Genomic DNA, 72089 nt, shown 5'->3' with positions numbered 1-72089 from the left:
GTGAACAGACGACACAGTGTTATTGTGTGGGTGCATTCTTGCTTGTTAGTTGCACGATTACATAACGACTATAAGGCTCACATACTTAGAACATATACTGGTACTGCTAATGAGATTCTAATGCAACATTTTGGTTTACTTGAAAATACATTCTGGATTTAAAGTACTTTCTGAGAGATACCAGATGACACAGTGGTTAGTTTATGTGACAGCTACAAGATTATATCACGATGTTACTAATGAGTGACAATTTACAATGTTGCTTTTGCAGTGTTTCTGTTTCATATCTGCACAATTTTTTTGAATTATTCTGGAAAGTAAAACATGTTTTAGTAGTAACTTTTGTGGTATAGCTACAATGAGACAGCCTTTTCCGTAGCACAACAATACGTTACAGCACAGTACTTTCATCATCACAATATTAAGCGTAATAACTAAGATATCTATACGCACAGCATTTCACTTTTGTTTATCATGAGGTAAGTACATTGGCTTCTGCAGAACTTAGCTTTCGGAGGAAAATAACTACGACACTTCCACAGAGATTATCTTACAACAAGATGCACATTTAGCGCTACAGGACACGCATTTGAGTGCTTAATTTTGTACTTAAACCATTTATTTTTAAAGATTTTTGAAATACAAAGAAAGTTTTCTGTGATACATTTCATTCCATTGCTGTAATCTGTAACACCTGAGGGTATAATTACATTAATCCTCAGGGGGGTACACGCCTACTTTGTGTATCATGTGTTTGGCAAGCACAAGGAGCCCTAGCTAATATGGTATTTGCTTATACAACTTTACACATCGGTGCCATATTTCTCTAACGCATAATTACACAGCCACCTGATTATTTAACAGAGAAACAAACGTTTTTTTTACTACATCAGTGACACATGTTTTCGCAATTACACAGTTGGGTAACTTCACACTTAACGAAATTGTATTTTGTGTGTACTTTGTGAACTGTTCATATTTTTTCGGACCCATTGTGATATTGTGAGAGCTTTGAATGATATATTTGGTATGGGATCACGATTTTTAAAGTACGTTTGAGGTAGATGACACTACTGAAATGAGCAGAGAATTTTCTTTAGGTTTTGAAATTATTGCAGAAAGCTACAACGTTTTTGAGATTTGACTGAGGTGTTATGATGTTATTATTACGACGACGATGTGTATTATGCTGCTGCGGTATGTTTATGATCAATAAGCTGATGCTATATGAGTTATTTGATTATGCTACATATGTTATGGTGAAATATTGAAGAAATGTTGACGAATAAGGTAAGGAATAATGAGTAGTGTTTAGGGACTCTGGTTTGTGAAAAAGGTTGTTGGAAACCAAGAATTGTACTTTAAGAGTTATGAAATGTGTGTAAATGCGTCAATGTATCACAATGCTGACGAAAATTTTTTGGACACTGTTATATTCATAAGATTTTGTTTCTACACATTTGCAACGCAAATTCTCAACCCGTGAAATTTTGTATATGAGACTGTCACTGTAGCGGAAACTGCTGTCGCAAATATTTCCGTAAGAAAGTTAAGTGACCACCTGCACGTAATGCGTCGTGGGCACCCAGCTGTGTCAGACGCCAGGAGAACAAGGAATTAGGGTGTGCCTTTTCGGAATCACAGGTAGAAAAAAAAGGGAGGCCATTTCCTCGCTATTGACATTTCCTTGTTGAAAGCATACTGTGGAGCTCGTAATTTATGATATTTACTGAAATGCCTAATGAAACGATGAGAAACATTTCACGGCTATTGTCTTGCTAGTTGAGAAAAATGCCATATGGCTTGCTTTATGTATTTATTTACGCATTTTGTTTAATATCAAGTTTCTAGCTGCACTGAAGCATTGGTTAAAATAGAATTTTATAGATGTACTAATATAAATATTTTCTGTCTACAGATCCAGTAAATACTAATTTTGTAATACATTCCCAAAAATGGGGGAGCACAAAGACTTTTCACAGGAACTGCATACATAATTTTCTTTTCAAGTACTTGGTAATTTTTTTTGCTAGAGTAAGTTTTTTTGATGCATCACTCTAGTGTTAAGATGTGACATAAGTATTAAACATGGCCATTTTTACTGTAATATTTTTTCTGCTTGAGCTTTGTCATGTATAGATATAAGTTTTATATTTTTTATATTTGCTGCTGCTGTTTGCCAGGCATAGTGCTACTGAATTTTAATTTGTCTTACTCTTCTAAGCTACTTTTATTACTGATTTATTTTTCTTGTTTGCTGCACAGTGCCTTATCTTAGTTTTAATATTGTTGTTTCACCAATTTCCATTTTTTTGTCATTGCTGTTTGTATTAATTGTTTTGTGCTGCTGCATTGCCTCGTCCCGTAATTTATGCATCTGAGCTCAGTAGATTTAAGTTAGGTTAAGAGGGGGTAGACTATATAAGAAACTAACTATGATGAATTGGAAGAAATGCATTGAGAAGCTATAAGAAAATGGTGTGGCCAAAAAAAGAATTTTGAAAGAGGATATGAACAAAAAAAGTAGGGTTTAGGGACAATAGGTTTAGGTAGGATTTTCTTGGAAGTAAATGTTGAGGTAAGATAATGGTAAATAAATAATGAGGTAAGAAATGTGTGAACAGAATACAGAAAGCATGCTTGGATAGAATTTTTTGACTGCAGCAAATATCGAAATAAGACGAAAGATCTATGGAATGAAGTTTTGGGTCGCACTGCAGTACCAAATGTTACACTGAAAACGAACCCTGTCCTTTCCTTTTGTGTTATCCCACTATGTGTTTGTGTACCCTTGTGTATTTGTGTTCATCCTGTCTTTATGTGTTTATCTGATACGATTTATGTTGTAGTATTTTTCTAATACTCAGCTACATTCACTATGATGAGGAATACTGTTACCCTCAAATATCATTTGCATTAATAATATGTTATTTTCTTTGTAAAGATGTTTAGACATTATTTATTCTGTTTTGTTTTAATGCTCATGTGTGAAGTTGATGTTTCGAAAGATATTCTGATCTTTTATGTATGTACTCATGTCATAGTTCCTGTAACACTGATGTATATGTTATTTTGATTTTTTTGTAAAGCCTGTACTACAAATGTTATCTGTATTGTTATGTTCTTTAATGATGTATTTTGTACCTTTGTAATTGTATTCTATTGTTATAAAATTGTAATTGACACCAGTTCATCATATTATTAACTTGTAAGTTACATTTCACTACACACATTTCTGTTGGTCATAGTATATGGACAATATGTGAGAAGTAGGGACTGTTAGTGTTTGCACGTGTGTTAATAATTCAGCAAGGGACTGGATAACAGCATTGCTGGTTCTAAGGACAATTCCAAAAACTTTGTGCGTGCACAAGTGGTGGTTTATGGACTTGCTATATTCTCTGCAAGACTCTTCGATGGTGATTGTGCACCTGCACAGTCGCAGCAGATGGCTGCTGGCCATCTCTACAAGGACTGCAGTGGGTATGCATCTTTGGTGGCCCACCAATACCATTATTTCTACAAGGACTACAGTGGGTCTACACCTTTGATGACTCACCAATACCATTATCTCTACAAGGACCGCAGTGGGTCTGCACCTCTGGTGGCCCACCAATACCACAATCTCTACCAGGACTACAGTGGGTCTTCTCTGTGATGACCTACCTACCAATATTCTTCAAAAGTTCGAATGACTCTGCTGTGGGTTTGCTCTGTTGTGGCCCATTACCTGTCTGCATGTCAAGAGTCAGCACTGTCTTTCCGTTGGAAGGACAACACTACTTCTTCAAGACTGCATGAAAATCCACTACTTCCGTGTGCATTGTCTTTTACTGCTCAGACTTTGAGAAAAGAAACGGCAGTTTCACTGTGATGAATGATCAGGACTGTCTTTATGGACCGTGAGAAAATTTTAGCTTTTGACCAACATTGTATTAATAAGTGTGTGCATTTGATATTTTTCTTACTGTAATTATGAAAAATTTTTTCAAATCATTATTGGCCACTGCCCAAAACAATTTGTAAAATTTTTTGTGGGGAGCATGGGGGCTATGTAAGTAGGCTGTTTATGTTTTCTTTATGTAAGTGGGCTGTTTATGTTTTCTTATTGGCAACGCTACGTAGCGCTCCGTATGAAAATCACTGGCTGTGCTGTGTGCAGTCTGTGGCTAGTTTGCATTGTTGTCAGCCATTGTAGAGCGGCAGCTGGATGTGAACAGCGTGTAGCGTTGCGCAGTTGGAGGTGAGCCGCCAGCAGTGGTGGATGTGGGGAGAGAGGTGGCGGAGTTTTGAAATTTGTCATGAACTGCTATATATATATATTATGACTATTAAGGTAAATACATTGTTTGTTCTCTATTAAAATCTTTCATTTGCTAACTATGCCTATCAGTAGTTAGTGCCTTCCGTTTTGAATCTTTTATTTAGCTGGCAGTAGTGGCGCTCGCTGTATTGCAGTAGTTCGAGTAATGAAGATTTTTGTGAGGTAAGTGATTTGTGAAAGGTATAGGTTAATGTTAGTCAGGGCCACTCTTTTGTAGGGATTTTGAAAGTCAGATTGCGTTGCGCTAAAAATATTGTGTGTCAGGTTAAGCACAGTCGTGTATAAATTGTTCTAAGGGGACGTTTCACAGTGCAGACAAGAGTGTGCCCGGTAGCACAGGACGAGGATCGCAGGGAAACACACGGTGATTCCAGACGGTGGCAGCGTCTGGCCATTCAAGGGGAGGCAGATAGCAGGGAATTTGCCGGCTGAAGGTCAGCACTGAAGGCCTCCAGTGTAAGAGGCCGGCAACGGCTGCGGTAGTGTGACAGGTGCCAAGTGGTTTGAGGGCGCAGCACAAGCAGCACGATCACAGTTTGAAGTAGCGAAGCTACAAGGTGGAGAGTGGCTGATCCACGTAGACTCGTAGGTTCGCAGGTCTCCCCTTGAATGTTGATGGCTGGTACTTCTAAGTAGAAGCAAGGAGTTTTTACACGAACTTGGCACATCCTTGCTTTGCTAAAGCATATGTTTCTGTCACGTATACAATAACAGGACGATTGCCCGGAAATGAAGCGAACATGAAATCTACGTCACAGTGGCTCTGCTTTATCGCTGTGTCGACGATATCACGATTCTGATTGATCTGGTGTGCCCGGCTGTTTGGTGACTGCTGATCAGACGGGGACAACACTCGTCATATCAACAGATAGCCCCTGAAGCATCCGCGGCGTCATCCATTAACTGTGGAGGGTTTCTCAATTTTACTCAGCCGTGCCCAGTAAACTTTTTGTATACGACGTAGATCACTCAATGAAACAGAGGGATACTCTGAATACCTAATGTTACGTGGCTACTCGTTTGTGTTAAAGTTTCTGGACAATTCAGCTCTCTTGTTTTTTTTTTCCCCTCTATCTTGTTTTATGTTCCCGTTACTAATTTTTATTTAGTCGGATTGAGTCTGATACCACATTTTAACAAATTCCTATGTAGTTGGCACAATGGTTTCATATTTTGCTCACTTAGATGCACCAACATGTTGATTTTCGATGCCGAATGTCGCAGCGTTAGATTTTCAGCTCCAACCACTAAGCACAACTTAGATCAAGCTTCTCCAACGGGCTTTTTACGACACTTTACCCTGTGGTACGGAACCATAGAGTGTGCTACGAAAGTTTTCTCAGTTTCTATAACTGTACAATACAATACATTTTACTTTACACAATGTGCTGTAATAATATATAGTCCATTTTGAGGGACTCTGTCTACTCATGTAACAGTGAGAATATATCAGCTCTGCTTGACGGCATTTCGCTCGAAGTTAACAATCTGAAACAGTGTTCACCTCGCTCTGCTCACTTCGTTTAAATGAAAGTGAGAGTATCCTGATCAGTTGGTCAGTTTCAGTATATACATGCCGTAAGTAGTTGATGGTCCATAAATTTTATTTAAGATTCATGCTCACGAGGCTTGTTAATCACAAACAATGAGCTTTTCTATGTGAACTCAACTATTAAAAGCCAAATGTGACCGGTAGTTTTAATGTCTTGAGTAAATTTGATTGTGTTGCTCAGATAATGGTTCAAAAATCAAAACGTATAGCATCTGTTAGTACTGAAAGTAATGAAACGAAGTTTTCCTAGACGTGACCCTCACATTTTATATGGAAGTAAAATAGCAGCTCCCATTAAAATTGTGCGTACATTTTTCGAAACAGAAATATCTCAATTCGTGAACGCTTTGAGCACTACGCTGAGCTTAAAACGACCTCGAGTGGCGAGCGAAGGTTAGGTGTCACAACTTCACTTGTTGCTAGAAAGTGTTGTGTCTTTTCCTCGTTTTTTGAGTTGTTCTAGAATAGTGTACCACATTCTGCGAATGAAGCTGTGTGTACACTTTTAGCTTACTTCTCTTACGGTTTATTGAAGGAGACTCGTGAAATGTTTCATAAACTTTCTCTAATTCCAGAGTTTCTGCCAAAAGTAGTATTTACGACAGCGAAATGCGTGTCGATACCTCTAAGGGCAGCCCTATATCTTCAGTATGAATTGTGGAAGCGGCTTTAAAGTATTTAGAGCAAAATTACTGCTATACCGAAAATATGTCAGATGGATTTTGCAACAGAAAGCTATTAAGCGTGAATTGTGTCATTCCATACATGAGTGCTTACGTCTGAAATTTTACCGTGTTTCATGACTTCAGGCATTATTTTAAGCTGGTAAGGAAAATCACTTTAAGTATTCCGAGTGGTCACTGAAAAAAAAAGTGTAAGACGAGCTTGAGCTGAAAACCTGTGTTTTATTTTTATTTTTTTAAATGTTAAAGCTCGGTTTCAACTTCTTGGTCACGTGATTTACCCAAACTAACTACTACTGGTTACCCCCTCACATTGTGGATGAAATACTGTTGTATGATGAAAATTTGGAGTCTGCTCAGCGGTATTAGACCTATTGCGATATTCTTCGTACCACTGCCAATGCGCAAAGCGGTTTATCTTTAAATTGCGAAATATAAATACAAGAAGGGCACTCATGTGCACTAGAACCTTTATATAAATACAAAATAAGAGTACAGAGTGCGTTTCCCATAAAACAAAGCTGAGAGATTCCAACATGGAGGAGAAATTTATGTCATAAATTTGGTACATCATAGAACACGGTGTTAGATAATGCATTCAAAAAGTCGACATTAATTGTAAACACACTGTAATACAAAATCAGATTAGACGCACAGGTTAGCCATGTGAGACTGTGAACAAACATCGAGTCATCTTGTCTAACTTCAAATTAAATAATTAAAGCAGGAAACCTTACAAATGGTTTAAAATCATAGTTGCGACTCACGCAAGTCATTTGAATATACATGTTCCGAACACAAAAAGGATTTGATCATCAATTATTCTTGTTGTTGTTGTGGTCTTCAGTCCTGAGACTGGTTTGATGCAGCTCTCCATGCTACTCTATCCTGTGCAAGCTTCTTCATCTCCCAGTACCTACTGCAACCTACATCCTTCTGAATCTGCTTAGTGTGTTCATCTCTTGGTCTCCCTCTACGATTTTAACCCTCCACGCTGCCCTCCAATACTAAATTGGTGATCCCTTGATGCCTCAGAACATGTCCTACCAATCGATCCCTTCTTCTGGTCAAGTTGTGCCACAAACTTCTCTTCTCCCCAATCCTATTCAATACCTTTTCATTAGTTATATGGTCTACCCATCTAATCTTCAGCATTCTTCTGTAGCACCACATTTCGAAAGCTTCTATTCTCTTCTTGTCCAAACTAGTTATCGTCCATGTTACACTTCCATACATGGCTACACTCCACACAAATACTTTCAGAAACGAATTCCTGACACTTAAATCTATACTCGATGTTAACAAATTTCTCTTCTTCAGAAATGCTTTCCTTGCCATTGCCAGTCTACGTTTTATATTCTCTCTACTTCGACCAACATCACTTATTTTGCTCCCCAAACAGCAAAACTCCTTTACTACTTTAAGTGTCTCATTTCCTAATTTAATTCACTCAGCATCACCCGACTTAATTCGACTACATTCCATTATCCTCGTTTTGCTTTTGTTGATGTTCATCTTATATCCTCCTTTCAAGACACTATCCATTCCATTAAACTGTTCTTCTAAGTCCTCTGCTGTCCCTGACAGTATTACAACGTCATCGGCGAACCTCAAAGTTTTTATTTCTCCTCCATGGATTTTAATACCTACTCCAAATTTTTCTTTTGTTTCCATCACTGCTTGGTCAATATACAGATTGAATAACATCTGGGAGTGGCTACTACCGTGTCTCACTCCCTTCCCAACCACTGCTTCCCTTTCATGTCCCTCGACTCTTATAACTGCCATCTGGTTTCTGTACAAATTGTAAATAGCCTTTCGCTCCCTGTATTTTACCCCTGCCACCTTTAGAATTTGAAAGAGAGTATTCCAGTCAACATTGTCAAAAACTTTCTCTAAGTTTACAAATGCTAGAAACGTAGGTTTGACTTTCCTTAATCTGGCTTCTAAGATAAGTCGTAGGGTCAGTATGGCCTCACGTCTTCCAATATTTCTACGGAATCCAAACTGCTCTTCCCCGAGGTCGGCTTCTACCAGTTTTTCCATTCATCTGTAAAGAATTCGTGTTAGTATTTTGCATCCGTGACGTATTAAGCTGATAGTTCATCAATTTTCACATCTGTCAGCACCTACTTTCTTTGGGATTGGAATTATTATACTCTTCTTGAAGTCTGAGGGTATTTTGCCTTTCTCACGCATCTTGCTCACCAGATGGTAGAGTTTTGTCAGGACTGGCTCTCCCAAGGCCTTCAGTAGTTATAATGGAATGTTGTCTACTTCCAGGTCCTTGTTTCGACTCAGATCTTTAAGTGCTCTGTCAAACACTTCACGCAGTATCGTATCTCCCATTTCATCTTCATCTACATCCTCTTCCATTTCCGTAATATTGTCCTGAAGTACATCGCCCTTGTATAGACCCTCTATATACTCCTTCCACCTTTCTGCTTTCCCTTCTTTGCTTAGAACTGGGTTTCCATCTGAGCTCTTGATATTCATACAAGTGGCTCTCTTTTCTCCAACGGTCCCTTTAATTTCCTTGTAGGCAGTATCTATCTTACCCCTAGTGAGATAAGCCTCTACATCTTTACATTTGTCCTCTAGCCATCCCTGCTCAGCCATTTTGCACTTCCCATCGATCTCATTTTTGAGACGTTTGTATCCCTTTTTGCCTGCTTCATTTACTGCGTTTTTATATTTTCTCCTCTCACCTGTTAAATTCAATATTTCTTCTGTTACCCAAGGATTTCTATTAGCCCTCATCTTTTTACCAACTTGATCCTCTTGTAAGTAGGCTGTTTAGGTCCTTATATTGGTAACGCCGCCACCACATAGTGCTCTCTGTATGAAAATCACTGGCTGTTTTGTGTGCAGTCTGTGGCTAGTTTGCATTGTTGTCTGCCATTGTAGTGTTGGGCAGCTGGATGTGAACACCGCGTAGCGTTGCGCAGTTGGAGGTGAGCCGCCAGCAGTGGAGGATGTGGGGAGAGAAATGGCGGGAACTTGAAATTTGTAAGACTGGATGGCATATATATTATGATTATTAAGGTAAATACATTGTTTGTTCTCTACTAAAATCTTTCATTTGCTAACTATGCCTATCAGTAGTTAGTGCCTTCCGTAGTTTGAATCTTTTATTTAGCTGGCAGTAGTGGCGCTCGCTGTATTGCAGTAGTTCGAGTAACGAAGATTTTTGGTGAGGTAAGTGATTTGTGAAAAGTATAGGTTAATGTTAGTCAGGGCCATTCCTTTGTAGGGATTTCTGAAAGTCAGATTGCGTTGCGCTAAAAATATTGTGTGTCACTTTAGTGAATGTTTGAGTACGTTCAGTTTTGCTCAGCTGTTTGAAAAGCAAATAGTGTAAGAGGTTTATCAGCACAGTAATTCATAAATTTTTCTAAGGGGAAGTTTCACTCTGCTGCCTTCACTAATTCATCCCTCAGAGCTACCCATTCTTCTTCTACTGCATTTTTTCCCCCATTCCTGTCAATTGTTCCCTTATGCTCTCCCTGAAACTCCGTACAACCTCTGGTTTAGTCAGTTTATCCAGGCCCCATCTCCTTAAATTCTCACCTTTTTGCAGTTTCTTCAGTTTTAATCTACAGTTCATAACCAATAGATTGTGGTCAAAGTCCACATCTGCCCCTGGAAATGTCTTGCAATTTAAAATCTGGTTCCTAAATCTCTGTCTTACCATTATATAATCTATCTGGAACCTGTCAGTCTCTCCAGGCTTCTTCCATGTATACAACCTTCTTTTATGATTCCTGAACCAAGTGTTAGCTAAGATTAAGTTGTGCTTTGTGCAAAATTCTACCAGGCGGCTTCCTCTTTCATTTCTTAGCACTAATCCATATTCACCTACTACGTTTCCTTCTCTCCCTTTTCCTACTACCGAATTCCAGTCACCCATGACTATTAGATTTTCGTCTCCCTTGACTATCTGAATAATTTCTTTTATTTCATCATACATTTCTTCAATTTCCTCGTCATCTGCAGAGCTAGTTGGCATATAAATTTGTACTACTGTAGTAGGCGTGGGCTTCGTGTCTATCTTGGCCACAATAAGGCGTTCACTATGCTGTTTATAGTAGCTTACCCGCACTCCTATTTTTTTATTCATTATTAAACCGACTCCTGCATTACCCCTATTTGATTTTGTATTTATAACCCTGTATTCGCCTGACCAAAAGTCTTGTTCCTCCTGCCACCGAACTTCACTAATTCCTACTATATCTAAATTTAACCTATCCATTTCCCTTTTTAAGTTTTCTAACGTACCTGCTCGATTAAGGGACATGACATTCCACGCTCCGATCCGTAGAACGCCAGTTTTCTTTCTCCTGATAACGACGTCCTCCTGAGTAGTCCCTGCCCGGAGATCCGAATGGGGGACTATTTTATCTCCGGAATATTTTACCCAAGAGGGCGCCATCATCATTTAACCATATAGTAAAGCTGCATGGCCTCTGGAAAAATTACGGCTGTAGTTTCCCCTTGCTTTCAACCGTTCGCAGTACCAGCACAGCAAGGCCGTTTTGGTTAGTGTTACAAGGCCAGATTAGTCAATCATCCAGACTGTTGCCCCTGCAACTACTGAAAAGTCTGCTGCCCCTCTTCAGGAACCACACGTTTGTCTGGTCTCTCAACAGATACCCCTCCGTTGTGGTTGCACCTACGGTACGGCTATCTGTATCGTTGAGGCACGCAAGCCTCCCCACCAATGGCAAGGTCCATGGTTCTTGGCGGGGCAAGTATTCTTATCAGTCGAAAATGAGAGTAACCATTCCGCGTTGTATACGTGTAGTCCGCATGTAGAAGACAACGTGAAAAGACACGATTATACCTAATATGAACATTATCGTAGACCCGAACATTTGAATGCAACTGAAACTCTCGCTACAGTCTCACCAGCTGTCGAAAGTACCCATAACAAACACGAAACAAATATCTGACCACTGCGTGTTGCTACGTGCTGGACGTGGTGAAGGATGAGAAGAGAGTCACTCTCAAAGTTAAGTAAGACATACAGAGTTTGATGAAGCTCGTTGAAAAGCATTAATTTACAATGAAGTACGTCCGTGTACTCAAGAATTGACAAATGTGATGAACTGTGATCATTCCACCATCGTGCTTCATTTATACACAGCGAGGAAGGTTCAAAAATGGGTGTATGGGTACCACATGCTCTAAGGGAAAATAATAAAAAAAAATGCGGGTGCCACTTGTTCACCTGTGCTTGCTCGTCACCAACTGGTTTGTGAACAACAGCAAGTGTTCCTATCCTGTACAGTTACAGGTGACAGGAAATGGTATATTTATGCTAACCTAAAATACGGTTGAGACCAAACAAAGCAGCAGCTCCCCTTAAAAAGACCAGAGTGCACCAGGAAAAGATAATTTTGTGTACCTGATGGAGCAGTGACGGTGTGATGTACTACGAACTGCTTCCCGGAAGTGTATCCATCACTGCTGATATTTATTGTGAAGAGCTTAGATATCTCGCAGACGCAGTCCAGGAACAACGACTAGGAAAACTGCCTGAAGTGATGGTACTCTACGATAACGCCCGCCCGCCTACTGATTGACTGACAAAAAACATAGAACAGGCATTGGGTTAAGAAGTCACTCCGCACCAACATTATTCATTATTCACTTGATCTTATGCCATCAGGTCTTCAGCTTTCCCGATCTCTATCGAACAACCTTCAAGAAACTCCCTTTCGATGGAAAATGACTCCCGACATGGCTCGACGAGTCCATCACCTCGAAACCACCTGATTTGTGCAGCGTTGGTATACTACTGTGTACTTATGTGTACCTGGAGTGTTTATTAAACTTATGGAAAACATATGCACCAGCCCAACCTTTCGCGAAAAGACTGTAAGAGCAAGATTAGAGGGGTTCGAGCTAGCGCAGAGCCTTGCCAACAGTAACTCTTACCGCGCACCATTCACCATTGCAACACGAAAGTGGAAGTGGGAGTGGTATACAAAAAATACCACCAACCATACACCATCAAATGGCTTGCGGAGTATACATATAGACATAGATATTAATTTCTGAGAGGTGGATGAAACTTTCACCTTTAATATTTTGTTATCAATTGGAGGATACGTGACGGCTGTGCTGCATTTTCAAATGTAAACATTAGAAATACAGCCATCGAGTTCGTATAATGCCACAAGAACAAGTAGAAACTAACGTTCATTTATCCCTTCCCTATTCAGTTCATTTGTACGAAACACTCTCAGTCAGTAGCCGTAATGAACGAACGATCTCCGGATTAAAAATCACGACAAAATCAATTTTCTTAGTCTCAAATTTTTCACACACCATTCAATTATACGTTTTGATGCCAATGTCTTACAAGTCCTTGATTATTATTGGACAAGTTTCTGTAAGCAATGTCTGAGTATTGTACAGGATGGTGTTACTACATGTAGAAAGAACGAAAATCTTCATTGGAGCCACCAAAAGTCTCAGGAAATTCATTCATGTTGGATATTAATGATTATGTCAGCCTTATACTAATTTCTGTCATGCTCATCCTTAATAAAATACACTTATCAACATGTTATCAAAATTTTCAGAGCCACTGTAGACACTTAATCACTCTACAAGAACAGTACCCCGAGACCCATGTCGCTCTGGGCTGGGCAGTCAGATTTCCTACTCCAAAACGCGGTCTCTTCTGTGACTGGCTGAGACAAACTGCTTCCAATGACCACGGCATCATCTGTCGTGTAACCAAGCACTTCTTCCACTTGACATATCATATACTTTTAAAGTGTTAGAGTAATCTACCTAAATGTATTGTCTAAAACGACAGAGTAACTTCAATTAACAATGTCTGTACGTGTCTGAAGGACAGAAATAAAGATACTATTTTCGCGATGCACGTACGAGCTGTTCTTAAATAACACTCTAACAACATGTAAACTGTGTATTATTAACCAAAAACAGCTTGAAATTATGTAGCATGTTCCGAAGATATTTTCAAAAGCCTATATCTTAGAAGCAAACATAGCCAGAAAGTTGAAGTTCGGTAAATTTTTATGCAAAGAGACGTTTTGACTGCCGTTTCCGAATATCGTTAACGTTTTGGAAGACTTACCATAGTTTGTACGTTTTATAATTGGTTCCAACAAAATGCTAGTACTTAAAGTACCATCAACCTCCGTTTCTTGTTACGTTATTGAATTGTTCATTTACTGAGACCTGGCAAAGCTACACGCACGGAAATACTTTGCTGATTTCCCCATTGCACCTCGTGCATGAATCTGACTCATTTTTAAAAATATGTCAGCTCTTAAAAGCAAATGAGAGTGATGATTCTTTTTTCAACTATACAGGAATAATAATGGATACATTAAATTAGCACATACTAGCAAAGACGTTCAATAGGCAGCCGAATTCCTAAGGATTCATAGATGCGTTCTGATTCTTGTTTCACAGCAATCTTGCATCAGAACGGAATGGTGTTACTGACTGGCGGTTAGCATCGCTTGCGGAAACGTTTCACCCTCCAGTCGTGGCAATGAATGAAGATTTTATTTAACGAGATTAGTTAACCACTGGGCCATGCAGTCTAATTTAACTTGATTTGTTGTATCTCCAGTAATTTTAGAAATTGGGGAAACTAAGGGAAATTTAACTCTTTCATTGGGTTCTATACATCTTCGGAAGTATTGGGTAGATTGGTGGGTAATATTTACACTACCTCCAGTCAATTCAGAAATGGTAACAAGGATAAAAAGCATTGCACTTAAATTCGTAGGTAGTCGTTCATCTCTGTGCTTCATGACCTACATTTTCAGCAACACTATTTAACGATAGTGACACCTTACATAGCTCGAAGGGCGTTGGTGAACAAGATTGACACTATCTTCAATAAATTCGGGAATTTATGCATTATAATTTGAGAAACACTATTTGCCTATAACATTTCGAAGATGTGGAGAAGTTTAAGAGCAAATGTTACCCTGCCAGACACACAGAGAAACATATCACATTCGAAAATCGTGCCTGACAAATGAACATGCAGACTATCCAAAAATGAAGTCCAATACTTTAAGCATACTTTAACACCATAAGGCAAAAATACAAGAGATCAAGTAAACCACCAAAAGTCAGATAAACGAATCGTGAAAATATTTCCAATCCATCACAACATTAAGCATCATCTTATATATCTAAGTAACACCAGTACCTTTTTCTATCCACCAGTGGAGCGTTACTACAAGAGTCAAATACTTACAGGGCCACGCGAAAGAATCAGAATGCCGGATAGTGCCTGTTTCGGATCGTCCCACCATAAGACAAGTGAAGAGGGGTGTTACCGTTAGCCGAATCTGGCCGTGTATCTGTGATGAACTAGTCAGACTCTCGCCCTGTTGACAACTGAAAAATTCTTTGGTTTATAAGGTTTACATCTGTTGAGTTAGGATGGTTATACACGCCCATATCTCTGTGAGCTCTGGCCTTACTAGAGTCATTTTCAAAATGCTCTCACGCTTGCGTTCACGTACATACACGTTTACAAAGAAGAGTGAAAATAAAGCAGACTGTGCTGCGGTGGATAAACCAAACGAAACAATGATTCTCTTTTGCAGAGGCTACTTTTAACTGCGGCAGAATGAAATGATTAACAAACCCAAGCACTGCCACGATGTCAGGGGGCCATTTGCACTTTACATCCAAAGTGCAAGATGCGTCTCATACTTAACTTTTACAAACTACCGTGTAGTATGTTCAAGACAAGAACTAGTCTCTTTCTCTATGCTCGTGTGTGTGTAGGGGGCGGGGGGATAAATATGTTTCCAATATTTGGGGTATATCGGTATATTTCGGCCCATTTTGGAAGGCTATGGGTAGGTATAAAGTCGTTTTGAAATGCCATCAAAGCAAAAATTTACTAAAATAGACTTGGAAATACTATTATATGTCGTATAAAACCGAAAACCAACGGTGTCTATCACAGAAATAATAAAATAGATAAATCTGAAATATGTACTTGTCGTAAAAAAATGTTTGCTCTTTGCATTTTGCCCTTTGGAGCTATGAATGTACATTATTGCAGGAATCAAATGCAGATTCTTATGATGGTATGAAACGCCTATCACCAAATGCATGGCACCTACATAGTGAAACTGTCTGTACCAGCGATGTAATGACGTCCTAAGACTACAGGGCGCTTTAAGGCCACGCCTACGCCGTCTTGAGGTCACGCGATGTGGGTGGCAATGTAAGTACGTTCACGAAACGAAACCTATTCTGTGCATTTGAACGCTCACTCCAGAGATATTTCTAATTTTTACTTTGTGAACCACTCAGCTCTCGTTGTAAATCATTCGTTGATTTACAGATCGTCAACCCATATTCATCTCTGTCTGCAAGAACGGTCCAGTCTTAATTAACGGCACAATTATACGAATGGAAGCCACGTCAAACAACTTCTCACTCTATGCAGCAGGCTGAATATCGATATTGCTGTACTGAGATGTGATGTGACGCATAACTTGCAGTAGGTCGTTTGAAGGCAACGGCACGTTGACGTTTTATCTCAACGTGTCATCCTTACAATTGAATGTCAGTTAACTACGCATCAACAGTATAAGCCTTCAAAGGGCTATTTTTATAAATAACACAAAAGACGAAAATAGCACAACTTCAGATTCGTATAGGGGACTATCATTTGTCTTATGGAGCTGAAGGAAGTAGGATTGTGTTTAGCTATGTGCAAATGATTTTTATTTTAACACATTCTGGAACTTTTTATGAATGTGATACAAATATGTTCTGCAGTACCATATTATTTGCATTTCCTTCTTATTAGAAAATGTAGGATGACATGAATATTTGGCCTTTTATTTCCGAATATGTGCCGATTTCCGAGTGTGGGCATAAGAACCTAAGAGGACTGCCTAACTTGCTCCAATTAAAAAGGGCAGCAGTTAAATTCATGTTCTTCCTTGCCCCAAATATTTATCTGTTTATGTCCTGGCTTACACAAAAACCATAAAGAGGTAGGTGTTTAGTATGTTACAACCAATGACACTTCTGTCAGGTACATTTCTATTGGTAACGACATGAGAACTGTGTCATTAAACAAGGTTTCCCTTACTGTTTGGCAAGGGCTTTGACCAGAGCCAGTCAATGAGAGCGGCATTGTGGAAATGATCCTCCCTGAAACGAGAAAACCGTTTTTTTGCCGTGCTCTGTCTAATAGCATCATCCCCATACACGGCGTAAATGTTTCTGGCTTTCTCCACTGCTGTCACCCCTCTACGAACTCAAACAGAAGAAAATGTCGGAAATAATCAAATTTCTCCATTTGGCACCCGATTTTCTAGCGGGCACAGTATCTCCAAATGACAAAATGGCAATATGTAAATTCAAATAGAAAAATGAAAGATGACAGTCGATAAATAAACCCATAGCAATCGGAATACCAAAATGAAAAACTAAAATCTCTACGAACTTACGCACCAACCTAATATATGAAGGATGAAGCAGTATGCATTTCTCCTACGCATGTAGTCCGCCACGAGTTCCTCTCCTGTGCCAAATTTTTCATCTTCCAACCAGAGTATCATTTGGAACATACGTCCTCAATTATTTCCCGGAGGTATTCCAATCTCTGTCTTTCTCTACAGTGTTTCCTCTCTACAGCTCACTTTAGTGCCACGGAACCAATTCTCTGATGTCTTGACAGATGTCATATAATTCAGTCTCTTCATGTTTCCAGTTTCTCCATACATTCCATTCCTCGTCTTTTCTACAGACAACCTTCTCTGTCCTTACCTTAGCAGACACAGTCCGTGCTTCACTACCATACAGCGATGTGCCCAGGAGTACGGTCTGAGATATCTGTTGCTCAGGTTATAGCCTGTCTTTCATAAGCTGCCTCATCAGAAGTGTCCCGACAGCTATTCGTCTTTATGAAGGCTTGAACTCTTTTAGTGAGGTATCCCAATGTCTGTGGAGGAATGGCAGTCCATTTTCACCTCTAGAGACGAACTTCAGTTTTCCTGAACAGAAGAAACCAGAGAGTGTATTTGCGTCGGACGCTAAAGCCTGGAGTGAAATTGTATTAACTTATTCCACCGGTGTTCTGCTGGCTTCAGGTCGTGACTGTGGGCAGGCAAAACCATTTCAGCAATGTTATTGTCCATAAACCACTGTTTCACAGATAATGCATTATGACAGGCTGCGTTGCAGTGTTGATTCAGTAATCGTCTCCAGACTGCTACTTTACTGTACGTAGTATCCTACGCTGTGAACTGTGTTCATACCCTTTCGCGTTAGGTGTTTCCTTACGCCCATTAAGATAACCACACTCTGACCATGAAAAAACAAATGAGTAATTAGCTGTTGCCGCAACACATCAAGGCTGGTAACGTTCTCCACGCATTCGCCAAACCTTAATCCTTCCATCGGTTTGCCACAGGGTACAGCGTGATTCATCACTTCAAATGACTCGTTTTCACTCATCCACTGTGACCACTTCAAAGGTCACTTAGCGTTGATTACAGAAGTGTGTTTCTTATGAGGAGCTGCTCGGAAATTGAAATCCATCTTTTTGACTGCCTGCACGCAGTTATTGTGCTAGCTGAACTGTTGGCAGTAATTTTTCCCGCTAAATTCATATGCTATTTTTAATACTACCCTCGCCAAAGCCCGGCGGTTCCTGCCTGTCAGTGCTTGATGTCTGAATAGTTTTGGTTAGATTGTGGTTGTTCCCAGTTCACAATCACATCACCAATGGTCGACGTGCACAGTCTTTGAAGAGCTGAAATGTCTTGATGGATGTATTTCTCAGATGACATCCAGTGTGAGACGTGACTGGTTCATGTCATGCGTTGGATTAAACCTTGGTTGCTATTCTGTGTTTAGTCTCCCGCGGATATCGCGATTATGCTGTTATCCTCTCTCTTCGTGAGAGGCAACAGTGGTGTGTATCGATATTCGCAACTTGTGCTATCTTTGGCCTGGCGCTTATAGTTTCTGGTTGTGCTGTGTGAGACCAGTTGCTCGATTGGCGTGGAGCAGCGAAGAGATCTACTCGGCGCATAGTTTGGCTGGGGCCGATGGCAGCGGCTACGCGCGGTCGGAGTACATCTACATCTACATCTACATTTATACTCCGCAAGCCACCCAACGGAGTGTGGTGGAGGGCACTTTACGTTGTAACGTCCCCTTAGAACAATTATACACGACTGTGCTTAAACTGACACTCAATATTTTTTTTAGCGCAACGCAATCTGACTTCCTTCAAAAGAATGGCCCAGACTAACATTAACCTATACCTTTTACAAATCACTTACCTCACAAAAATCTTCGTTACTCGAACTACTGCAATACAAATAAAAGATTCAAACTACGGAAGGCACTAACTACTGATAGAAATAGTTAGCAAATGAAAGATATTAATAGAGAACAAACAATGTATTTACCTTAATAGTCATAATATATATAGCAGTTCATAATATCAATTTTTACAAATTTCAAACTCCGCCATCTCTCTCCTCACATCCACCACTGCTGGCGGCTCACCTCCAACTGCGCAAAGCTACGCGCTGTTCACATCCAGCTGCCGCTGCCCAACACTACAATGGCAGACAACAATGCAAACTAGCCACAGACTGCACACAGCACAGCCAGTGATTTTCATACCGAGCGCTACGTAACGTTGCCGATAAAAAAACATAAACAGCCTAGTTACAACGTGAAACTGTCATTACCACCCTTTTCTGTTCCAGTCGCGTATGGTTCGCGGGAAGAACTACTGTCTGAAAGCCTCCGTGCGCGCTCGAATCTCTCTAATTTTACATTCGTGATCTCCAAGGGAGGTATAAGTAGGGGGAAGCAATGTATTCGATACCTCATCCAGAAACGCACCCTTTCGAAACCTGGCGAGCAAGCTACACCGCGATGCAGAGCGCCTCTCTTGCAGAGTCTGCCACTTCAGTTTGCTAAACATCTCCGTAACGCTATCATGGTTACCAAATAACCTTGTGACGAAACGCGCCGCTCTTCTTTGGATCTTCTCTATCTCCTCCGTCAATCCGATCTGGTACGGATCCCACACTGATGAGCAATACTCAAGTATAGGTCGAACAAGTGTTTTGTACGCCACCTCCTTTGTTGGTGGACTACATTTTCTAAGGACTCTCCCAATGAATCTCAACTTGGTACCCGCCTTACCAACAATTAATTTTATGTGTTCATTCCACTTCAAATCGTTCCGCACGCATACTCCCAGAGATTTTACAGAAGTAACTGCTACCAGTGTTTGTTCCGCTATCATATAATCATACAATAAAGGATCCTTCTTCCTATGTATTCGCTATACATTACATTTATCTATGTTAAAGGTTAGTTGCCACTCCCTGCCCCAAGTGCCTATCCACTGCAGATCTTCCTGCATTTCGCTACAATTTTCTAATGCTGCACTTTCTTTGTATACTACACCACCTCCCGCGAAAAGCCGCATGGAACTTCCGACATTATCTACTAGGTCATTTATATAAATTGTGAAAAGCAATGGTCCCATAACACTCCCCTGTGGCACGCCAGAGGTTACCTTAACGTCTGTAGACGTCTCTCCATTGATAACAACATGCTGTGTTCTGTTTGCTAAAAACTCTTCAATCCAGCCACACAGCTCGTCTGATATTCCGTAGGCTCTTACTTTGTTTATCAGACGACAGTGCGGAACTGTATCGAACGCCTTCCGGAAGTCAAGGAAAATAGCATCTTCCTTGGAGCCTGTATCTAATATTTTCTGGGTCTCATGAACAAATAAAGCAAGTTGGGTCTCACACGATCGCTGTTTCCAGAATCCATGTTGATTCCTACAGAGTAGATTCTGGGTTTCCAAAAACGACATGATACTGGAGCAAAAAACATGTTCTAAAATTCTACAACAGATCGACGTCAGACATATAGGTCTATAGTTTTGCGCTTCTGCTCGACGACCCTTCTTGAAGACTGGGACTACCTGTGCTCTTTTCCAATCATTTGGAACCTTCCGTTCCTCTAGAGACTTGGGGTACACGGCTGTTAGAAGGGGGGGCAAGTTCTTTTGCGTACTCTGTGTAGAATCGAATTGGTATGTGGTGCTGTTCCCATTGCTACGAGGTCCGTGGCTTACCGATCCTGGGCACGAAAGTTAAGTTTTGACTTAATCTATCAGCAAGTCACGACTGTTCACATTGTGTCGTTTGGGTTTCGTTGTCGGCTGTTGGGACATTCCCAAGAGCAACAACGTGTGTTTTCAAGTTGGCAAATTTTAGTCACCCTCCAGTTGGGTTTAACTGTACTTGGTTATTTTGAATTGAAGTGCACCAGCGGAATCTTCTGCCTTGTGGCCGTTAACGATCCGGTTACCAGCCCTGGCCATTGATGTAAATTCAGGCAGTGTATTGTCGTCATCGTGTTGTCGCTGTCCAGCAAGGTGTGTTGTTTGACATCTCAATGTACAATTGGTTGTGGGCGCCAATACTTTCTGCGTTGTTCCTTTGAACTTCCTGTTGTGTGCTCATCGGGTGGAGCGGAAGTTATCTTGTCGGTGGGTCCATTGACTGTCTGTCAGTTAGGTTGTCATCGGATCGAAATTGGTTGGGCCGACTGCCTGTCTCACCTAAGCGAGCGTTAGTATTTGAATTCCAGGCCGACCCACGGAAACTTCTGAGCGCCGTTGGGTGTACTGCCTTTTCTTATTTGTTCTTGTTGGTCGTATTTCTTTGGCTTCTAGCCGATTTTTAAATTAAAGTTGTTTTGTCCTTAAGGCGTAAGATAGTTTCGGCCTTCAGCCAAAATTAAATAACTGTTTTAAGGAAGACATTTGGCCGTTTTAAAAATTTAATTTTGTTGAGCCTTAAGTGATGGGCCTTCACCCGATTTTGAATTAAAGTTGTTTTACTTTTAAGGTGTCAGATCGTTTGGGCCTTCACCCTAATGAAGAAATTGTTTTAAGATAAGGCCTTTTGCCTTTTAAAAATTCTGATTTTGGTCTGAGTCTTGAATTATTGGCTTTCAGCCGATTTAAAATTAAAGTGGTGTCTGCCCTTAAGGCATGATATTGTATGGCGTATTCAGCCAGTTATTAAGTTCCAAAAACTGATGCTGTGTTTTTTTTATTATTTTATTGGCTCTTGTAATTTTTGGTCAAATAAATAAAGTCCTATGTTCGAGTGTAGCTGACAGCCTCTTATTTTGGCCCCTTTCCACAATTTAAACTACCTGTCCTGTCCTGCGGGTTTAGCCGGGCGTTTCACAGTGAGTAGTCCACGTTCGAAGTCACTGATTTCTTCTGGCCGATAAATTCGGCTGTAACTGCTTCTGTACTGACAACACAGTAATCTCGTCGTTTATAATGGCGAGATTATTAATTATACAGTGTATATTAATTCACTCTTTAGGGATCTTATGCTCTGTGAAGTTTAACTGTACGTCTCATCGAGATACATGATGTCTGTCTTTCAGCGTCATCCACTGCGTGATGATTTCGCACTTACTCAGCTAACCCGTGAAGAAAGGCGCTGCTGTGGTTTGGATCGGTCCAGCTACATCAGAGCCAAGTATCAGAACACAAGAGTGATAAACGGCCTCGACTATGGAGACGGGTGCAACACTAAACATTTGACTTGGACGGGAACTGACAGCAAACTCGTAAGTACGTACACAAGAGAACAAAATCACTGATAGTCCATGCCCTCAGAACGACTATGTATGTATCTACTCAGAATGATTGAGACCAAGAACACTAGGCACGTGAGACACGTGTTCGTGCTGTTTGCAGTGGACTGACGTCGCCATATGACGAGTTGTTTCGTTCTGTCTTTCACGGATAAAATTAATCGAACGGCTGAGTTCCTTGAGTACACGTGCAGAAAGACGGACAAAGAATAAAACTTTCTTTTCCTCCCTCATGTCCTTTTGTAAGACAAATACAGAGGGTGTAATCGAGTGGAGCGAGGGACGGTAGGAAAAAGCCATTACGGAGAAACTTCGCGGAAAATTACAATTGGAGTATCGAACTGGTGCAGAAGGGGGGACTGGATACGTATTTGTCCGAATGCCCTGCGGACCGGAATGTTTCAATTCGTGCGTAATGAAGCCCGTGCCAGTTTGACCGGGGAAGATCGTATCAAAGCAAAGTGAGACAAAAGCGGTTGCCTCCAGCCCCTGTCCCCGTGTTCGCCACGGTGCAGCAGCTAACAGAGGACGCCAGGACGTGGCACAGAGATACGCAGGATATATCTACGTTTCATACAACTTCCCCTTCTGTCTAGTATTGTTAGGGAAGGCACAGACTCCAGTTTGCTACGTGATACAGGAAACTCCAGTATTGTGAAGTATCACAAAATAACACACTGGACAAAGTATATTCCAAGCCGTGACGATTTAGACAAAAGTTTAGAAGGAATCGGTTGCTTTTACAGCAGAAGTGACGACCGTTTCATCAGGACGCGCCATGCGGCTACCGTTCGCTCTCAAATTTGCAACTGTATCTTACCCGGGGTTAGTTTGCCTGTTTCCAGCAAGATTAGTCAAGACGGAAAACGACAGATGCTATCAACCTCAGCGGCCTGTCCGTGAGGTCGCGGCTATGACTTGACGTTATACGAGGGCTGTCCAGAAAGTAAGTTACGATTGATCGCGAAATGAAAATCACAGTGAAAATCAGAAATGTTTCATTTGTAACAGTTGGCTACACCTTTCAGCTACTTCTCTACGTAGTCACCGTTCTGATTCAGACATTCGTCGTTGCGTTGTACCAACTTTCCAATGCCCTCATTATAGAAGGCAGCCGCCAGTGCTTTCCGCCAATTCTCTACGCTGGCCTAAAGCTCGTTGTCTGTGCCAAAATGTTGTCTTTATAGCCAGCGGTTCGTTTGAGCAAACATGAAACTCAGTGGGAGACAATTACGGGCTGTATTGTGGGTAACCAAACATTTCCAATTGAAACGATGCAGGAACATCTTCATTGCCCCCGCAGAATGAGGCTGAGAATTGTCTTGAAGAAGAAACCGCACGACAGTTATGTAATGTTGGTTGCATAGCTTCAGGGGAAAATTCTCACCAGGCCCTCGTACTTGGCGGGAGACACTATTTTCTATAACATCTTTACGCGCTCACTAAGAGCGCAGGAATGAAAAGAGCGACATAATTCTACCTAGAGTCGTACTAGAGACACTGCCCAACACATATTAGCAAAGCTTTATCGGATTTTCATAATCGTTTCCATTTCGCGACCGATCGTAACTTACTTTCTGGACAGCCCTCGTATCATTATTAATTAAATGGACACGCGCGGGATTAGCCGAGCGGTCTAAGGCTGTACAGTCAGGGACTCTGGGGCTGGTCGCGGCGGAGGTTCGAGTCCTCCCTCGGGCATGGGTGTGTGTGTTTGTCCTTAGAATGATTTAGGTTAAGTAATGTGTAAGCTTACGGACTGATGACCTTAGCAGTTAAGTCCCATAAGATTTCACACACATCTGAACAATTAAATGAAACGGACGAGAAGGGGAAGCTGCAGTGGATTACTCACTCTAGAGCAAAAACATTTAACAGCGAAATTTAGAGTAGTTTAGGAAGTAAGGATAGAAAGATAGGTTGACGGGAGAAATGAATGATCAGTCTTGGGAGACAGAGAAGGACCATATCGTATGGGAGGAACATTTCCCTGGCTTGTTGACCAGGCTGGAGAATGATGTACCTCAAAAAAATGTTCAAATGTGAGTGAAATCTTATGGGACTTAACTGCTAAGGTCATCAGTCCCTAAGCTTACACACTACTTAACCTAAATTATCCTAAGGACAAACACACACACCCAAGCCCGAGGGAGGACTTGAACCTCCGCCGGGACCAGCCGCACAGGATGTACCTCAGACTGACGACGAAAGCATAACGTATAGGCTCTGACTTAGTAATTTTCGGCACTCAAAGCTGCTGAATTTCTTCTGTTCGTCTGTCTTTTCATTTAACTACAGTCAAATAAATAGAGCAATTATTCAGTTTATGAGGGTGGATTGATCTACACATTTTAATTCGTTTGAACGTGACATATTTTAGTAATTAATTTAATAATTATTTAATGTGGATCCCAAGAATAAATATAGCTTTGTTTTCCAGGCGATGCTCTCATTCTGGTGTGTATCCCACTGCCCACACGTAAAGGCAAAGTTACGCGTTCTAGACCTAGACAGGCAAGTCGCTCGACACTTCCTAAGAGCTTAATATGAAGATTGGAATTGTTCCAGCATCCTGTCCTACAGCATCAAGTTTCTCCAATTCTTGCACAACATATACTTAAAGTAGGCCGTCGTAAGATCTTTAAATAAAAATAAGTTGGAATAATATATGCTTGGAAGTTTATGTCCATGACCATCTCTCGCAGCTGGTGTCTTTAAAGGCACATTTTCATGCTGAGTTTTTATTAGCAGTAAACGTAGTTGTAAATAATGAAATAAAGAAATAATTTGAGCCCTAGACATAGTCCACGGCTGTATAAATATTGTATGCAGCAGCTGGAAACATTTGAAGATTTTTGATCGTCAGGTGATTGGAAGAATAAGAGGCAGCTTTTGTTTTCTAGGTCTTATCCAGATCGGACGTATATTGGCACACCGCCATTAATACTTCATTATTTTATTAATACATTCAATAGTTCCAAGAAAATGGCACTCGTAACTGCATAATTCAACTCTCGAAGTAAGTGTCGTTATTTAATTGTGTTTTATTTCAGCATATACTGTTATTAGTAACAAATGTGTGTTTTATTTCGTATATTTAGTTATTGTAAGACTGTTGGGTGACTTGGCATGGCAAAAGGTTCCGTACTTCTAAGTCGTCCAGCTCGATCCACCGTCGTCTTCGTGTGCTGTCATATTACGAAGCCCGATTTTAATTTAAACACAGGGGGAAGAAACACGGTTAAAAAATAAATTGACTCACCTTTAACAAAAAAGCTATGCTCAAGCGCCTATAGTTTGTATGGTTTTTAACATTCATTACTATAATTAATTGTATTGTCTCGATTCAGGTACCAACGAGCTAAAATTAAATTGGCGCCTTCGTGGCTGGACGCGTTGTTGTATGTACTATATTGTCTTCCTTTTCTTACATGTGTACTGAATACTACAAACTGCATACGAGACCGGAGTACATTGAAGTAAGACGAATTGTATATCAACGCCCGAAATTACCCTGCAATCGCGGATACAAGATAAGGCGCCGCACCTTTATATCAGCAATCTTGCCCAAGCGCTTTGTATTATCGTAGCTTGCTTGGTAGATCTATCACAATTTTCCATTTCAGTAGCCGTGATTTTAAGCTACATCGCGGTTTCCAAAATTATTTTCATAATTCATACAGTGCAACAATACAATTTTATCAGTTCACGATATATAGCCGACTTGAGTTCCGTGTGACAAAATGTGGCGTGCAGCCATTAGTGTTCAAAATTCCACCATTACTTACAATTATTTTCTTGTTCAGACATTGTTGCACAGCGAGATTAATTTTCTACGTTTATTCTGATGACACATACGAGTTTAAATTTTTATTATGTCATACATCACATGTGGCATGGTATTGACCACAAGACAATTAGCAAAGATGGAGAACCAGAGACTGCAAACACAGAAGCAATCCGACTCTGACATGCCATTAAGTAACGAAACTGACGTTACGGTTGACTCGAATACTAACAAGCGACGTGTTATTGACTATTTTGGTGACGCAAATTTAGAAAATATACCATCCACCAGTAATATGCCTAAATCTAGTTCCGAACTCATTTTGAACAGTTGCACATCACGAGTATTGCTAGTATGTTCGATGATGTTATGAATCAAATGACACAACATAAACAGGACATTGTCGCAGGTGTCGACCAATAGATGACGTCTATACGCCCCACTTTGAAAACAGCTCATGACGAGATGAAAACACCACATGATGAAATTAAATCAGATTTAGCTGCACTTAAAAAGTCAGACGACACTCTGTGTAGCCGTTTTGAGGAGATAAATAATGGACTAACTGGACAATTGTACGACCTCAACGTGAAATTTTTCAGAGATTACGTTACAACATGAAAACTTAAATACAGATGTGACAGATATCCAGGTACAAGTAAACAATCTCTGTAAATCATGCAAGTCTGTAGTTACTCAGATTAAATCTTATCCGGCAGTGTATAATGACATAAAAAGGCGTATTTCCGATGTCGGAAACAAGGTTGACACAACTGGCAAACAACTTTCTGATAAAGTAAGACTACGCTCTGACAACCATTTCTCATGCATCAATGGAGAATTTCACAGTTGGATAGAGCAAAAAGACAAATATTTTGACGAGTGCTTACAAGAAAAATTGCCTGCTGTTGTCCACGACACTGTCACGGAATTTATAAATAACAACAAACACGTAATCAGTCAAGCAGCACAATCTTCCGCTGCCCAATCGAAACTGTTCGACAATTATGTACAATCAGTGTGCTATGACGGTAATAGTAACCAAAACACACCGTTTGGCAATGAACACAAGTACATTTATGATGCATACACACCAACAACAGTACGCACCTCGACATGACACTCTACATTGCAGTCGTGATAATTATCAATTTTTCTTGCCATTGGCCAGTAGGACCTTACAGTAATCATTCTGAAACTAAACGTTAATATAATGCCAAGGAAGAGGAGAGTCTGATAAGACACAGACAACTTCAGCCATTTATACCTGAGAAAAGAACCTTCATCCTGTCACCTTTCTTGAAGCCTTCAGATATGCATTTCCTCGTACGTGGAGTGACCGTAAGAGGATATCTTATGTAGTCGGTTATATCCAAGGCGACGCAGCTGTATGGGCGTATAATGAAGCCGACAGAAGCGTCACATACGACCAATCTGAGACAGCCTTTTTTTTTTAAATTTTGGTCACAATATGTACAGGAACGACTTCGTAGGCAGATTGTGGATCCTGAACCATTCAATCCTAAGCATGGCAATTTGCACCGATATTTTGAGAAATATTTAAATATGGGACATTCTCTCGACGAGCCGGTTGCAAGGCGTGACATCATCCGCGCACTGAAGGCCAGACTGTCCTTTAATATCAAAGAAAAGCTTCTGCACGTCCCAGATGACCACGCAGAGTATTTTCTCACAGTGCTAGATTCTGTTGATATGCTTCTAGAGGACCAGCTTCCGTAGGGCAAAACAATTGATACAATGTTAACACCAGCGCCATGCAAAATCCACAGGCTGGCCAACCAAATTCCGGCACGCCGCCTGCTGTCGGACACGCAAGCCAATAGAATCAACCGCTTCAAGTGGCAAATGTATATACACAACAGAACCAACATGCTCAACACAGCATAAACAGCAAATATAACATTTCTTATTCTGCTGGCGGCAATCCAAATAAGTGACAACGCAACAACAACTACAAGGGTAATAACTATTATCAGTATGATAGCAAAAATTTTAAGAGAAACAAAAATAATTGTCAATCCCCGCCAAACTAGCAACTGAACTGGAGTAACACCAACCACGCTGCTCAGTATCAAAACACTGTGACACCACCGCAGCAAAAAAATAAGACAGGCCAGTGGCAATTGCCGCCGCCGCAGATGCAAACCCAAAACTGGAATGCATCTACGAACCCGCAGGTGAATCAAAACACGTAAAAGCAACGACCGCCAAAATTCGGAGACTGCAATAAACAATACCCAAATGTAAATACTAGCGAAGTATCTTGTGATACTCCACCTCCGTCTGTGCCTGCACCCACTACATATGTGATGACGTCAAACTAATAACAGTCGCTACTGTGCCCCAGGTCGTGGCTGTGGAAGATTTGAGGGGCGACATCAATTTATTATTTGACACAACCACTATGTAACAGCACAATGATCATGGTTCAAATGGCTCTGAGCACTATGGGACATAACATCTCAGGTCGTCAGTCCCCTAGAACTCAGAACTACTTAAACCTAACTAACCTAAGGACATCACACACATCCATGCCCGAGGCAGGATTCGAACCTGCGACAGTAGCAGTCGCGCGGTTCCGAACTGAAGCGCCTAGAACCACTCGGCCCCAGCGGCCGGCACAATGGTCATGTACCTGACAGTTGTATACAGCAACCATTATCATTCATAAGGTACAATCATGACGAAAACTTGTCTAATGAACTGTTACAAGAGGACACACAATGTCGTTCTTCATCCAATGAAGTTGTTTAGGCCTCAACTACTGGTGTTGTGGGTGGTATTCCCACTACTACTATTCTGGACACAGGAGCGGCTGATAGTGTCCTGTCCTATGGTTTTCACAAGAATGTGTGAGTTTGAACCCATACCACGGTCTTCTGTCCAAAATTGTAAAATTTTAGCTGCCGTGGGCAATAAATATTTTAGGGTTAAGAAACAGGTATTTGTGACAGTCAGGGTAGGCAATGGAATCGTACAATGGCCATTCCTCGTCGTCCAAAACCTGGTCACTAGTTGTATTTTAGGTTTAGACATATTGTGCAAGAAGGACAGCACTACTGACTTCTCCCAACGTAAATGTTTATTTATAGATAAGGGCAGTGAAATTTCAATTGACCTGGACACTAGGACTCTGAAGCAGGATAAATACTGTACAGGTTACAAGACACAGCTGACACAGGACACTGATGACGTTGACACAAAGACACAAGCACCTGATGCTGAGTTTGAGGACACGAAAACTTTAACTAGTAATAAGTAATCAGAAACCACAGCTGTCACACATGATGGACGTAATGAATTATGTTTCGTCCAAGTATATACAAGTATCTAGCAGACGACCAGGTGTGATCAACACATATGCTTATAAAATAGAAGTTAAGCCTCACCAGATTTTTCTTCCACACAACCTATAAAGTGCCACTATCCCAACGACCTGCTGTGTGCCACGAGTCGAAACATATGTAAGAGTGGAAAATCATAGAATCTTCCACGTCACCTTATTGCAGTCCTTTACCTGTTGCAAAGAATCCAACCCAGAAAATTTTAGTTTCTAAGTATTTTTCTACGATAGATCTGACCAATTCGTTCTGGAAAGTTGCAGTCATGCCAGATTCTAGAAAGTATACTGCATTTATATTCGGAAAGGGCGGGGGGGGGGGGGGGGAAACCTATCAATTTTAATCTTCTTCGTTCCCTTCGGTCTGAACGTCAGTTCAGGCGTGTTTATCACCGCAGTGGATACTGTACTTGGTGATGAACTGGCTGAATAGTTACTCACTACATTGATGACCGGTTCATAGCTAGTAAGACTTGGTCTGAACACATTGATATTTTCAAAAGATGCTGCATAAATTCGCACAATCTGGAGTGACAGATAATCTACACTCCTGGAAATTGAAATAAGAACACCGTGAATTCATTGTCCCAGGAAGGAGAAACTTTATTGACACATTCCTGGGGTCAGATATATCACATGATCACACTGACAGAACCACAGGCACATAGACACAGGCAACAGAGCATGCACAATGTCGGCACTAGTACAGTGTATATCCACCTTTCGCCGCAATGCAGGCTGCTATTCTCCCATGGAGACGATCGTAGAGATGCTGGATGTAGTCCTGTGGAACGGCTTGCCATGCCATTTCCACCTGGCGCCTCAGTTGAACCAGCGTTCGTGCTGGACGTGCAGACCGCGTGAGACGACGCTTCATCCAGTCCCAAACATGCTCAATGGGGGACAGATCCGGAGATCTTGCTGGCCAGGGTAGTTGACTTACACCTTCTAGAGCACGTTGGGTGGCACGGGATACATGCGGACGTGCATTGTCCTGTTGGAACAACAAGTTCCCTTGCCGGTCTAGGAATGGTAGAACGATGGGTTCGATGACGGTTTGGGTGTACCGTGCGCTATTCAGTGTCCCCTCGACGATCACCAGTGGTGTACGGCCAGTGTAGGAGATCGCTCCCCACACCATGATGCCGGGTGTTGGCCCTGTGTGCCTCGGTCGTATGCAGTCCTGATTGTGGCGCTCACCTGCACGGCGCCAAACACGCATACGACCATCACTGGCACCAAGGCAGAAGCGACTCTCATCGCTGAAGACGACACGTCTCCATTCGTCCCTCCATTCACGCCTGTCGCGACACCACTGGAGGCGGGCTGCACGATGTTGGGGCGTGAGCGGAAGACGGCCTAACGGTGTGCGGGACCGTAGCCCAGCTTCATGGAGACGGTTGCGAATGGTCCTCGCCGATACCCCAGGAGCAACAGTGTCCCTAATTTGCTGGGAAGTGGCGGTGCGGTCCCCTACGGCACTGCGTAGGATCCTACGGTCTGGGCGTGCATCCGTGCGTCGCTGCGGTCCGGTCCCCGGTCGACGGGCACGTGCACCTTCCGCCGACCACTGGCGACAACATAGATGTACTGTGGAGACCTCACGCCCCACGTGTTGAGCAATTCGGCGGTACGTCCACCCGGCCTCCCGCATGCCCACTATACGCCCTCGCTCAAAGTCCGTCAACTGCACATACGGTTCACGTCCACGCTGTCGCGGCATGCTACCAGTGTTAAAGACTGCGATGGAGCTCCGTATGCCACGGCGAACTGGCTGACACTGACGGCGGCGGTGCACAAATGCTGCGCAGCTAGCGCCATTCGACGGCCAACACCGCGGTTCCTGGTGTGTCCGCTGTGCCGTGCGTGTGATCATTGCTTGTACAACCCTCTCGCAGTGTCCGGAGCAAGTATGGTGGGTCTGACACACCGGTGTCAATGTGTTCTTTTTTCCATTTCCAGGAGTGTAAAATAGTCGAAATTTGTTTGCAGTGAAATTCAGTATCTTGGAAGTATTATTATTAATGCCCAATGTATACAACCTGACCCAGATAAGTTAGACGCAATCACAAATTTTCCTTGTCCACGGACTAGAAAGCAATTGAAATCTCTCCTTGGACTTTGTTCTTTCTTTCAACGATTTTTACCACACCAACTTTTAAACAGCAAACATCTATGGAACCTACTCAAAAAGAGTTAGATATGGATATGGTCTGACCAGTGTCAGAAGGACTTTGACACTATTAAGCATGCTTTGGTTGACGCAAACATTTTAGATATTTGTATGACATGTGATGCCTCATGCCATGGCTTAGGCTGTTGTTTGCTTCAAGTTGTAAAGAATGGAGAACAAGAACATATGTAAGTTATTAGTTTTGTGAGCCGCACACTTAGTGAATGTGAACGCACTCACTCTACCACAGAACTTTAAATACTTTCTTTGTGTGAGCCTTTAAGAAATTCAATTATTATTTGTATGGTACGCACACTGAAATTTATACTGACCGCCAAGCTCTCACATTTCTGCTAACTTGTACGCTTGTACATCGCAGATTATCACGCTGGGCTTTATCTTTGCAAAACTATTCCTCTGAAATTGTATATATTAACGGTAAAGACAACATCACGCCGAGCTTTGTCTCGTCTGCCTCAAAGCTTGAATGAGTGTAACTCAGACCTGGAGAATGTGAACGATTACCAAACACTTCTTATGCAAGATAAGCTATATCACCAGTATTATATTGACTTATGTAGAAATATGTCAGCATTGCAGAAATCTGTTTCTCACTGGAATAAGGTAAGAGTTTCACTCACAAATCCACCTGGCTATCCTGTCTCTAACCGATGTTTGATATATAGTACTGTGTTATTTTGTCGCCGTCATCCGGAAGCCACTTTGTATTCCTAAGGATTCTGAACGCAGCCTAATTTGCCACACACACTTACTTTCGGGTCATATGGTTCCAAGAAGTGCATAGCAAAGCTTAGTATCTACTGTTACTTTATCAGTATGAGACGTAAGATCCACAGTATACTCAAAACATGTGCGATTTTCCAAGAATCTAAACCGCTGAACTTGTCTACAAAGACTGATTTGCATTTTATTCTGCCCAGTAACCCTTTAGAAATTGTAAGTTCTGACATCCACATCCCACAAGCAGTGGTGGTGTGAAACATATTCTTGCATTTTAATATTTATTCTCCAAGCATGTTAAACTGTATGCTATAAGATCTGCTACTACTACTACCATCGTTCGTCATTTCTCATGTAACTACATTCTTTACATGGGAAAACCAAAGGCTACTTTATCCGACAATGCTGCATACTATACTGGGTACAAGTGGCGTAAATTTCTCAAAGGCAATAGTATTAAGGAACAAAATTAGGAACAAAACTTATGCGCGCACTGTCAAGAGGAAGCAGGAATTTAAAGTTGGAATGTTAGTGCTTTTCCGTACTCACCATAAGTCAGTCGTCTGCTCTTCAGCGGTGCAACGCCAGGTGGCGTCTGCTGTACGGCGGTTCTTATGTTATTGTCAGCATTCCGCAACCTGGTGCATATCTTCTGCGGCACCCTAAAACAAACAGAATCGTTGGACTATATGCTCGCTGTGATCTTAGAGTATACCATGCCCAATAGTAAACACATCTACGGATCATGCGTAAGTTATACACAACTATTAAATACACGTACGTCACAGTACTTCTATAGAGAAGCTACGTTGTATAAGAGTTTTATTTCAGCTCTTGTTGTCAGTAGCAGAAGGAGAAAGAAGAGATTCGTCTTCACCGAATATTTACAGCAGCCACTTAAAAATTTAAAGCAAATTTTATATTAACTTTTTTATAGGTGTGAAGAAGGTATATTTTAAGCGTACGAGACTGACTGTCTGCACTGTCAGTCGCCGACTACTAACGACTGATTGACATGAATACTTAATCATTCAACATCCTTACACTTTCACCTTGAAACTGATTGCATACGCATTTCACCATTAAACACACACTCTTACGAATAGCTAAGGCCATGCTTACACTGGACACTTACACTTTTGTCGCGAGTATTTTTTTTATGTTTGATGTTAGTTCATTGCTTTTGTTATTTGCTTATTTGTAGTTGTGCGCTTTGTCTTATTGCTGGTGTGGGATGTCATGTCTGATGCTCCTCAATTTCTGGTGACATCATTCACAAAGACAAAACATGAATCTCAACTTGTAATGATTGTGAATACTGTAAATATTATGAACTAATGTAAAGCTATTTGAAAAATATTTCTATGTGACCAATCATACTTATGTGAAGACAAGAGAAATATGTTTCTTTGTTTATGTAAATTGAATATGTAATGTGTTTCTATGTATCCTAGATAAAAACCTATATGTAACATGTTTCTATGTACTTATCTGTATTTAGGTAAAGCTAAATGATATATGCTCACTTATATATGTTATCTATACTTGTAACATGTGCCCATATATAAAAAGTTATGAGACTTGCATAACCTGAAACTATTTGTGGACGTTAACTATACGTCGCTGAACTTGTAACTACGAGGAAATTGGTGGGCAAAACCCCATAATTGAGAAAGACTATTCATGAACTATTGCTGTGTGTATAGCCGTGATATCTGAAATTTGTTTACAAACCGTTAATGTAAAGTAGTGTTACGAATTGCTTGCGTAAAGACTTATCAACGGACATTTGTTCTACGTCACAACTACTTGTGAATAACAAGAACTGGTTCACTGCTGCACCTACGGTCGCGTTGCTCCAAAACGATGAAGACCACGGGTGGAGGAATTTTGGATGGGTCCTGAGGGAGCAGGAAGTTCTCGGAAAAGACGGACACTCTTACCTGGTCCAAACGAGGATCGAGCCGTCCGAGGTCCTGCTTCCATGCCTTCACGAACTTATGCTGTGGAACGGGAATCCACCAGTCTTCTATCAAGCGATGTAACAAACAGTGACATCAGTCTAAATGAACATTGTAACCAGTGCAAAAATAAAGTGTGCTACGAGTGATCGCACAAAAGCATCTGTGTCGAAACTGCGGACTCTGACATCATAATTCCAGCGGCATATAAGTAAGATTTAACTGCCACGAACACTGCTCACCTTTATAATGTTACCGTAATTTTTCCGTTCATGGTACCGTGAACGACGACACGTCGTTGAAAGACCTTATATCCGAAACAAAAACGCATTTCAAGCCCAACACTCTGCGAAAGAGACTATCGTCAATAAGAATTTGTAATTTTATGTTAAGGAATGTTGTAACTTTTGGATTTTTTACTTGTTTTAAATGTTAATCCACATTTGTGAAATCCATGACGATAAATCTTGCCTCTGCGACGTCTTGCGCACATGAACACACTGACTGAGTATAAACTATATATCACTGTGTCGTGTGATGAACTGGGTTCGCAACGGCCGCGCCAGTACTGAGCTTTACGTTAGTGCTCATGCGCGGTAGGCGCAATACCAAATTAAAACTGTTACAGGGGTACGCGCCAGATTCAATCATTGAAAATCTGTTTCGTGTAAATATTATGTAATGACTCGTATGTTAAACATCATATGTATGTGTATTTGTAGACTTATGTATGGAACGTGTTTTACAGAGAGTTGCTCGCTGCAGGTGTGTCCTTTCCCCTCGCAACTCAGGGGGCAGTTTAAAGGCACATTCGCATGCTGAGCTTTTAATAGCCGAAAAAATTATATGTAATGAAATAAAGAAATAATTTGAAACATAGACATGGTCCACGGCTGTATAAATATTGTATGTAGCCGCTGGAAACGTTTGAAGATTTTTCATCGTCAGATAATTGGAAGAATGAGAGGCACCTTTTGTTTGCTAGGTCTTGTCCTGATCGGTCGTATATTGGCACACCGCCATTAATACTACATTATTTTATTAATACATTCACGGGTTGCAACCAATCGACACTCGTAATTGCATAACCCAATTCTCAATTTAAGTGTCGTTATTTTATTGTGTTTTACTTCAGAATATACTGATATTACTAACCTATGTATATTTTATTTTGTATCTTTAGTCAAAGTGAGATTGTTGGGTGACTTGGTATGGTAAAAGGTTCCGTACTTCTAAGCAAAAAGTCATCCAGCTCGATCCACCGTCGTCTTCGGGTGCTGTCTTATTACGAAGCCGGATTGTAGAGAGTGAAAAACGGTTAAAAAACAGATCAACGGACCTTTAACAAAAAAAAAAAGAAAGCCGTGCTCGAGCGCCGAGAGTTTGGGCGTTATTTAACACTCATTACTATAATTCATTGTATTGTCGCGATCCAGGTACGAATGGGCTAAATTTAAATGTCCCATTTTCGTTCTTATTTCTGTTTTTGTTTTTGTGCTAAACTAACTTCAGTTCAAAAATGGTTCAAATGGCTCTGAGCACTATGGGACTCAACATCTATGGTCATCAGTCCCCTAGAACTTAAAACTACTTAAACCTAACTTAACCTAAGGACATCACACAACACCCAGTCATCACGAGGCAGAGAAAATCCCTGACCCCGCCGGGAAAACTTCAGTTCAAGAGAATGTTACAGGAGAAGCGTACCGCTTTTAAAGACAAAACGTTGCCAGTGGTCGTTCTGTGAATGTTGCAGTCATAATCCGTTTCTACATTTTAGCTCGTAGGGATTAAAGAGAGTTGTTGCTTATTACTTCTGTGAAACTTCGCACAAGTTGTCTTCCTAGAAACTTTTACAGTGACTTCGTTTGTTTTATAGCCAATACTGTGGTTTTGTGTGTTCATTGCAAAGTGAAAAGCAAAGGCCGCAAATTCGGGAAAAGGAGCAACAGAATACTCAAAGCCAGAAGGCTGCGCATAATGAGAGTGAAACCACGCTCTTTCGATTTCAAAAACTAAACAAGGGGCAACAAACGCAGTAAGTAAATTTCACCAATTTCATAAACAGCAACTCTTTTTAATTTCTACGAACGAAAATGTAGAAAATTATTATGTAAGCAGTATTTACTGTAACACCACTGATAACACTTTTTCATTCTTAAACACCTTTTCGCTTCAAGAATAAAAAGTATACAAGCTTTATTGTCAAGAAGAATCACTTAAGAAACAAATATGGTGTAAATACTGTAGACTGTCTACTACCGTATGCTTCATTTTAATTAACATTCGATGAATTATTATTTGTTTCTTTACATAGTTGTTTTCTTATTAATTTGTGGCATACACTCTTGTAGTCTGAGCGTTTACGAAGTCGACAGTTCTGCGTCAAAACGTCTGCGCATATAATACTCCACTCTGTAAAAGATGATATATGAAGTTACGTAAACAAGTGTCATAAATAAGGAGATAAATGAGTCACATAGTAAATCACGTCTGTCAGTGCTAAAGTTTAATGTAGAGCTTAATTTACACGTGCAGCAACAAATTTTCATTCAGAATTACTGTTCAGCAAAATATTTGATATTTCACCAGACAATTCTAGCAGGAATTTCGGAAGGAGTACTATAAAACTATTGAATATATATATGTGTATATATATATATATATATATATATATATATATATATATATATATATATATATATAACCTTAAATACGAAATTATATGCAATAAAAATTTATTGTATAGCTTATTTACGCAATTTGCAAATTTTGTATGAAGCAGGAAACTTAAAGCTCTAGAAATCTCTTGAATTCGTACCAAACCGTTGATGAACATTAGACAAGTGTACAAAAAAAGCAAACTGTCATAGAATATCTAATATGTGAACATTTGAAAAAAAATTGAAAAACATATACATTATCTGTTTTAAATACAAAGAAAAATACACTGGAGACAGAAAAGAAGAAGTCGGAAGAACTTTATGAGACATTTTAAAACAGAAGAAAGTCGGGAACTACAAAAATGCTCACGTACAGAATTATCCTCATTAGCAACGTCAGGTAAAAAAAATATTATGTTTGAAATTCTTGTATAGCTCTACAGACAAAATTTACATACAATGAAACCATATTAATACAAAACTGTACCAGCAGTAAAAATCTGATTTAACAACATTTTTAAGACCTGGCACAAATAAAAACTCATACAACAGCTTACCATAAGACGGTAATTGACATGCGAAGAGGATAGCACGGTGATGAAACGAATTGTGAAGCTTAAATATATGTGTATATCAGAAAATGTTTAAGACAGGATAAAAGAAAATAAAAGTAAGGAGCGGAAAGGCCAGTGACAACAAACAGAACGGGAGAGTCACGAGAGAACGAAATACTAAAGTTTTGGGTCGCTGTGAGTAGCAGTGTCCCATATTATCTGTGAGAGGGGATTGGTTTGAAGATACGGGAAAATGTTTATACTTTCCAGTAAGACTTGGTCATCCGAACACGTACATTACAGTGGTTAAGTGGTACTATTATTCGTAGGTAGCTCCAAGGCATTCAACAAGTCAGACCACAGTGACGCTTATCTCGCGAAGAAATGAGTTGTGGTGGATGCGAGCATGTTGGAGGGAACATATGGTGTGGTAATCATGCCTGTTGTCTAGAGTCTGAGTACTGACGTACGATTTTCTAGTCCCGACCGTGTGGCATTTACAGTGCACATGTTATTCTACTCAATACTAATCACGCAGCAAAAAACGCAAATGCTCAATGATCACCCACATATGAGGAAATTTTTCTCTACTGTATTACTACGTTCTCTATGGAGATACAAGGAGGTAGAAAATTACATATTTCTTCTGACAGAGTTCTAGAACTAGTTACCTTCGAAAAAAATCATTTCACTGTATCTATTTACAAAATGTAAAGAATTAAAATTCTTACACCACAGTCCCACAGCGATCGCAGGGTCGGCGTGGTTAGAACAGATTTGGCAGTGTTAGTGTTAGGGATGGACACATGCCCTTCCTGCCGCCACCCCGTACCCCCTCCCCCCCAGGATGGTATCAGTGTACCCCAACTGTCTGCATCTAGCGTAAATCGTGAAATAATGCAGACGTGTTTTAAACGACGCATGTAACTGAGGTGGAAGCTGGGGATCAGCCCAGTATTCACCTAGTGGGATGTGAAAAACCGCCTAAAAACCACAGCCTAGCGGGCTGGCCGGCACACCGCCCCTCGTCGTTAATCCGCCCGGCGGATTTGATCTGGGGCCGGCGCACCTACCCGAGTCCAGAAAGCAGCACGTAGCGCACTCGGCTACCCTGGCAGGTAATGAGTGACTGTAACAACATGCCGGTGTATTTACTTATACCATTTAATTTTTCTGCTTAATTGCCGTTGCACATTAAATTCTACAAATCAATTTTACAAGTTCAGCTATAATGACGGCTTGTGAAAGTCAAATTTCTAAGTTCAGAAAGCGTTTTACAGAGTTCAAGTACTGATACACCATTTTTAGTGTAGCGTTAATCTGAATAAACTAAGAATAGTAAGCACATAATGGTTGATTCTTGCTTTCTGCTGTCCCATATAGTACTTCCGTCTGCCTAAAGTTACGGGGTACTATTCACCTCGCTATTTTTACGTTTAGGCGCATGAAACGTTAAGACATTCTGAGGGACCCTTTTGCTACCAATCGTTGGCCGTTTCTTTTTTTCTCCACTAAAATTGGGATGATGTAATACACGGCAGTATTTCCTCAACTCAAATGTTGTAAAACCATAGTTTTAACAAAGAAGACGATCCTAAAATCTAATTACACCAACTAATTATACTGAGCAACAGAATTAAGGGATCACTTCTTCGAAACACCGTAATTCCTACGCTTTGTGGCGCTTGAGTTTGAACTTTGACTCATAGGTGCAAAGAACCTTCCCTTGTGCAAAAGCATGGTGCCCTGCAATGTCACCCTGGGGCTCGACAAGGTTTAAAACCGAAAAGAGTCGACACCTGCTATAGGAAGCCACAACTTAAAAGTTCATGTGAGATGTAAGGTGGGTTAATGACATATTGCCACTAAATTTTACCAGATTGGAAAGTCGTCATCCCCCCCCCCACACACACACACCTCTTACTCTCATTTTACTCCTTCTTTTTACACCATTACAGAAAAGCGACGCCCATCTCTAAAATCACACGGTTTTCTTATGAATGACAGAGGTAAAGATTCCAGACACAGCACCATCCAGAATCTGCACGAATAGGCCCCAAGGGCTGGCATAAACTGCGTCAGAGAAACTACACATTTCCTTGGGGGTTGACTCCCACACATTTCGCTGTCGAAAACGGTAGTTCGCGGTACGTCGAGCAATCGGAAACGACAGTTCGCAGTGCGAGGAGCAACAGTGATGCGTCCTTCACAACCTTTGACACTGCTGACACACTTTGGGGTACCAATCCTTTTCTAAAGATATTGTGGGGCTGCATACATACCGAACATGACTGCACTCGTTTGGAACGAAGCGCAATCGCAATATTGTGTGCTCGTGTACAGATTGCGCAACTACAGCCTGTTCAAAACTGTTCGACGAAATCTGAACGTACTCAAAGCACCTAAGGGTGCTTATTCTTTTTCAGAGATCCTGTTTTGTGTTCTTCTGTGCCGTAGTCACGAGGGATGGAACATTGACACATGCGTGAATAAAACGGCAAAGCGTCACTTTATGGACCCTACATTTCGGCAAGAATCTCGGCGTCAACTGCTCACCTTCAGTGAGAATTTTAAAAGTGCACAAGTGAACAGGCAGACCGTGACGACGTTGCAGGCGCTTGAAGACCAGCTACCTCTTTGAGACTCCTCGACTCCGGGTGGCCTACTATCAGGCGTAGGAGCAGCAGTGCAGCGGCGAAAGAGCAGTAACGTAGCCTGCCTGCAGGCGCCTGGTAATCTCGTCCGTGGCCTGGTTGTGCGGGTGCATTTTTAAAATTCACAATAAAGGTGAGTGGGCGCCACCAAGTGTTTTATTAGAAGAATCTTTCGTATTTTACACATATACATGTCAATGTCCCATTCTCCCGTGATCACTCCAAAGGAGGACACAAAGAAGGAGATCGGAAAACGTATAAGCAGCCTTAGCTGCTTTGGATGACGTTCAAGTTTCGTAGAACGGTCCCTAGAGGCTTCAAACTGAACACGAGAGCAAAAATTGCGATCGCACAGCGCTCCAGCCGCTCGCGATCACGTTCTATGCGGCTGAAGCCCCACAATGTCATTAGAGAAAGGTTGAAACGTGTGATGGTGTGACAAAAGGTTGTGGAGAAAATCTTTCTATTGCTCACTGCACTGCAAACTATCGTTTTCAAAAGCAAAATGCGTCTGAAAGTATTGGTTTCCATGACGCCCTTTATACCAACCGCTGCGGCCTTTCTATGGCGACTTTGAGCGGTGGTGTGTCTGAAATGTTTCCCTCTGTCACTAATAAGAAATCCGCATGATTTCAACTCTGAAAGTCGCAGTTCTGATCTCCATCGCAGAGGCGTCAAAGGAAGGGATGAAGTGGGAGTAACATATCTACTATGATCCAATTGGCGCCAACGTGATATCACTAACCCATCTCACAAGTCATATGTAGGTCTGAACTGTAGCCTTTTGTTCAGTGTATCGACACCTTGCTGTTTGAAGCGTCTGGCCCGAGGGTGATGTAGCAGGGCCTCTGAATCATTACAGAGGAAGGTAGTATGCACCTTTGAGCCGAATTCAAACTTAAGAGTCGCGAGGAGTGGGAATTACGAGATTTCAAAAAAGTAATTCCTTAATTCTGTTGCGCAATGTGGTTCCTACACAGAAACGAAAACTAAAAGTACTTTCTTGCTAGATTGTGAAATAATTCATTGATGTTATCTGCAGATGCCTTGAGAAAGGAATGGTGAAGTATGTATCAAGGATTGAAAGTGTGTTTGTTGGAACAGAAGGCAAGCAATCCATATCACTTTGAAATCCGAACAACAAAGAATAACAAGTGTACAGTTTCTGCACTGAAGTCATTTTTCGAAATATTCATAAAAGCACCATACGCAACAGTAGCGTCACGTTTAATTGGGAACAATTTACTTAGCAGACTGCAGTTCTGTTTGTAGAATCGTGACTGAGAATGCTGTTTATATATTCATTCGCCGAATTTCACAAGGCCTCAAACAATAAATTATTGCGTTGGTATATTTTGTAATCTTTTCAAGTCGGTGTAGCTCTCGGAGAAAAACTTGAGTTTCTTCGAATTTATGGCTTAGAAAACAGCTGGTTTGAATGAAACTTAAGAACAGTATGATAGAAAGGGTGAGGAATAATAGAAACGATGTTGGAAGCAGAAAAATTCTTAATTACTGTGAGAAATCATGAAAAAAGTCCCATAGGGTTCAAGGTTGGGTCCTCTCCTATTCCTTACATATGATAACAACTTCCCACTTAAGTTGATCAAACAAAATTGATACCTCTTACAGTATAAAACAGTGTTATGACGAGCCCTACCAAAGAGAAAGAAAGTGTTAACGATGTTTTCAAGGAATTGTTAAATGATTCTCTGAAAAGGGAATCTTCCTTAATTTCGTGAATACACATTTCATTCTGTCCTGTACAACACATAGTGTCATATCAATAAGTGATGTAGCACATGTACAGGAATCAGTAAACATGGAGGAATTCTCCAAACTTCTTGTTTGCACTACTGATGAAAACTTCAACTGGAAGAACTAATTACTAATCTGCTCAGGCTACTAAGTTACTACTTCTGCTCCCTCTGACAGGAAAAAAGTTACTCTACCTCTATTTTGCATGTTTGTACTTAATAATAATGTCTTATGGAATAATTTTATGGAGTAACTCATCAATTACCTAATATTTATTGAATAAGAGCGAGCAGTCAGAATAATACGTGGTATTCACCCATAGTCACATTGTGAATACCTGTTCAAGAAGTTATATTTCAAATATACCTCCAAAAAATCATAATAATCCATCACAATTCGGCATGACAATAGAAGTAAATATGGTCGTTATTCCCCATTATTAAGGCAGTCAGTGTGTCAGAATCAGATCAATACGCAAAACAGAAAATTTTGATCATTTGTTGAATTATACAAAATTTCCGATTTTCAGCAAAACAAGTTTACTGTAAGGTAGCAGATTTTGCACCTGACATGATGCTAAATCAGTACTAATACACCAAATAATAATTGATAATTGGCCCACCGGAAGGAGAGAATGGACACAGAAAAGGAAGTTGTGTGTGTCATGTTAAACTAATGAGATGGCCGCAGAGGCTGGAACACGGCCGGAACCCCTAAGGAAGGTGTTTATGTCATGTCAAACTAACGGGATGGCCGCAGAGGCTAGAACACGGCCGGACGCCTTTGTCGGTTGGCACTTCAGACCACCAAAGACGTTGGAAGAGCTGGGCCATCACAACAAGAAGTGAGAAGGAGCTATATACGAAAAAGAGTGAGACGATTTCGCTCCATAGTGGAAAATTTGCGGAAGACTGTGACGGGATTGACGCAGAGCGCGTAGAGATACATATTAAAAGTTTGGCGGCAACAGTAACCGCGGGAGAATTCTGTGTCGTGGTTGGGTACAAACGCGCACGGATACATGGAAGTCTGTGTCGTGATTGGCTACCAACGCGCACGGATCCATGCGGCGAAGAACGGCCTGGTTTGCAAAAATTCTGAAGGAGGAATCTGGGGTCGGCTGTGGAAGAGAGCAGTCGGGGTGTCTGGCTGCCCTGCTTGGAGAGCGTGGTGAGAAGTAGGTTGGATAAATTACCGGCATTGAGTCCAGTGGTTACTCTCCAAGTCTGAATAGTGTAGATCATACGACTCCACACACGTAGCATTATCTGTTCCTCTGAGAAGAGAAACAGATTTGTACTAACTTGTGGTGTTAATATGCAATCTGAAGTGTACCTTTGCTGCCGCGCCCTTGAGTCGACCAACTACTATTGGCATATGTGCAAGTAGCTTGAGTACTGAATAATGACGGACTCCGCAATTGAACACTTACGTACAGGAGTTTACGGACGCAAATCACGTCCACGTTGAAGATTAAAGCCAAGCTCGCTCACGGGAAAGACGGCATCACGACGTTGGCTAGACCGTGGTAATCATCACGGAGAATTACGGTGATATTATCAATAATCAGCGAAAGTAGGGCACTGCAATTCTAAATGAGTTCTTATTCCGCTAGCTCTTGACTGGCGCTTTCTGAGTCTGTGTCCGTTCAGGCAGAACTTCACTTGAGTCACTTGCGTGTTCAGTGTTGACTTAAGTAGTTAGGAAAAGAGGATGCATAGTGCCAATGATAGGCTAGTTAGGTTAGCGAGTGTACTGGATTGTCATGTTAGGCTAGAAAAATTGATCATCCTATTTTCTGAATAAATCTTAATTTGGCATCATATGCTAATCACCGCATTATTGATTTCGTAGCTAGCAATCTACATATTTTTGTTTAATAATTAGAGTGTAATGGTAATTGCGATGCAAATGATACTGGGGGCATATCCGCGTGTTTAAACAGAGCCAGCATAAGTCAGATAGCAACTCACGGTCGACTAAGACTACCGATACATATTTTTAAATATATCGATAATTTTATAATAAACCCCCCGTACATTGCATTTCAATTTAGACTATAACCACCTATTCTGGGGAAGTCTTCTGTTATAGACGAATTGTTATCTGAAAACTTGTAGTGTGTAAAAATAGAACTTTTTAAGTGTATTTCCTGAGTAGGAGCGAAAAATAATAATATTAAAAGTACTCACGTTAAAACTAATCACATACAGTATCCTGTAAACTGACTTGTTCTCAATTATTTGTTTAAAAAAAAAAAGAAGAAAGAATCCTTTCAATGATCTGTGAGGCATGTAGCTAACAAAACATAAGAGCACCAGATGTATAGTGCCGTTAATCACTAAAAATGAAATTTTTCTACCAACAAGTGACGAAAGAATACAGTAACATGATTGCTGTACCCTGTAAGAAATATTTGTTTCATGTTAATAGAGAATAGCTCCTCCTCGGTAGTTAATGTAAGATCTGGTGCAGAAAGGAGTCACTCTACTGCTTCACGGCATTGTACGGTAGCTCTCTATTCTGCGCTTGGACTCAATTGTCTTCTTTCACGGCATAACTCGAAAACTGATTCATGTTTCTCTGTGTGAGCGTGTTTTATGTTTGGAGTGGGAACGTTACAAGTTTTCTCGGGAATGATTTTATCAAAGTCACTAACGAAAAGTCTGTTACTTCAAATGGAAAATTTGAACAAAGGAATTATCATCTCCTTTGGATCTGTCAAGGACGTTAAGTAAATATTTTCTTTCAGGCAATGATCATCACGCTGTTACCAAACTGCTACATATTCCAGTTTTTGCCTCCTTTATCATATTTCATTCCAGTTACACAACATGTTTTGTATTCCGGCCTTACTGTAAATAAGATGGAAGGCTATAAATAACCGACTTTACCATATAAACGATCGTCTTATACTAGACTGAAGTATTCAATGCAGTTTCGAGTCAGAATTCTGCTATCCGTCTCAAAGACTGTTGATAACCATGATGTTAATAAAATGGGCATAATATTGATCACATAGCTGGGCTAGCGCCCGCAAACGACCGTTTGCATAGAGTTTCATCTCTCGGCTGCGTGACCCGGAAGTTTTCGCTCGTCTGTGGCACGGATGACGACATTTGGAGTCGAGGCTAAGTGTTAAGCATCGCCTTCTGTTTGATATGAACCACTTCTTTTATAGTGTTCGATTGGTCATGCTTCCTCATTTAATTTGTAGTATCGGTTGATGTCGGTGTACCGGAACATGTTTCTTAACTTCAGTAACGGAAATGGAAAGATGTACATCACAAACTTTCATTCCTCTCAGAAATGACGTGCTTCATCTATATTAGTATGTTCCCCACAGGCATAGATTACTTTTGTGTGGTGTGGAAGCTAGCAGCATCTGATTAGTATGTTGAGACATCTTGTCGTGTCTGAAATACATACTGTGCCAGTTACAAATATATTTTGCTGTAGGCTGATATGAAAGTATAGGCTTGCCGTAGAGTCATAGATACGTTTTTCGGGTGACAAATCGGGGCACAACGCAGGCCTGTGAAGGGCCGTATATTTCTCGACGCGTCTGTGGTTTTACCTACAGTGTGCGTTATATCATTATACTGCCGGAATAGGTCATTTGGTACCTTGGTCATGTAGGACGTGGCACCGAGTTTAATATCTTATAACATATGAAGGGCTTATTTGAGTAGTGGTACAAGTTCATTACCTCCACTTTTCTCATTATAATACTTCTGACACTAATGATCCAAACAAACAGAAAGAAAGGTTCATCTCTAGCAAGAAGACATATGCTTGAATATTTCTGGTATATCAACTGCAGATTTTTCAGCGTTCATTTAACTTTAGTACTCTGTATCTTAAAATGAACAAAAGTGGACTTGTACCACTATTGAAAGAAGCCCGTCATATAACGTTCAGCCTTCCTTCCATTAGTCCTGTTGTAATATCCAATAGTACTCACAGTATTATTTCAGGAAATAGGAAGATGTTGGTCTGGAGACTAGCTACTCCGTCGAATCTTTTAACAGACCAGCTAAGAACGCATCGGCATCGACATGAACGCCACACACAGAAGTGAGGCAACCGATTTACACTGAATGTCCGATCTCTGTTCTCTGTGACACGGTGCTAGCGGTTAACGACGCATGGTAACTCGAGATCTCAACTCAGCCTCCAGTAATCTGTTACCATGGCTCTAGATGACTTTCTCTCTGACACTCGCCTGAAAAGGCCATCGTGTAACCACACCGATCTTCAATTATAAGAATGAAACTTTTTACTGTTGAAAATATTGAAAATAATCTCCCATAAGGTTGACTTTTTGATCAAGATATTACAATAGCATGGATGTACTAAAGAATCGCTTTTATAGCACTCGGCTGAACTGTCTGTTATGCAAGACTTTTCATTTCTAACAATGTAGATTTAAATACAGGGTGTCCGGTCTAGAGGTACACAGAACAATCTGTTAAGATTTCAGCACCTATTAATGTTTTTGCTTTATTTGTCTAACATTGTACACAGGAGTTAAAATAGCTTCATGTATGTGAGTACCGTCTGTGGCTCGGCGTATATCGAAATGATACTCCACTTCTCGCCACATGTTCTTAAGCCAGACAAGTGGTATGTCCTCCACTGCTGCATCAATCCGTCGAACGCTGGTTCTGAAAACAATGTCCTCGGTAAACTCCATGCACTAGAACCCAACGAAGTCAGGCCGGCAGAGCGAGGGGATCAGGATACTGGAGCCCACATTCGGAGAAAACTCTCAGGAAACGTGGAGAAATGTTGCAACATCCGCTGTAAAATGACTGCGGGAGGCATCTGTGGAACTGTATAGTTCGCCAACATGTTGAGATAGACGTGTCCTATCTGTGGCACGTATGCGCCTTGCCACTCAGCTCTATTCATGATATGGTGAAGATCACATCTCGGGGAATGTCTCTATCGACTGCGTGTTCACCCATCAACATAAAATATCGAGTTACATCGCTATAAAGGTTTCTTTGTGTATAACTCTATCCCTGACGTCCTGTGTCTGACTGAGCTATTACTACGGATATTCGAGTATGTTTAAAAATATCTGTGTAATTTTTTTCTTACGTTGCAGTACTGAACGTTAGAGACATGACATTTCCTTTCATAAAATGAAGGATACATGAATTGTAGTTAGTTCTTACCTCCAAAAGACTGAAGGTGAAAAGTGTAGAAGTGCTAGGTAATTTTTGTTAATGCAACAGACCTCCTTTGCTCAAAATCATACCGATCTGATGGCATCTGTTAATTATTAATCTTAGTAATTACTGATTATGCCTGTCATACTTTTTTTTTCAAATTGCGATTGCTATTTCGAATATTCATCACTTTCAAGAAACTATCTGAACAAGCACTGTGCTTTAGAAAGAAACAAAGCAAGAATGTGTATATGGTATTCAAAACATCGATCATTCTACGTGGAAGTTTTCCTTTTAACTGTCACTTACACAAGTTTTTACGAGAAATGTTAGAATTTGTTGAGTACTGTAAACTTCGTTTATTGATAGAAGCTCATGCACCAAAGTAGTGAAAATGTTTTCCTGGAAACCGGCATGAATTTATATCACAGGCGAGTAGTCGCTTAGTGTAGTCTCCATAGCAGCAGTTCCGTAAAATGAACTCGTTAACGTGAGCCACACGTGGCCCAACGTTGGCGGATGGACGGTGTAGCTGTTCCGCTGGCGATGAGGTGGTAAGCCGCACAACAGGCCTCCAGGTAGCAAACGATTTGCGTTCGCCCAGTTAACCTAATTTGAGACCGACCCATGACTTGATTGAGTGAGGGAAGCTAATCGTATCGCTCCAATGGTTGCCGTCTATTCCGTTCATACCAGATTGTTCGGCCGCGTTGGGTCCTATGGATGCGTTGCAGGCACACACGCGTACGCACGAACACACACACACAAACAGGGTACTTGTGCGTTGTTACCGTCCAGCAGACCATCCGAAGTGAGTATAGTCTGTTTTGAAGACGAGCTCACACGGGCACATCTGCTTCATCGTCCGCCGCCCTCCCAGTCTAGATGACAAGTTAGACGCATTACCTCTTGTAGCAGTTCCAGTTACAGAGTGCTTCTATCTGTAGGAGTGTATACTGAATTGCAATGTACAAACAGACTTAAACACCTTTGCGTTGAATGGTGTCTCAGGAAATGTTGAAGACGATAGTGCGATTTGAATTAGGTAAAGAACCTCCGTAGCTACTCTCTCTCCCATCCTTAGCATTCATGCAGCACATAGAGCCTCCTGTTGCTTAAGCTTTGGTAAATCAATTTTTTTCAACTTCGTGAAAGATGTATTCGTGTCGCCACATTCCTCATTGAACCGAAGAACTTTTGTGTGTCACCTATTTGCGTATCATACAGACTTTTTCCTTCATTGTATTTTCATCGTATTTTCACTTCAGTTTACACTGTTTTCTGAAACCGAGATTGGGGAGAATGGAGAACCACCTCCTATCCACATTCAGTTATTCTGCCGTCGGGATCAGCCATGAATCTGTCTAAAATGATAGAACACATCACGCTGTTAGCAAGTCTCCCTCCTCAGCTACTCAGTGAGAATTGTTAAGTAATATGTTACGTTGAAGATAATATACTTTGGAACCAACTGCTAACTAGCTCGGACTTAAGTGAAAATTACACGCAAATTCAAACATAATCTGTTAAAAAATGAAAGGTTTCCAGAAAGACTACCGCAAATTTCGGAAACTGGTGAACACAACAAGAACTGAGCGAGCCGAAATTCTTAATCTTCAACTCTTCGTTCTTCAGTACCACGAGCAAAGGTAATACATCCAACATAGCTTTGCGACCAAAATAAGACCCCACTGGTAGGGCGTTCCTCAAAAAAGACTTGTAATATAAACCAAAACAGCCTTAGTATGCTGGTACGGCGAACAGTTGAAAGCAAGGGGAAACAACAGCCGTAATTTTTCTCGAGAGCATGAAGCTCTACTTTATGGTTAAATGATGATGGCGTCAACCTGGCGGTAACTTCTCGGCAGGATGTCGTCACCAGGAGAAACAAAATTTGTGTTTTACGAATCGGAGAGTGGAACGCTAGAGCCCTTAATCAGGCAGGTGCGTTAGACAAATTCAAGGCAAAGTTATATATATATATATATATATATATATATATATATATATATATATATATATATATATATATATATATATATGGGGAATTAATGAATTTAGATGGCAGGAGAAACTGACTTTTGGTCACGTAAATACAGATTTATAAAAGCAAATTCAGATAGATGTAATGAAGGATTAGGTTTAATAATGAGTAAGAAAATAGTAATGCAGGTAAACTACTATGAACAGCGTAGTGAAAGTATTATCGTAGCAAAAATAGACAGTAAGCCTACACCCACGTCAGTTTTACAAGTTTATGTGCCAATCAACCCCGTCCATGATGAAGAGACTGAAGAACTGTATGATGAGATAAAAGAAATTATTCAGTTAGTTAAGGGAGAAGAAAATTTAATTGCCATGAGGGACAGAAATTTTACAGAAGGAAAAGGAAGAGAAGGAAAAGTAGTTCGTGAATGTGGACTCGGGGAAAAGAATGAAAGGTGAAGCCGCCTGGTAGAATTTTGCACTCACTTGGTATAAGACTCATGAAAGAAAGATGTAGACTTGGAAGAGACCAGGAAACACCGGAGGGTATCAGACTGACTGTATAATGGTAAGACAGAGATTTAGGAACCAGATTTTAAATTGTAAGGCAATCCCGGTGGCAGATAAGGACTCTGATCACAATTTGTTACTTATGAACTGTAGATTAAAACTGAAGAAATTGCTAAAAGGTAGGAAAGTAAAACGATGGGACCTAGATGAATTGAAATAATGATATGTTTCTCAGGGTTTCAGTGGGAGCATTAGGAAACTAATGACTTGAATAGGGGAAATGAATACAGTGGAAGATGAATGGGCAGCTTTGGTACATGAAATAGTGAGGGAAGTAGAGGATCAAACAGTTAAAAAGACAAAGCCTCGTAGAAATCCTTGGATAACATTAGAGACATTAAAATTAAATGATAAAAGATGAAAATATAAAAATGTGGCAAATAAATAAATGTCGTGTTACTAGGGCGTCCCGTCGGGAAGACCGTTCGCCCGGTGCAAGTCTTTCGATTTGACGCCACTTCGGCGACTTGCGCGTCGATGTGGATGAAATTATGATGATTGGTACAACACGTCACCCAGTTCCTGAGCGGAGAAAATCTCCAACCCAGCTGGGAATCGAACCCAGGCCCTGAGAACTGATATTCTGTCGTGCTGACCAATCAGCTACCGTGGGCGGACAATGTGGCAAATGAATCAGGCGAAAGGAAACACAAATGTCTAAGAAATGAGACTGACAGGAAGTGCAAAATGACTAAGGAAAAATGGCCAGAGGACAAGCGTAAGGGTATAGAACCATACACGACCAGCGGAAAGATAGCTGCTGGAGTGACAAAAAACACTATACAGGAGTTGCGTTGGGAAGTCATTCCGCACCCACATTATTCATCTGATCCTGTGTCCTCGTATCTTCACCTTCTCCACTTTCTATCGAATAACATTCAAGGGACTTCCTTTTCGGACGAAAATGGGCTCCGAACAGGGTTCGACGAGTTCTTAGAGTCCAAACCAAGTGGTTTCTAGTCGCCGAATCGAAAAGTTACCCAAGCGATGGCAGAGTGATGTAAACAGTGAAGGAGACTATACTATGCCCAAACGTGTTGCATGTATCTTTTACGTTTATTTAACATGCAAAAACGTAACGAACTTATACACCACCCTAATAACACAAAGAAAGCAGTTGCTGATAGGTGTAAACGCGGGGATGACAATTCATCATCTTCATTGGTCACGGCTCACAACGGAGTACAATATTTTTCAGCATTTGTGATATTCTATGGAGAGAACGGTACGTGACGCTATCCACCTGCATTACTGTTACCGGAATTTGCCGCTAGTTTGAAGGACGGATCAGCTTCAGAAATCATGGTCGCAAAATACTAACACGAGTTCCTTGCAGATCAGTAGAAAAACTAGTACAAACCGACCTCGGGGAAGATCAGTTGGGATTACTGAGAAATGTAGGTACACCCAAGGCAATACTGACCCTACGAACTTGGCCGGCCGGTGTGGCCGTGCGGTTCTATGCGCTTCAGTCTGGAACCGCGTGACCGCTACGGTCACAGGTTCGAATCCTGCCTCGGGCATGGATATGTGTGATGTCCTTAGGTTAGTTAGGTTTAATTAGTTCTACGTTATATGCGACTGATGACCTCAGAAGTTAAGTCGCATAGTGCGCAGAGCCATTTGAACAATTTTTTTGACCCTACTACTTATCCTGGAAGATTCGTTAAGGCAAACCTACATTTATAACATTTGTAAACTTAGGGAAAGCTTTTGACAATGCTGAATGGACTACTCTCTTTAAAATTCTGAAGGTAGTATGCGTAAAATGCAAAGGGCGAATAGCTATTTACAACTTGTCCAGAAATCAGACGGCAGTTATAAGAGTCGAGGGGCGTGAAAGAGCCAATGGTTGAAAAGGGAGTGAGAAAGGGTTGTAACCATCGCCGATATTACTCAGTCTGTACACTGAGCAAGCAGTAAAGAAAAGAAAAGAAAATTTTTGGAGTTGGAATTTAAGGTTCTCTGATGACATGGTAATTCTGTTGGAGACGGCTAAGGACTTAGAAGAACAACTGAACGGAATGGGCAGCGTCTTTAAAAGAGGGTAACAAAAGCAAAAGCCGGATAACGGAAAGTAATTGAAACCGGTGATGCTGAGGCAATTAGAATAGGATACGATACACTTAACGTAATAGATGAATTTTGTTATTTGGGTAGCAAAATAACTGATGATGGTCAAAATAGAGAGGATATAAAATATAGATTGGCAATGGCAAGAAAAGCCTTTCTGAAGAAGTGAAATGTGTTAAAATCGAATATAAACTTAAGTGTTGGGAATCTTTTCTGAAAGTGATCCAAAATGGCTCTGAGCACTACGCGACTTAACTTCTGAGGTCATCAGTCGCCTAGAACTTAGAACTAATTAAACCTAACTAACCTAAAGACATCACACACATCCATGCCCGAGGCAGGATTCGAACCTGCGAGCGTAGTGGTAGCTCGGTTACAGAATGCAGCGCCTAGAACTGCACGGCCACTACGACGGCTTTCTGAAAGTATCTGTGTGTCACGTAGTTACATATGGAACTGAAATATGGACGATAAACAGTTTAGAGAAGACGAAAATAGAAGCTTCTGAAATGTGGTGCCAGAGAAGAATGCTAATGATTAGATGGGCAGGTCACGAAACTAGTGAGAAGGAACTGGAAAGAAACGGGGAGAGAGAAAATTCGTGGTACAATATGACCTTAAAAACAGACATATTTTAAGACATCAAGGGATCACCATTTAGTATTGGAGGAACGTATGGTGGTATAAAAATCGTAGAGGGTGACCAAGAGATGAATACAGTAAGCAGATTCAGAAGGATATTAGTTGCAGCAATTATTCGGAGATGGAGACGTTTCCACAAGGCAGAAGAGCATGGAGAACAGTATCAAACTAGGCATCAGACTGAAGATTACAATACAAAAACATAATAAACTACGTGTTAGGGAGCTATCATCCCATAAATTTAAGACGATAAAAAGTGGAAATGAGCAAAGTGTGGAAACACCAAAAACCCAAAATTTTGTCATGAATAACAAGGTTTATGGAAAGCGTGGGCATTCAAAACAGATTCAAGTCGTCTCTAAATGGCTCAATATAAGTCATATGTGATTCTCGAAGGACACTTACACCATTCTTCCTGAAAGCTGCGGCAGGTTCAGGTAATGATAATGTATCACACACCCTTCTCTCCAAAGCAGATCACAAAAGCAGAAAAATGTTGAGATGTGATCAGGGCGGTGGCCAGGGGAGAAACGAAGTTTCATCCTTGTGGTCACAAAACCAGCCCTGCACGATCTGAGTTGTGTGAATAGTAACTCTGTTTTTTTGGAACACAGCACCAGCATTGGGGAATAACAATGTACCACTAGATGTATCTGATAAGCCAAAATGGTAACGTAATACAGGACAGTAGCGTGACCTTGCAGAGTAACCATGGGGCCCATGGAATAGCACGATATGGCTGCCAGAATCATCACCAAATCACTCTAGGGGCGTAAGTTCGGCCATCAGTTCGAAAGAATGTAAACAAGACTCATGTGACCAAATAACTTTTCTCCATCGCTCCACAGTCCAGGATTTTTTGACTTCAGGCACCAGGTTTCCCTGTTACGGGCACATGGATCACTGTTTAGTTGTGGAATTCCAGGTTGTCCACTAATTCCCAGCTCATGGATTACTCTTCGTGTTGCCTTATTACTGACAGAGTTCGCGGGTGCGACTTTCAGTTCTGCAGTGAATTTTACAGCTATCGTCCTCCTTATCTGTAATCACGATCCTCCTCAATGACCATCTGTAATGATCACTGAACACACACCCTCGTCCGTTTTGTTACTTAGCGGATGACGTTTTCCGCATTCCCTGTATGCGGGATAAGTCTTAGACGTGGTTTCTCCTGAAACATCAAATACTTTACTTACATTGGTTACGGAAGCGCCCACCGTACGTGCACCAACAATTTGCCCACCTTCTAATTTCCTTAGCTACGGCATAATGCACCCACAACTGCACAGCACACTTTTCGGACCACGACTGGCCCTTGGAACGTGTTGAGGAGATTGCACAGGTGTCAGTGTGTAACCTCCTCCTCACTTATCGACCTTAATGACAGTGAAAAATTAAACCGCGTGTACCTAATGGAAATTTGGGAAGAAGCAATCGTCACCGAAGTTAATCTGTCGGTAAAGAGGGAGGAAAGGGTTACATCTAAATGAAAGTAAAAATGCAAATCAAACTGGTGGAAATTAATTTTGAAAAGGGGTAAAGTTAATAAAGAAAGTGCGGCCGTTACGTTAACAATTAACTAGCGGTAATTAGATATTTGAGATTTGGGGGAAATTACGGTCGCCAGCCCTATGGGCAATTACTATAGTAACTGAAAAAGAAAGGTTATTAAGCATATAATTAGCACTAGAAGCGTGGCAACTGAAGGTTGACACCAGTAGTGTGAAAACTGAAAGGTTGTCAGAAGTAATAAATTTCGCTACACTCTCACTTAATTTAGCAAAAGAAAAACGGGAAAATTGAAAGTTAATTTAGTGACTGAAGTTAATAGTGAGCTTTCTTTCTGAAGCACATCGAAATTCAGTAAAATACGGTTAGTCTTGGGCTACCTCAACAATCATTTCAAAAGCTACTTGAATCTACGCAATTTAGAAATAAGAGATTTAACTTTGAACTTGAATTAAATGATTCTGAACAATTAACAATAGTAAAATTTAGTACGTACCAAGCTGAGCTGCAGTCACAGGTAAGCTAAAACACGGTAACAAAAAACTCGCACTCTTAATTTGTGCTTGTGTAATCTAAATATTGTAGCCAGCTATGAATGCCTTATCTTAACTTTGAAATTAAAGCAGTGAAATCGAATGATATTACTTTAATGCTGGCGTTTGAATTTGAACGACACTCGGGTTCATTCCGGAAAAGGAAGGGACCCTGCTTGGTAATGCAATTTTGACAATGAGCAACAAAGGTTCATGCTACGTTGCTGTAATTTAGTGAGAAAAATTTAAGTTTGAAAAGCTGAGGTCTGTCGTACAGTTCTAAAACTTTACATGCTACCAGTCTTCCTTGTTGGTTGATTGAAGGTTTGAAGTCGTCGATCGAGGAGGTGGCGACAATCACTCACTGTCGGCCGTCGCTGTTGCAGAAGTTGGATGTTGGCGCGCCTTCTTCTCGACACGGTCTCCAGCCGAAACGGGCTCTTGATGTGTGCCAGATAACGTTTCCCGTCCGCGACACCGTGTCAGAAACTATCACAGCAAGTCGAGCGCAATTACATGCTGCCAAACCCCGAAGGCGCGGCAACTCGCGGGAGCGCCACACAACACACCTGTTCCACTGCCCTCCTCCAGCCAGACTCTCTCTGCCCGCGCTCCATCGGCAGAGTTAACACTACCAAAGATCCTAAACACTTTGGTTCTCCACACGACTTATCGATGTAATAGTTCGGTAGCATAGTTTTCCCTAAGCCAGACCCAGCCTAAAAATACAAATAATATTTACAAATAAACCAATTATACATCGACATAAATGCATAAATATATACATACAAATAGTAAAACAATTACAATATATAAGTACACAGAAATGTCATATCTTCAGGTAACAAAGTAAGGAAAAAAATTATAGTGCAATAGAAGGAAACAGGAGGATATGCATTTCCGGCATTACAAGTGGTGGTCAAATATAACAGCGCCATAAGCAGGCTTGGCTAGCGTCAGCATTTATGTCGAAGCATTCATTTCTCCCGATGTTCCCATAATTTATTCCAACCCCTGCGTATCGAAAGAGGAGACGAATAGTTGTTGATGTGTATTACAGTGTACCTACAAACACAGTGCTTGTAAATTCGAGCCATATAATGAAAGGATTTCTCTACAATTTCTGCTACAAACTATACTAGAATATCCTGAACAGATTATGGACCATCACGTTTAGGTAGTATGGGAGAGCATTGTACCTTGGTACACTTTTCAGAATCTGGACTCTAGCCAGCCGTGTAGCAGCAGTTTAATGTACTTCCTTATTCCGGTTTTAAATGATCGTATCCACTTTTTACTTGCTGCAGTCTTTTAGGAAATTACAAAAAATACTTCAGGAAATTAGCGTTTCCCCGAATGTGAACACATTTTCCAAGGCACAACAGGGACATGAAATTCGATGAAATTTAAAAAGATCTCAGTCGATAAAATTTTGTTAATACTGTATTTAATAACCTATCTGCTATGGTATTAGTCTACTGTATACCAGTAACCAGTAAGTCAAATCAAATTAAGCAAAAATACATTTTCGAATAGAAGCCACTGGAAACTGACACTAATTGCCATTTTCAAGACAGGTGAAATTGAGAACGAAGTCTTTCGCGATAGCACTGTCGTATAAGAGGTTCTGGGACTTCTTGCCGCGTCAGTTCACGGTAAACCTCGAGAATTCGACGATTACCTCCATTGTCTTCGTCAGGAGCAACGTGCCCAAGTTTGTTGAAGTTAAACATCACTTAAGGTCGGCAGGGGTGAATAATCTTTTACGAAGTATCAGCCTGGCTGTCGTCAAAGGAAGGATACGTCAAATAGGGTAGGAACTGCATACTAATGCACTCAATTTCCGCAGTTTCTATCTATTTTTATCTACAGTTGTCTCATCTGTCGACTGGGACTAGGTCGACATGTCGATGGCAGCTCATCAAAGAAGTACAACGACAGAACAGACAAAAAAATTTGAACGCCTTGCAACCACAGAAAGGTCGGTGTCATCTCAAGGAATGGCACGCATTTTCATCAACCTGTCGGACGAGAAACAGAACGCAGGAGCCATAATAGTCCTTAATAAAGGATCGAATTTCGCTCCTATACCATGCACTGTACATATCGTGGAGTTCATTAGTGGAGCGGGACAGGCGAGGTTATTCGGCATCTCTCATAAGAAGAAGGACGAGTAAAACCTACCACCAGTTTTGCATTTTAGCCTCAGCAAAGCCATCCAAATCCTACAGCAGCAGAGGGGAGAGAGAGAGGGGCTCCGTCTACTGCGGAAGATCTTGTGACATTTCTGGCTGACAAGGGAAATGCTAGTGGCATCGTTGTTGAAAGATAGCACTTACAAATGCCTAAAACGGGACCCAACTCTGTCATACAGGATTCTGATCTATCAGAGGATGTCATCGAAGATCTTAAGAGTATGAGCTCGTACCCCTTCTAGGCCTTACGGATTTCCTGAAGTCCACAAGGAAGGTAATTCCATTGTTGCCACCTGTTAGCGCTACTGGTTCTCCTACCTACAGACTGGCCAAATATTTAACTGAGTTGAAGACTAAGATAGCTGATAGCTGTAAACATCAAATCAAAACCAATCAGTTGTTCATTAAGAAAATTAAGTAGATTAGAGTTGGCCCAAATGATATTTTAGTAAGTCTGGATGTGGTCTCACTGTTTACAAAATTTCCTGTGGAGGACACATTAAAATTGTTGGCTGAGCGTTTTTCTGGTGAAACGATAGAGTTGTTTCTACATGTCATGACGACAACCTACTTCTTGAATGGCGGAAAATTTTGTAAAATGACGGACAGAATGGCTATAAGTTCTCCATTGTCTCCAGCAATGGTCAACTTTTTTATGGAACATTTTGAGGAACGTGCATTAAATTTGGCACCCCTTCATCCATTTTCACTTTATCGTTATGTTGACGGCACGTTTATGTTCTGGCGTAGAAGCTCTTTAACTCTTCCATGAGCATACGAACAGTATGCACCCAAACTTCCAGTTCACTATAGAGACAGAGAAAGAGGGAAGGCCGCCATTTTTAGATGTTTTGATACTGGGAAGTCAGATGGACGTTTCGGCCACTCAGTGTACCGCAACGTGACGCACATTAATTTGTACCGTATTTTAGCTCCCAAAGTTTTCACCATCCAGTCCAGAAGACAGCAGCTTTAAATACACTCGTACACATAGCAAAAACGTTTCTGACGACGACTACTTGGATGTCGCATTTAAATCATCTGAAGTATGTGTCCGAAAGAAAAGCTGTGGGTCAGGTGACATGAAGCGAGCGTTCTCCCAGATAAGAAAACGTGAAAAATGTTTAAAATTGACGTGAAGAGCCACCGATGGCAATCCTTCCTTTCTGTGGCTCTACATCCAGTAAAACAGGCAGAGGCGTGAGGAAACGAGGCATAAGATAAATTTTCCAACCTCCCTGTTAAGGAGACTCCCGGCCTTAAACAATTGGATTTACAACATCCCTTCTGAATGTGGGATAAATTGCATTCGTCATTCCATTCGCACCGTTTCTGAGCACTGTGCAGAACATCAACGGCACACTAAAAGTCGAGATCTACAGAAATCTACAGCCTCACAAAAATATATAACACTTCTAGAACTGAATTTTCACTCTGAGCGGAGTGTGCGCTTACATTATAGAAGACGAGGTACTAACAGAATTTAAGCTGTGAGGACGCTTCCTGAATCGTGCTTGGGTAGCACAGTCAGGGGAACACTTGTCCGTGAAAGGAAAAGGATCTGAGTTCGAGTCTCGGCATCGTACACAGTGTTAATCTGCCATTAAGTTTGATATAAAATACTGTTTGAAAGTAAAGTTTCGTCCCGGGCTCCTTTAATTCTGTAATTAAACAGCCTGTAGAAATAGGAATTGTGAGAAGATCCTCAACCACGACAACGTATATAAATTTTAGCGATGCATGGAATAGATCACTCGGTATAGAGAAGAGCCAGAGATACTGGTCGCAATGTTCATGCTACGGCGGAAGCGGTGACACAACCAGCGCTGACGTTGACACCATATTCGATAGCATTAAGTAATTACCGACCAATCAGAAGTCATTTACGGGCTATGCAAATCCGTCACAGCAGCAGTTTTAACAGCCGGTTAGTCCTGGCGAGCCGGCCGGAGTGGCCGAGCGGTTCTAGGCGCTACAGTCTGGAACCGCGCGACCGCTACGATCGCAAGTTCGAATTCTGCCTCGGGCATGGATGTATGTGATTTCCTTGGGTTAGTTAGGTTTAAGTAGTTCTAAGTTCTAGAGCCTCCCCATGAACCATGGACCTTGCCGTTGGTGGGGAGGCTTGCGTGCCTCAGCGATACAGATAGCCGTACCGTAGGTGCAACCACAACGGAGGGGTATCTGTTGAGAGGCCAGACAAACGTGTGGTTCCTGAAGAGGGGCAGCAGCCTTTTCAGTAGTTGCAAGGGCAACAGTCTGGATGATTGACTGATCTGGCCTTGTAACAATAACCAAAACGGCCTTGCTGTGCTGGTACTGCGAACGGCTGAAAGCAAGGGGAAACTACGGCCGTAATTTTTCCCGACGGCATGCAGCTTTACTGTACGATTAAAAGATGATGGCGTCCTCTTGGGTAAAATATTCCGGAGGTAAAATAGTCCCCCATTCGGATCTCCGGGCGGGGACTACTCAAGAGGATGTCGTTATCAGGAGAAAGAAAACTGGCGTTCTACGGATCGGAGCGTGGAATGTCAGATCCCTTAATTAGGTTAGAAAATTTAAAAAGGGAAATGGATAGGTTAAAGTTAGATATAGTGGGAATTAGTGAAGTTCGGTGGCAGGAGGAACAAGACTTTTGGTCAGGTGAATACAGGGTTATAAATACGAAATCAAATAGGGGTAATGCAGGAGTAGGTTTAATAATGAATAGGAAAATAGGAATGCGGGTAAGCTACTACAAACAGCATAGTGAACGCATTATTGTGGCCAAGATAGATACGAAGCCCACACCTACTACAGTAGTACAAGTTTATATGGCAACTAGCTCTGCAGATGACGAAGAAATTGAAGAAATGTATGATGAAATAAAAGAAATTATTCAGATAGTGAAGGGAGACGAAAATTTAATAGTCATGGGTGACTGGAATTCGAGTGTAGGAAAAGGGAGAGAAGGAAACGTAGTAGGTGAATATGGATTGGGGCTAAGAAATGAAAGAGGAAGCCGCCTGATAGAATTTTGCACAGAGCACAGTTCAATCATAGCTAACACTTGGTTTACGAATCATGATAGAAGGTTGTATACATGGAAGAACCCTGGAGATACTAAAAGGTATCAGATAGATTATATAATGGTAAGACAGAGATTTAGGAACCAGGTTTTAAATTGTAAGACATTTCCAGGGGAAGATGTGGACTCTGACACACAATCTATTGGTTATGACCTGTAGATTAAAACTGAAGAAACTGCAAATAGGTGGGAATTTAAGGAGATGGGACCTGGATAAACTGACTAAACCAGAGGTTGTACAGAGTTTCAGGGATAGCATTAGGGAACAATTGACAGGAATGGGGGAAAGAAATACAGTAGAAGAAGAATGGGTAGCTTTGAGGGATGAAGTAGTGAAGGCAGCAGAGGATCAAGTAGGTAAAAAGACGAGGGCTAGTAGAAATCCTTGGGTAACAGAAGAAATATTGAATTTAATTGATGAAAGGAGAAAATATAATAATGCAGTAAATGAAGCAGGCAAAAAAGAATACAAACGACTCAAAAATGAGATCGACAGGAAGTGCAAAATAGCTAAGCAGGGATGGCTAGAGGACAAATGTAAGGATGTGGAGGCTTATCTCACTAAGGGTAAGATAGATACTGCCTACAGGAAAATTAAAGAGACCTTTTTAGATACGAGAACCACTTGTATGAACATCAAGAGCTCAGATGGAAACCCAGTTCTAAGCAAAGAAGGGAAAGCAGAAAGGTGGAAGGAGTATATAAAGGGTCTATACAAGGGCGATGCACTTGAGGACAATATTATGGAAATGGAAGAGGATGTAGATGAAGATGAAATGGGAGATACAATACTGCGTGAAGAATTTGACAGAGCACTGAAAGACCTGAGTCGAAATAAGGCCCTCGGAGTAGACAACATTCCACTGGAACTACTGACGGCCTTGGGAGAGCCAGTCCTGATAAAACTCTACCATCTGGTGAGCAAAATGTATGAAACAGGCGAAATACCCTCAGACTTCAAGAAGAATATAATAATTCCAATCCCAAAGAAAGCAGGTGTTGACAGATGTGAAAATTAACGAACAATCAGCTTAATAAGCCACAGCTGCAAAGTACTAACACGAATTCTTTACAGACGAATGGAAAAACTAGTAGAAGCCGACCTTGGGGAAGATCAGTTTGGATTGCGTAGAAATACTGGAACACGTGAGGCAATACTGACCTTACGACTTATCTTAGAAGAAAGATTAAGGAAAGGCAAACCTACGTTTCTAGCATTTGTAGACTTAGAGAAAGCTTTTGACAATGTTGACTGGAATACTCTCTTTCAAATCCTAAAGGTGGCAGGGGTAAAATACAGGGAGCAAAAGGCTATATACAATTTGTACAGAAACCAGATGGCAGTTATAAGAGTCGAGGGACATGAAAGGGAAGCAGTGGCTCGGAAGGGAGTAAGACAGGGTTGTAGCCTCTCCCCGATGTTATTCAATCTGTATATTGAGCAAGCAGTAAAGGAAACAAAAGAAAAATTCGGAGTAGGTATTAAAATCTATGGAGAAGAAATAAAAACTTTGAGGTTCGCCGATGACATTGTAATTCTGTCAGAGACAGCAAAGGACTTGGAAGAGCAGTTGAACGGAATGGATGGTGTCTTGAAGGGAGGATATAAGATGAACATCAACAAAAGCAAAACAAAGATAATGGAATGTAGTCGAATTAAGTTGGGTGATGCTGAGGGAATTAGATTAGGAAATGAGACACTTAAAGTAGTAAAGGAGTTTTGCTATTTGGGGAGCAAAATAACTGATGATGGTCGAAGTAGAGAGGATATTAAATGTAGACTGGCAATGGCAAGGAAAGCGTTTCTGAAGAAGAGAAATTTGTTAACATCGAGTACAGATTTAAGTGTCAGGAAGTCATTTCTGAAAGTATTTGTATGGAGTGTAGCCATGTATGGAAGTGAAACATGGACGGTAAATAGTTTGGACAAGAAGAGAACAGAAGCTTTTGAAATGTGGTGCTACAGAAAAATACTGAAGATTAGGTGGGTAGATCACATAACTAATGAGGAAGTATTGAAAAGGATTGGGGAGAAGAGAAGTTTGTGGCACAACTTGACCAGAAGAAGGGATCGGTTGGTAGGACATGTTCTGAGGCATCAAGGGATCACCAATTTAGTATTGGAGGGCAGTGTGGTGGGTAAAAATCGTAGGGGGAGACCAAGAGATGAATATACTAAGCAGATTCAGAAGGATGTAGGTTGCAGTAGGTAATGGGAGATGAAGAAGCTTGCACAGGATAGAGTAGCATGGAGAGCTGCATCAAACCAGTCTCAGGACTGAAGACCACAACAACAACAACAAGTTCTAGAGGACTGATGACCTCAGCAGTTAAGTCCCATAGTGCTCAGAGCCATTTGAAGCAAGTCATGGCGAAGAAACTGGAGGTACTCGTCGGAAGCCTCAGATTTTCCCCTGAACTGACACGGCAGGAAAACCGAAAACTTTTAAAACAACAGGTAAAATTATTAAGACGTGAGAGAAACTCAGTTCATTTGCAAGTATCACATGTTTCATTGCAAAAGGCCTCTTCTGTCTCAAGGTACAAGGCATTGCACGAGAGACGAAGTAAAGCCTAACTGCCCCCATGCCATATAAATAGTTCTAACAATATAACATTTTACTCAGCGTAAAATTTTGCACCTCAAGAATGAACAATATGTTCCAAATAGCTATAATATAAAGCATTTCAATTTGTAGAAGGCGAAACGTTTACAAATGCTGCGCAAAATACAACCTTGAAACGTCCCCTTAGAAAAATTATACACGACTGTGCTTAAACTGACACACAATATTATTGACTGATGACCACAGAAGTTAAGTCCCATAGCGCTCAGAGCCATTTGAACACACAATATTTGTAGCGCAACGCAATCTGACTTTCAGAAATCCCTACAAAAGAATGGCCCTGACTAACATTAACCTATACCTTTCACAAATCACTTACCTCACCAAAAATCTTCGTTACTCGAACTACTGCAACACAGCGAGCGCCAATACTGCCAGCTAAATAACAGATTCAGACTACGGAAGGCACTAACTACTAGTAGGCATAGTTAGCAAATTAAAGATTTTAGTAGAGAACAAACAATGTATTTACCTTAATAGTCATAATATATATAGTAGTTCATGACATCCAGTGTTACAAATTTCAAAACTCCGCCATTTCTCTCCCCACATCCACCACTGCTGGCGGCTCACCTCCAACTGCGCAACGCTACGCGCTGTTAACATCCAGCTGCCCAACACTACAATGGCAGACAACAATGCAAACTAGCCACAGACTGCACACAGCACAGCCAGTGATTTTCATACAGAGCGCTATGTGGCGTTACCAATAAAAAAACCTAAACAGCCTACTTACAACCTCATATCCAATAACAACAAAAACTGCAGAAATTGACGGAAACTGTTTTTGGCGGGATCTAGTTCGCACTCATTCATGTAATTCTAAAATCATTCACAAGGCTGTTTTTTTTTTTTATTTCTATTTCTTCCCCCTAGCAAAGGGGACATCAGTCTTATAACTGGTCTGAAACGGTTCGGCATGAATTCCTCTCCTGTGCCAATCTTTTCATCTTAGAATAGCACTTGCAACCTGTGCCCTCAATTATTTGTTGCATCTATTCCCGTCTCTCTTCTCTACAGTTTTTTTTTCGCTCTGCAGCTCCGTCCAGAACCATGGGAGCTATTCCCTGATGTCTTAACAGATGTACTATCATCCTTCCATTCTTCTTGTCACTATTTTCCACATATTCCTTCCCTCATTCCTTACCTTATCAGTCCACGTAATTTTGACATTCTTCTGTAGCACCATACCTCAAATTATTCGATTATCTTCTGTTCCGATTTTTCCATAATCCACGTTTCACTACCATACATGCTGTACTCCAGGTGTACCTTCTCAGATATATCTTCATCAAACTATAGCCGTTTTCCATACTAGTAGACTTCTCTCTGCCAGGAATGCCTAGGCTGCAGAATTCCTTAACTCCATCTTCGTAATCACCAATCCTGATATTAAGTTTCTCACTGTTCCCATTTCTGCTGCTTGTCAGTAGTTTCTTGTTTCTTCGATTTACTCTCAATCCAGATTCTATCCTTATAAGATTGTTCGTTCGATTCGATCTATCCTTTTATTATTCTTCACTTTCACTGAGGACAGCAATGTCATCAACGAATCCTATCACTGATATCCTTTCATCTTGTATTTTAATCTCACTACTGAACCATTTTCATGCTTCCTTCATTCCTCCTTCGATGTGAGAGCATACATTGAACAGCAGGAAGAGAACGCCACATCTCTGTCTCGTAGTCCTTTTTAATCCGAACACTTCGTTCTTCGTCTTCCACTCATATTGTTATCTATTGGTTCTGGTACATATTTTACATTACCCGTCTTTCCTTTTAGCTTATCCCCATTTTTCTCAGGATTTCGATTATGTTGCACCATTTGACATCATCGAATGCTTTTTCCCGGTCAACAAATCCTATGTACGTGTCTTGATTTTACTTCAGTCTTGCTTTCATTATCAACTGCAACGTCAGAAATATCTCTCAGGTGTCTTCACCTTTGCTGAAGTTGATCGTCGTCTCTTTGGAATTGTGAGAAAGATGTTATTACTGAACGACGGTACGTCATTAGTCTCATATGTTCTATGTACCAACGTGAGTCGTTGCCACTTTACCAATTATTTTTTGAAATTCCGACGCTATCTTACACAACCTTTCTGCCTTATTGTTCCCAAGTGGTCCAAAGCTCTTTTAAATTCCAATATTGGATCCTCTATCCCTTCCCTGTCGACTCCTGTTCGTTCCTCCGTCACGACATCAGGTAAGTCCGTATCCCCCTTCCTTTGATACACGTCATGAAACTTTTCTCCTTTTTCAGTTACAGGCCATCTGTGTCTTTAATGCAGTGGTTTCCATTGCCTTCTCCATCATCATATCGTTGATCATTGCTGATTCTTCCACCTTTTTGGGTGCAATGCAATTTCCCATCCAAATTACAAGGGCGTGCTCTGTTCCTCTGTTCACTTCTCGGCCTTCTTTGACAAGGCCGTTGGCAGAACAAGGATGATTTCTTAGGCGTATGTCTTTGGCTGCTATTGTCGATTTTTATTCAAAAATTAAGGAGTGGTGAGATTCGAACACGGAACATATGACGTTTCTGATAACTACCGAAAGACGCTACCCCTCTCCTTTTTTTCTCGTCATTTGGTCTGGGCAGACGTCACAGGAACCGCTTCAGGTTCATAATTGAATAATTCTCTTTTTCTTTTTTCTTTTTGTTTTTGTTACAAAGGGCAGCTAGCCCTGTGACCGAACACGCTGAACTATCTGTAGATGCAACACACTCTTCTACTTACAAGTAATCAAATTATCGTAGAGCGAGGGTGAGGACGGCGTAAAAAAGTATACAAACATCATCCGGAAACATTACGATAAATCTTATTACAGTGGTCATTTCCCGTAGAAAACGTGTAATTTGTATCGACTGAAACGTCTTCTGCAGGCTGCGAATGATTTTATTCAAACATACATTTCCCCTTTATTAACAAGGTGTCATTGTTGGGTGTCCTGGAGTTTCAGATTATGTTGCTTTGCATATATTGATTTTCGATTTAAAATAGTTCGTATATAACTTTTAGCTTAAAATACAAGCACTGTAGTGGTCAAGAAATGAGACATCCCTTTAATTGAACATCCTCTGCAATTTACGCTGAAGTTTGTACGGGAACGGTTTTAAACCTAAGGTCAGTATCTGTAAATCAACATCACGTAATATTCCAGAACACTTAGTGATGACTGATTATATATGCTCGTTTGCAGCATGGAAAAGGCTGTAATTTGAGACACATTACGATCGTCTGTTGTCGAATTACTGCCGAAGTTTGCATCGTAGTCATACTTTTCTTTCTAATGAGATTACCTCTAAAAATTGGTGTAGCAGTTAAGAAACGTATTGCTATTGAGAGATATTCCTGTCCTGCTGGACAGTATCTGCAATAAACAGCATAAATACTGTTCATAAAAAGCATGTGAATAACGAAGTCCACAGCTGCAAACAACCTATTTATGAAAGCGTTCCAGCTGGAGTGCAGTTAAAATCGTGTTACACGCGTGGGTTCACGACTCAATGTAGAGATTAGTTTGGTTAGTGCACGTGCTAATGTTAATTGCTTTAAGTTTCAACAGCGTGAATTCTCAGGCCCGTCACGGTCTGTTCACAATTCTATCCATTTTGTGCTATAAATACTCATACATGTTCATCAATATTGAACGCTTTCATCTCTGCTGAAGTACTAAAATTATTTATACGTCGTAAATCTTCCATTCCCACTCATCAGTGGTAAAGCATGCGCTGAAACTACCGGTTGGCAAACTGCATTCTCTTTCCTGTTGCAGTACATTTAAAATATTCACACCCAATAAATTATTTAAAACAATGGTCACTGCTAGAAGGCGAAGCACAAACACCGAAACAGCTAATTCCGAGTATTTACGGCTGTCAAAGTACAGATAACTGCAGTTATAGCTCAGTCGCTTCAGCGACGTAATGTCAGCAGCGCTGCCAACACTAATCGAATAGGAGCTGTACGGTTCATTTTACAATTCTCTGAGCTTCTGCTGGTGCAATAAAATTACAGATACTACTACACGAGGAAGAAAAGTATACGTGCCTCACGTCTCTCATTGGACGTGTACTATTTCGTTTCTGGTCTCTCTCCCAGGGACCACAAAAAACGTGTTTTTTGTTTTGTTTTCTGGCCTACCTTCCACAGTCGCAATTGTACAAGTAATAATGCAGCTGCACTGTCTTTCGCAATTGTATAGTGACTTATTTGGATCAAATGCTTTTCACGTCATTTAAAACGTCATCAGTGGTCACCATTTTGGCTCCTACACTATTCCTCCTTTATACTTATAATCGATTTTTAACTCACTGTGGAAGCTGACTGTTAGTTTTCAGTTTCATACTGTCGGGGAAGGAGGGGCCATTTTGGAAGCTAATTGTGTGGTTTTCTGCTCTAGACAGTCCTGGAAAAATGAGCACATCCGGCAATTGTCTATTGATTAATTTTGTGATTAATGAGCAACCTACTATGCAGTTCCTTCCAGTTTCAATCTTGCACAGTTTCTAATACACTACTGGCCATTAAAATTGCTACACCAAGAAGAAATGCAGGTGATAAACGAATATTCATTGGACAAATATACTAGAACTGACATGTGATTACATTTTCACGCAGTCTGGGTGCATAGACCCTGAGAAATCAGTACCTAGAACAACCACCTCTGGCAGTAATAACGGCCTTGATACGCCTGGGCGTTGAGTCAAACAGAGCTTGGATGGCGTGTACAGGTACAGCTGCCCATGCAGCTTAAACTCGATACGACAGTTCATGAAGAGTAGTGACTGGCGTATTGTGACGAGGCAGTTGCTCGGCCACCATTGAAAATACGTTTTCAATTGGTGAGAGATCTGGAGAATGTGCTGGCCAGGGCAGCAGTCAAACATTTTCTGGATCAGAAAGACCCGTACAGGACCTGCAACATGTGGTCGTGCATTATCCTGCTGAAATGTAAGGTTTCGCAGGGATCAAATGAAGGGTAGAGCCACAGGTCGTAACACATCTGGAATGTAACGTCCACTGTTCAACGTGCCGTCAATGCGAACAAGAGGTGACCGAGACGTGTAACCAAAGGCACTCCATACCATCACGCCGGGTGATACGCCAGTATGGCGATGACGAATACACGCTTCCAATGTGCGTTCACCGCGATGTCGCCAAACGCGGATGCGACCTTCATGATGCTGTAAACAGAACCTGGATTCATCGGAAAAAATGACGTTTTGCCATTCGTGCACCCAGGTTCGTCGTGAGTACACCATCACAGGCGCTCCCGTCTGTGATGCAGCGTCAAGAGTAACCGCAGCCATGGTCTCCGAGCTGATAGTCCATGCTGCTGCAAACGTCGTCGAACTGTTCGTGCAGATGTTTGTTGTCTTGCAAACATCCCCATCTGTTGACTCAGGGATCGAGACGTGGCTGCACGATCTGTTACAGCCATGCGGATAAGATGACTGTCTTCTCGACTGCTAGTGATACTAGGCCGTTGGGATCCAGCACGGCGTTCCGCATTACCCTCCTGAACCCACCGATTCCATATTCTGCGAATAGTCATTGGATCGCGACCAACGCGAGCAGCAATGTCGCGATACGATAAACTGCAGTCGCGATAGACTACAATCCGACCTTTATCAAAGTCGGAAACTAGATAGTACACATTTCTTTTCCTTACACGAGGCATCACAACAACGTTTCACCAGGCAACGCTGGTCAAATGCTGTTTTTGCATGAGAAATCGGTTGGAAACTTTCCTCATGTCAGCACGTTGTAGGTGTCGCCACCGGCGCCAACCTTGTGTGAATGCTCTGAAAAGCTAATAATTTGCATATCGCAGCATCTTCTTGCTGTCGGTTGAATTTCGCGTCTGTAGCACGTCATCCTCGTGGTGTAGTAATTTTAATGACCAGTAGTGTAATTAGGCTACGAAGTTGGGGATGTGGGATAAAACACGACCATAAAGGGAAACAATCAGACATACCTTCCTGAAAGAAGATTCCGTCATTTGACTGCAAATCAGTGGCGGTTTGTCCTTTAATGCAACGCAGCAGTCAACCACCATGAAATGTTCGTAACTGAGAGCCAATAATTTGACCAGTCTTTACAGTTTGTCACGTGCGAAGATTCGGTACGCAGTTCTGAGCTTGAGGACGTGACTTTTCAGGTGTGTAGTGTCTACAGTGTTAAGTCAATATTTGCAATAACTCAGTGTAGAGTTTTGTGGAAAATAATTTGTTTTCCCTATAGCGTGAAGATATGCTCTGTACCAAGGACTTGGAGAGATCGATAACGAAAATCACGCTAATCAAGAAAACTAAAAATAAAAGTAAAGTAATTGTAAGAATTTTCAGCCCGAGCACTTCCAAGAAAGTTTACTGCATATGTGGTTGTTATATCACAAACGAAGTGTACTGTTTTACCTATTTGGTGCTTTTAATAAATAATTAAATAAGTAACTAAAAATATTGGTAAAATGCGCCCGTGGAGGCTAAGAGGGAAGATAAAAAAAAATGGTAGCGGTCCAAACCTCTTTGCGAATGCACAGCTACAGTGCAGTCTTTTTGAGAACCATAATATTACATAACTGGGTAAAGCTTACAGGCAGTCAACTGAAAGGCGCCACGATCAGACTTGCAATTATTTTCACGAATTTTCACAGCTGTGGGTTATACTAAATTTCATGGTGCTTTAGAACTCACACGTCGTCGATATAACGAGAGCAATGACATTAGTAGTTTTCGCGGTCTTATAAACTTCACTGCTGAATTTTCTGTTGCTCTTAGTGATGACCTTTCGAAGGCTACTATTTTCAAACGCACATATAAACGTATGGTAATGAAAATGATTTGCTTTCCTGTACGCTCTGAATTGCTCTCTCTGATTATTGATTGGATAGCCACTGAATTGCTATTTATTTATTTAATGGGATACTAATAATTATTAAAAGGTGGCAATTTTATTTAAGCACTGTTTTTACTCTTTCGATTGTTGCGAGTCAGCGATAGTGCAATGCTGCTCGCTTTGTAGAATACACATTTTATAAGAATTACTTGGTCCAGGAAACACTTTTGCGATCACGGTTGCGATTGAGACGGTGTTCGTGTAATTGTACTGATTAAAAGTTATCGTTTCCGAAAGACGCAAGTTTGATTAAAGCTGTGTGCACTTTTGCGCGTATAATGAAAATATTCATAACACGTCGCGTAACAAAAAGAAACATGCGAATCACAACCGTGATCAAACGAAGAAAATATATGATAACATAAATGTTCTTCGCTGTTATTCAGGACAGGCTCAGATTAGACCTTGCAATTTTTAGTTATAGGAAATCACAAGACGTTACACGTTAGATGTATTTGTTTTGAATAACTTGTATTTACCTTCTCTCTCTCTCTCCTTTTCACAGCCTTTATACCTTCACATCGATTAAGGAACTTTTCCTTCTCTACCGACCAGTACGAGAACAAAATTCAGACTCAACAAAATGTCTTACATCGAATTATTACATGCTTAACCCTTAACAATCATATATAGTTTCATAGTACAAACAATGCTAATTTATTCCGTGCAAAGTCTTTGATACATTGAGCACAAAAATGAAAATAATAAAACTATAATTACATTTTTAATATCAGGAATACTTCTTTAAATCCTGAAAATAAGGTTTGACATCGTCGTAATATTAATTTTCATCGTTGTAGCACTACATTGCCCCCTTTGGATGTACAGTCACACTTGTTTGACTGAACATCCAAGCAGGCTTATTTTCCTTGTCTGTTCTGTTTAAAGTTCACTGTGTGCTTTCACTTGGAAGCATGTGCTTTGTTTACTTTTAAGTCTCAGGGATTTTGAGTTACGCTCCCCCATTCGGGCAAAGGCCAATGGGAAAAACCCCCGAAAAAAACCACGGCGGAGCGAGCACATCTTCCACACCCTCTTTTTTAATTTTCAACATTTGAATATTCACTTCGTATGACATTTAATAATGGTACAATTTCGTGATAGTGCTGCTGTTGACGACGGCTGGCGACTTGGTGTACTGCAACACCGACGTCTCGCCCAATCAGGTAAGTCTGCGGTGGACTGCGATGACGTGGCAGGGTGCGGCAAGGGATGACGGATGATGTTGCTGCAGTATGCAGCCCTCACCGACACGTGTGCTCAGAATCCCAGCATACAGTCACATGAAATTCAAACAGTAGTATCAGTTCCTTAAGTTAACATCAAAATTACATCATATTTCACGCACTCTTTCACTCAACAAGAAGAACGTGTGTGTTTTTTTTTTTGTTTTTTTTTTGTGAGGTGTTCGTCTGTTTGTGAGTTTCTTTATCATGATGAAAGTCTATTTGTCCTTCCGACGTAAGTGGCTATCTGCAATTAAAGGTTCATGTAATTACGTTCCAACATTGATACAGTTCTGCAACGGGTTTAATGATATAGTCAGTAGCAGTTCCCAACATTTTTACGACTCACCACTGTTGCTGACTGATCGATAAAAACACTTGCTCTTGAGGGTTAGTTTGCCTGGAATGTTAAGTCCACGCATGTGGTCCCAATAACACTCTGAATACTTGGCATTACTAAACATTCGTAGCACAAAATTTGAAAACGGAATCATGGTAACACAACGCACTTATTGAGCGTCCACTTTTGTGTTAAATTCCACTCTTTCGCCAGTGAAATAAAGTTCGTACGCGCAGAGGATAATGTTCACAGGAAGTCTTTGTTCATGGGTCATCTGTGACATGTTCACTCCACCAAGTAGTCACTTGATCACAGTTATCAAGTCTGACAAGGTAAAGTCCTTGTGCTACCCATAAGAATGTCTTTACACAGTCTAGTTACATAATGATAAATAACTGAATGATTGTACATATCAAATGAAGTACATAATTCTAGTCATTTACAATATAAAAGCAAATCCTAGGTGATATATTTTCTCGAAAAGGTGCTCCGGGACTTACAAAGAATTGTGCAGTGATAAACACAAGTCTGTATATGTTTGTCTGTGTAATGATCTGTTCAGTCATGGACAACGTCTTGTTCGACCTGGTTTATAGCTCATGCAAGTCCGAGCACTAACTTACGCTGGAAAATTTGTCAAACCTATACGTAACTCGCGTAAACTTTACATGTTGTAAGTGTATCCTGTACACAGTCTGAAAGAAGAAAAAAGAACATAACTTGCTTATCCTATTGAGTTCAAAATAGTTAGCAATCAACTAAATGATACGTTTATTTTCTAAAGTCACTATATCCTACTGTTGTGTGAAATATGCAGTTCTGTTCACTGTTCGTAGTTTCACACGCATAAGTTCCTGAAAGTTTACTAAATCTCAACAAGTTTGTATTATGTTTGATTAAGTGTCTTAGGGTGAAATCATCTTGAAACAATTCTTCTTCTCCTTGCTGCAGCTCGACGTCCTCTCCTCCGTCGAACTGGAGCTGAAATTTTCTTACAACTAATTGGTATTCTGAGAGTCTCTTCCTCCAAACAGTACTGATGCTTCCAATGTTGTATGTTCCTATTCTCCCACACGCCACATCGCAGTGTGTCCATGAAATACTTATACACTAGTCCATTAATTAATAATTGTCACTTAGCTTACTCGCACAGTACTTGAGTCTTTGATGTTTGACTTCACCTCATTACGACACACGTAAAAGGTCATCTACTGTACGTAAGATACATATCTTTCCAAGTCTTTGTGATTGTATAGTCCTTTCTGTCTATTTGAGTTGGGATGGACCAAGAAATAACTATTTTTATGTGGTGTACCTAAGATC

The sequence above is a fragment of the Schistocerca cancellata genome, chromosome 5 (assembly GCF_023864275.1).
Source record: "Schistocerca cancellata isolate TAMUIC-IGC-003103 chromosome 5, iqSchCanc2.1, whole genome shotgun sequence".
NCBI classification, from domain to species: Eukaryota; Metazoa; Arthropoda; class Insecta; order Orthoptera; family Acrididae; genus Schistocerca; species Schistocerca cancellata.
This window is presented reverse-complemented; position numbering follows the sequence as displayed.